We start from the raw sequence: 67,819 nt of genomic DNA, 5'->3' as shown, positions 1-67,819 counted from the left end.
TTCTTTAACTTCCTCCCTGGGCTTACTGTCTCCTCACTAGGGTGAGATCTCTGGAGTGGGATCTTGGGGAAGGAGCTTCTAATCTAGTACAGTCCTTGAGTCCTCAGGTCTAAACTAAAGCTCAGCTCTAGTGGGTGAGGATGTTATATTCAGTCAGTTCAGTTCAGTTGCTCGGTCGTATCCAGCTCTCTTCGACCCCATGGACTGCAGCACACCAGGCCTCCCTGTCCATCACCAACTCCCAAAGTTTACTCAAACTCATCCATTGAGTTGGTGATGCCATCCAACCATCTCATCCTCTATCATCCCCTTCTTCTCCTCCCTTCAATCTTTCCCAACATCGGGGTCTTTTCCAAAGAGTCAGTTCTTTGCATCAGGTGGCCAAAGTATTATATTAGGATTGGGCCAAATTCTCAGCAAACCAGCATTCATTGGCCATTTCTGCCCAACACTCCCAAGGACCCTCATGCTGACACCAGTAACAGTATCCAGGGGGAAGGTGGTGGTGGTATGGCCTCTCCGGGACATAATTCAAAGAAGAGCACCTGTGTTGCAGAAAAGCCCTTCCCTTGAGAATCAATTGCTCTGCAATCTATTCTGTGACCTACTAGGATTGACTGTAGGAACACAGGTGTTTTTCTTAATTTAGAAGTTCTATTAACATATTACCACATTAATAGGTCAAGTAAGAAAATGCAAATGGTCATTTTATGGATACTGAAAGTGTTTGATAAAACTCAGTGTCCTTTTCTGATCAAAATTCCTTTTAAAAAGAACTTAAAAAGATATTTCATTAACATCATGAAATATTTCTTGAAGAGTGACTTTGCTAAAATCACAACCAAGAGAAGTCTATCATCACCACTGTTACCTAACATTGTATAAGATTTGATGGTCAATATGATTAAATAAACCAAAAGCAGAATTTTTCAGAAGTTTTTTCAAAGAGAGATTCCAAATTAGCATTATTTGTAAAACACCAGTCTGAGAGACTGAATTCATGAATCATCATTTGTAGAAAATCAACTCCAAAAGTTTTATAAGGTAGCTGGTTACAAATTAGGCCAAAATCAATAGCTCTGCTATATATCAACTATAACCATTAAGATTTTATGTTTAAAAGATCTCATCACAGTAGTGACAAAATATCAGGAGTATTCTAACCAAATTGTAACAAGTATTTTGTAAAAAAAAATTTTTTAACTGAAATTTTTTTAAATGTCATTGAAGAAGACATTTTTAAAAAATGAGAAGATGTACCATGTTCCTAGATAGAAGGACCCAAAATTATAAAAAGACTATTCCTCTCTGAATCCAGAAATTTAGCTAAATTCCTATCAAGATAAAAAAAAAAAATACTTTTAATGGCAAAATGATTCTAAAGTTCATCTGGAAAAACGAACGTAAAAATTCAAACCAAGGAATTTGACTTTTAGCCACCACACTGTGCTCTGGAGGAGCAGGGTCAGGGGTAAGGGGGGAGGGTGTGCAGGGAGAGAATTTATCCTCAGTTAGGGTGCCCTAGGGCTTCCCTGGTGGCTCAGAGGTTAAAGCGTCTGCATCCAATGCGGGAGACCCAGGTTTGATCCCTGGGTCGGGAAGTTCCCCTGGAGAAGGAAATGGTAACTCACTCCAGTATCCTTGCCTGGAGAATCCCACGGACGGAGAATCCCACGGACGGATAAGCGTGGTAGGCTACAGTCCACGGGGTCGCAAAGAGTCGGACACGACTGAGCGACTTCACTATACGCTATACACTATAGGGTGCCCTAAGGGTGCATCGCGTTGTTCAGCCTTTGTAAATCCACGGCTCTGTTTGTGATATAAAAATCCATCTCTCATTCTCACTCCAGTGCTAGTCCACCCTCTCCCTCCCACTGAACACAGCTAGAGTGCCGAGACTCAATGTGTGCAGCTGCTAATCTCGAAAAGGAAAGCATAACAGGGAGACCAGGGAAGGAGAGGGGAACTCAGCACCACCCAGCTAGACAGACAGAATCCTGGACCACGCAGACAGAGCTCCCAGAGAAGCTCTCTGTTTCTGGCCCTAGGATGGGGCATGAGGGACTGACTGTGTGGGTCAGGGAGAGAGGGGGACACCCCTGTTTCTTGCTTCTCTCCCCTTCCACCCCTGCCCGTTGGCTATTCCAATGCAGCTATGGCTGTCACAGCCAGGAAGGTGCCTAAAGCTTCAGGGAGGGGATCCCTTCTTTGACCAGAGGAAGTGTGGTCCCAACAGCAAGAGAGGGAAGCCCATTGCTTTCTCTTGCTCTCTGCGTTTTTCTCACTTGACCTCTCGACATGGGAACATTTTGTGGATAAAACTATGACACCAGAGGGAAATCTGAAACTTTGGGAATGAAGGAAGAGCAATAGATGTGGGAAATATTTGGGTAAATAGACTGTTTTTCTCATCTTAAGCTTTTCATAACATGTACAAACTTCTAATATTGTCTGATAGAATCTTCAGTGAATATAGGTATGTTTGTGTGTGTGTGCTCAGTCGGGTCTGACTGTGTGTGACCAGGCTTTTCTGTCCGTGGAATTTTCCAGGCAAGAATACTGGAGTGGGTTGCCATTTCCTATTCCAGGGGATCTTCCCAACCCACAGATCAAACCTTCATCTCTTGTCTCCTGTGTTGGCAGGCAGATTCTTTACCACTGTGCCATCTGGGAAGCCCAATTATTCACGTAAAAATTACCATCTAAAGAGGAAGGGTAAAGAGATCTATATGGTAGTAAGATTTCTACATTTCACTTGAACAATAAAATGTTAATTCCAAACAACCTATGAAAAGTTAAGTATTTTGTAGTTGCTAGAGAAACCACATGCACACACACAGATTACACAAAAGATACATTCAAAAACTCAGTAGATGATTAAGGTGGAGTATTAAAAATTATTCAAATAATACAGAAGAAGGCAGGAATGAAAAACATAGGGGACAAATAGAAAACCCAAACTAGTAGATCCAAGCATATCAACAATTACATTAAGTTTTGAACAGTCTAAATATACTAATTAAAAGAGATTGTCAGAATGTAAAAATACCCAAGATTTGTGCTAAGGCTAGTGATTCGGTCGTGTCTGACTCTCTGCGATCCTGTGGACTGTAGCCCGCCAGGCTCCTCTGTCCATGGGTTTCCAGGCAAGAATACTGAAGCGGGTTGCCATTTCCTTCTCTAGGGGATCTTCCCGACCCAGGAATCGAACCCACGTCTCTTATGTCTCCTGCACCAGCAAGTGGGTTCTTTACCACTACTGCCACCTGGGAAGCCCATCCAAGATCCAACTATATGCTATTTATAAGAAACCCATTTAAAATTAGTAAAGTTTGAAAGGAAAAAAAGAAAACTATACCATGCAAATATTAGTACTAATAAAAAAGAATTTGGAGTAGCTATATGCTATCAGACACGATAGACTTTGGAGCAAGAAAACTTATCAGGAATAAACAGGGAAATTGCATAAAGATAAGAGTGTCATGTCACAGACAAGGCCTAACAATCCTAAATGGCTGTGAACCTAACAACATAACTTCAAAACACACAAAGCAAAGACCAATAGACCTGAAAGGAGAAACGACGAGTCAGCAATTACCGTTGTCGACTTCAGCACTCACTCCTTTCTCAGCAACCAACAGAACAGCTCGACCATATTCTGCATCATGAAACAAACCTGGACGGATTTGAAAGAGTCGAAATCATGCCGTCTATGATCTCTGACCATAATGGAATTAAGCCAGAAATCAATCACCAGGAAATCTCTTAAGTACTTGAAAATAAATAATATACTTCTAATTAATCCATAGGTCAAAGGGGGAAGTCTCAAAGCATATAAGAAAATACTTGAAACTTAACAAAAATGAAAATATAACATATCAAAATGTATAGGTACAGTTAAAGCAAGGCTTTGATGGAAATTTATAACACTTAGTTGTGTCTGATTCTTTCAACCCCACGGACTATAGCCCGCCCAGGCCCCTCTGTCCATGGGATTCTCCAGGCAAGGATACTGGAGTAGGTTGCCATGCCCTCCTCCAGGGGATATTTCCAACTCAGGGATCGAAACTGCATCTCCTACATCTTCTGCATTGCAGGTGGATTCTTTACCCCATTGGTTGCTTTTTATTTGCCAAGCACAGAAAAGATCCTAGATGCACTACATTACTTCTTTTTCTAACACTTAAATCATCCTATTATAAATAAGAATATATTTTGCAGCTATTTCTGTTACTTAAAAGTTTTAACTTTTTTTGGTTCTCTAATTTCTTTCAGTAAATATTCTTTTTTAAAAGTTGAGATATTTTTTATATATAACATTATATATTATATGATAATATATATAAACATAAATATATATAATACATATATATGTTATATATGGAGAAGGCAATGGCACCCCACTCCAGTACTCTTGCCTGGAAAATCCCATGAATGGAGGAGACTGGTGGGCTGCAGTTATATATATATAAATAAATTTATATAATAAGTTTGAGGCGTACAACATAGTGACTCACAATCTTTAAAGGTTATACTGCATTTATAGTTGTTATAAAACATTGGCTATAAACCCTGAGCTATATATAGTATATCCTTGTGGCTTATTTATCTTATACATAGTAGTTTATGCCTCTTAATCTCCTACTCCTATTTTGCCCCTCCCCCATCACTTTCCCGATTGATAGCCACTAGTTTGTTCTCTGTATCCGTGAAACTCCTTCCTGTTTTTGTTATATTCACTAGTTGACAAACATTCTTAAAAGCAGCAGCATGTCTTGGAAACTCAAACCGCAAATTATAGCAATGTAGCAGAATGACCAAGAGATGGAGACAGAGGACACAAAATGAGTCAGACGCAGGCTTTTCACCAAAGCTGTGTTTCTCAGGCTCGGGAACCACAGCACCTGAATTTCAGGTTGCTTTAAAACAATGGTTCTCAAACTGGACTGCACATTGGAATTACTTGGGGGACTTAAAAAAATACCAATTCTGAGTTTAGTGATCTGTTGTTGTCAGTCACTAAGCCGTGTCCAGCTTTTTGTGAACCCATGGACTACAGCACGCCAGGCTTCCCTGTCCTTCACTGTCTCCCGGAGTTTGCTCAAACTCATGTTCATTGAGTCAATGATGCCATCCAACCATCTCATTCTCTGTCGCCCCCTTATCCTCCTGCCCTCGATCTTTCCCACCATCAGCGTCTTTTCTAATGAGTCGGCCCTTCACATCAGGTGGCCAAAGTATTGGAGCTTCAGCTTCAGCATCCATCCTTCCAATAAATATTCAAGGTTAATTTCCTTTAGGACTGACTAGTTTGATATCCTTGCAGTCCAAGGGACTCTCAGGAGTCTTCGCCAGCACCACAGTTTGAAAGCATCAATTCTTTGGCACTCAGTCTTCTTTATGGTCCACCTCTCACATCCATACATGACTACTGGAAAAAACATAGCTTTGATTATATGGACTTTTGTTGGCAAAATTATGTTTCTGCTTTTTAATATGCTGTCTAGATTTTTCATAGCTTTTCTTCCAAGGAAAGCGTCTTTTAATTTCATGGCTGTGGTCACCATCCGGAGGAATTTTGGAGCCCAAGAAAATAAAATCTGCCACTGTTTCCATTTTCCCCCCATCTTCTGGGGTGTACTTTTGCCATGGGGAGGTTTAAAATCGCACAAATAATTCTAATTATAGCAAACTGTGAGGCCCCCGACTTTAGAACACACACCAACAGGAGGTCTCAAGCTGGAATGTTTCAGAATCATGTAGAAGAACTTGAAAAACAGACACCCAGGCTGTTGTAATCTTCATTCTTTCAAGAACCAGTGCGTACTGAAATGTTGATGTATCAACTTAGTGAAAAAGTGAAAGTGAAAGTTGCTCAGTCATGTCCAACTCTTTGTGACTCTTTATAGTCCATGGGATTCTCCAGGCCAGAATACTGGAGTAGGTAGCCTATCCCTTCTCCAAGGGATCTTCCAGACCCAGGGATCAAACTGGGGTCTCCTGCCTTGCAGGCAGATTCTTTACCAGCTGAGCTGCCAGGGAAGCCCATCGACTTAAGACAGTTAGATATATAATCAAGAATAAATCTGGGATTTCCCTGGTGGTCCGGTGGTTAAGAATCTATCTTCCAGTGCAGATTCAGTCCCTGGTTGGAGGACTAAGATCCCACATGCTGCAGGGCAGCTAAGCCCGCGAGCCCCCACCTAGAGAAGCCTGCACACCGTAGCTACTGAGCCCGCCTGCTCTAGACCTGGTGCTCCACAACAAACGAAGCCCATACACCACAACTAGAGAAGGCCCCACACTGCCATGAAGGGCCTGCGCTTTGCAATGAAGACCCAGTGCAGCTAAAAAAAAAAAAGAGGACTAAATCTGGTACATTCTCAAAACTGGATGCTAATATATCAGGGTAACATCAGGCATCAAATGTTTAAGAACATTTTATAGGAGAACATTTTTAATTGAGAAAATGCTAACCATGAACATAATTCCCCCCCCCACCCCCGGAAACGGAGAGACGGTCACCCCTTGACTGTCTGGTGTCACACAAGAGCAGGTTCCTAGACTGGGCCAGCAGGTTCCCTCAGCAGAGAAGCACAGCCCACACTCGGTGTCAGGTTCCAGAAGTTTATAGCCGTGTGTGGTCATTCCGCCGCAGGACATCAGGAAGAAGTAGAGCTGCTCCAGCAACTGCAGCCCAGCCTTCAAGAGGGAGGCTCCCCTAGCTTGCTTCCACTCTCCTTTACCAAAGGGTTTAAATCATTTTAATATTAGGTTTATTTTCTAAATAACATTTCTCGATTTTTCATATTATACAAGTGACGGATCTTCATTGTGGAAGTTTAAGAAAAAACAAAACAGTAAGTCTATGTAAGTATGCTTGAAGGCAGAAGGAGAAGGGGGTGACAGAGGATGAGAAGGCTGGATGGCACCACTGATTCAACGGACATGAACTTGGGCAGACTCTGGGAGATGATGAGGGGCAGGGAGGCCTGGCGTGCTGCAGTCCACGGGGTCGCAAAGAGTTAGACACGCCTGGGTAACTGAACAACAGCAGCAAATATGTAAGTAAAAATGTCTTGAGATTAGCTCTATTATCAGGACTTCCCTGGTGGTACAGTGGTTAAGACTTCACCCTCCAATACAGGGCTCGATCCCTGCTCCACGGGCTAAGACCCCACGTGCCTTGCAGCCAAAAAAATAAATAAATAAACACTCTTCCAGATATATTGTCAGAAAACAGTCAACAAAATTGTGGTTATAACCTGTATACTTTCTTGTAGCCTGCCATTTCACCTAATAATATACCATGAGCACTAAATATTCTAAAACCTGACTTCAACGATTTGATAATAGTTCATAGCATCAGTATCCCATAACATATCCAGTTCTCTACTGGACATTGTTTTCCAGGTGTTTGTTGATTTATATGCACTCTCCCATAGATGTTAGAGTTTTGCGGGGGATGTGTGCGGTGAGGCAGAGAGATAACTCCATGCCTTTCCAAGCAGGCAGCCGGGTGCTGAACCACCGATGTATAGTAATAGAAACAGTGATCACGCCATCCTTCCCCCCGGGTCTGCCATGCCTCCTTGCCCAGTCACCACACTCTTATCTTCCCGCAGGACTGTGTGTGCTCCCTGGTCTTCATCCAGCTGCTCCTCTATCCCCATGCTCGTCCCAACCCTCTTTAACTCTTGGACTTTGTAGTAGGAAGTTCAGTAGCCAGATGACCCACCAGACAAGTCTGGTTCTGCCCTCGCTTTCTTGACTAGACAGGGCACTTGACTCCAGCTTTCGCTTGGGAATCTCAGATGCAGCTAATCATTATTGAACATTTAGTATTGACTTTTAAACACCGCGTATTTAAGAGGAAATGAATATAAGCTGTAAGAGGAAGAAATTTTTTTTTTAAATTTTCCCGTTTAACAAATGTCCATAAATTTCTTTTTCTGTAAGGTCTGGCCTCCTGGCATCTTTGTTCTGCAGAATCCTTGCCAGGCCAGGAAAGCTTGGTCCTTCTCCACCTCTGGGTCCTTCCCCACATGTTGACAGCTGAGGTGGCAGGTGGGCCAGTGGTCATTCTGGCAATGAACCTGGTGCTGGAACCTGGTGCTGGAACCTGGTGCTGGACTCCAGATTTCCAGGAGCCTGCCTGGTGCATGATCTCACTGGCCTTGATCACCCTCTGCCCCCATGATGCACGGTCACCCGCGTAGGCCATCAGTTCCCTCTGCCCTCCAGCCCTCAGCTCAGGTCCTCACCTCTTCCTGAAAACTATGACAACATTCTCCAAGAGGCCCTCAGTCACTGGCAGGTCTGTGGGGCTCCAGTCTCCTTTCTCAGCCTGCTCAACCTATTCTCTGAGCCACCGGCCACCAAGCTGGTTCCCTGGGGCTTTCCTCACCCCTTCACATGGCTCACAAAAGCCCTCATGGCTGCTCCCCCACCTCCCTGTCATCATCAGCCCCCAACCCACCCAGCCCTACATGGGCTCCAGCTGTATGGGCTTGTGGGCCCAGGCCTTGGTTCACCCTTCAGACTGCCCATTACAAGCTCCTGCACATACCGCAGGTCTCGACAGATACACGCACCCTTTCCTCTAGGGCACCTTTCCTGAGCACCCGTGAAACGAGGATGTTTGTGGTGTCAGCTTGTAGGGTCGATACAGGACTGAATCAACAAGCAAGCCCCTGGCAGAGAGCCCAGCGCTGAGAAGCCCTAGCTGAATGCCAGCTCTTGTCATTCTTTTTACTACGATTCTTGCATCTCTCACTATCGTGGACCACAATCGTGTATGTGGCTGTCTCCTGGCTCCACCTGGAGTTCCTTGCGCGTTTGCATCGCATCTCACCCACCTTCTATCTCCTCCCCGACCTGGGGCTAGGCCATGCCTATAGGAGAGTCTCAGTGTGTGTCTCTTGAATGACAGGTAGAGATGTGAGTGTCCCCATTTTCCAATCAGAAAACTGAGGCCTACGGAGGGGAAAGTGACTGGCCCCAGAGGGCACTGCCTGTCAGAGCAGAAGCGGAACTCAGGTCTGGGAGACGCTTCGTGCAGTGCTGTTCTCCCCTGGTGTGTGCAGAGGCCAGATGTAGAACAAATGAAAACACAAAGAGGAGTTACTTTCAAGTTTGCTTTTTTTTGCTGTGTTTGGCTCAGATCTTCCCAACTATAGTTTTCCTAACAACTCAGGCCCTAAGAGGAAGACTTCACACAGCTTTGCGCTCAGGTGGGACAAACTGTGACACTGGAGTTGACAGCCGCCTTCAGGGTCACCTGGTCCACCCCACCCCATCCCCGAACCTCAGAGGGAACCATGAGCCTGAGAGGGGACGGGAGTCGCCCACGGTCACGTGGCTGACAGCAGAGCCAGACACCCTTTCCAGTGCTCCTCTTAGTCACAGCAAGTGAAGCAGCGTCCCTGTAGACAGAGCCGCAGAAAGGAGCCCAGGATTTACAGGGTGCAAACCCCCCGGGGGCCTCCAGCACCAGCAGTCAAGGCCTGCATCCTCCAATAGGTCCCCCCAGAGACAGTGTGGCCCACCCCAGGAGGGGAAGGCCAGGAGGTTGAACAGGTGGGGCGCCTGCAGCCAGGACCGCGCCCGGGGGGTCGGTCCGGCCTGTGTTCTCTGCCGACCGTTGATGAGCCCTGCTCTTTATAGCTTCTCCAGTGGAGAGCAATTAACTTCTTGAGCCTGGAGGTTTATGGCCAAAGACAGGAGAGGGGACGTTCCACCCCACTGGGGCCCTTTGAAAGTAGAAGCATCTGATTTATCTCTGCGCTGGGGTACTTGGCCTTTAGCTGCAGAAGGACTGTCCCGCCCGGCCCCCCTCCCCCTTTCCTGCTGGCCACACCTCGGGGCGGGAGACGCAGCTGGATGAAGATGCAGGGTGGAAGGCATGGGGACTCACGGGTCCAGGCAGGGAGGCCGTTGAGCAGCCTGCTGGCTGCCCCAGGGCTCCTGTTGGGACTCGGGAGTGGACCGCTGGGCAAGCGGTAGGATCACCTCCCTGGTCCCTGCCCCCGTGGATCAACAGGCTTTTACCTCTTCACCCTTCACACCAACCCAGACAGACAAACGGCACCTGGGTGTCAGCAGGCGGAGGGTGCAGAGATAGATGACATACAAGCCCTGGCCCTGACGGACGCGAGGCCAATGAACACAGGCATGACAGCGTGGGGAGGGAAGGCTGCCCAAAGGGAGACTCACTCAGCCTGAGCCAGGTCCCCAGGGAAGCAGTCAGGCAAGACTTGCCGGAGGAGGCTGGAAAGATGAAAAAAGGCTCTGGAGAAAGGGCACAGACGTGTGGCGAGTGGGCACACGGAAGAAAGAGTGTGTGCCTCAGCATGGCCGGGTGTGCCTGCACCCTTAATCAGGAAGGGAAAGGAGGAAAGACTGGGAGGTGGGCAGGTGGAGATCACAGAAACCTGTGCACATCCCAGGGTGTTCAGATTTTATTGTGGGGGAGCCAAAGAGGGGTTTCGAGAAGCGTGTGGGTGATACGATCAGATTTAGTTTAGAAAATGGCATTCAGGTAGCAGGGTGATGACCAATTGGAGGGAAGGAGGCGCTGTGGTTCTCCCACTAGGCCGTCCATCGACGCCACCTGGGGAGCATCAGAAAGGCTGATGCCCGGGCCAGCCTCCAGACAGGGTGCAGGAAGTGCTCTGGGGTCCCTGTTTGTCCGGGGGTCCCTATTAGGAGGCGCTGTGGCCGTCCAGGTGAGAAGTCTGGAGACAGAGGAAGACGCACATTCAGGCGGAAGAACCGCAGCCTGCAGTGGTTGGTCAGATGTGTATCCTTAGAGAAAAGGGAGGAGAAAGCAGCCAGGCAACTCCTCAAAAGGTTACACATAGAGTTTTCAGATCAGCCAACCACTTAGATGCACACCCAAGAGAAATGAAAACATGTTTGCAAAAAAAAAAAAAAAACTTGTATACAAATGTTCATGCAGCACTCTTCACGATAGCCCGAAAGTAGCAACAACCCAAATGTCCATCGACTATTGGAGGGATAAATAAGATGTGGCAAATCATTACCGTAGAGTGTTATTCCTTGAAAAGAATAATGAAACACTGATACACGTTACAGCATGAGTGGCCCTGAAAACTTTACGCTGAGTCAAAGAAGTCGGTAACAGAGGAACCACACACACATATTGTATGATTCCACTTATATGAAATGTCTAGAATAGGCAACTCTGTAGAGACAGAAAGTAGACCAGTGCTTGCCTAGGACTTGGCGGGAAGGCGAGACTGGGAACTGATGGCTTAGGGGGTGTAGGTGGGTTTTCTTGGGAGGAATAATCAGAGTATTCCAAAATCCATGGTGAACACTTCCCTGCTGGCTCAGTGGTAACGAACCTGCCTGCCAATGCAGGAGACATGGGTTCGATCCCCGATTTGGGAAGATCCCACATGCTGGAGAGCAACTAAACCCGTGTGCCAACTGCTGAGCCTGTGCTGTAGAGCTCGGGAGCCGCAACTACTGAGCCCACGAGCCATCACGACAGAAGCCTGTGCACCTAGAGCCCGCGCTCCGCAACAAGAGAAGCCATTGCCCTGAGAAGCCCGCGCACTGCGACTGGAGAGGAGCCCTGCTCACCGCAACCACAGAAAAGCCCCCTCAGCAACGAAAACCCAGCACAGCTAAAACTAAATGAATAGACTATTTTTTAAAAAATAAGTACACCAATAAAACATTAAATCCATGGTGGCGATGGAAGCATGACAGATTCCTAAAAGCCACTGGATTTTAAATGTTAGAAGGATGGGTTCTGTGCAGATTATAATGTCAACAAAGCTGTTAGACAGAAAAAAGGGAGGTGTGAGGACTGCGGATTTTACCCTGGGAAGATGCGGGCTTTGAGAGGGCTGTGAGCAGAGGGGCGCCACGGTCTCACTGCCTTACACAAGCTGCCCTCTCCTTCTGGTCTCCCAGCCTCGGTGCTGTCGACCCTTGGGGCAGGATAATTCCTCGTCTGGCGGCTGTCCTGGGGACATGGGATGTTTCGCAGCATCCCTGATCGCTACTGGTGCCAGGAGGAGCCCCCTCCACTCTTGTGTGACAACCCAAAACACCTCCAGCCACTGCCAAACATCCCCTGGGGAGTAAAGCGCCCTGGCTGAGAACTGCTGCTCCAGACTGTAGGGGGGAGTGTGCACAGGAAGTCGGGTTGGGGGGTGCTTATGAGGCCTTTATGTGGAAATGTCCCTTGAGCAGACTGGTGAGGCCGGAGCACCCTCCAAAAATCAGGCAGCTTCACTGACTTCAGACTCAGAGGCTGTTGGAATGAATGTCACAGAAAAAAAGAGAGCAAAACCCGAAGAGTTGGTTCAACTTAATTTTACTTTTTGAGCACAAATATTATGCTAAAGGCCTCAGGGCAGATACGAAGGTAAGTAAAATAAGCTTCCAATCCCACCTCACAAACACTGAAGTCTCTCCGTCAGGGCAGGAGTGAGCTACAGAATGCTCTGGAACTGCAGGAAAGGGAGAGTAAATCCAACTTGTCCAGGAGGGAAATTCCATCAATAGTCAAAATAGTTCTGGACTGTCCCCTCCATACCAGGCGGTTTCATTCACGTCGTCTCATTTAATCTTTAAAACTGTGAAGGACATATCCCCCTCTCTTATTTTTTATTTTTTTTAACAGATCAGGAAACTGAGGCTCAGAAATACTGAGTAACATATTTACAGCTGCCCTGTCTGGGACAGAACTGGAGTTTGAACACAGGCTGTTTAATGCCAAAGCCCGATGCTGGCTTCCAGAAGCTTCTAGGAGGTGGGACTTGAGCTCAGCATTGCAGAGATTGTCAGGCAGCGTGGGGGTGAAGTGGGACAGGGACATGGAACAGGCAGAGGTGACTGCCTGGGCAAGGCTTGGAAAGGATGAGACAGACAGGAATTTGGGGACAGGGCGTTTTCTTAGAACACAGAGTTCATTTTAGTGGAAAAGTGTTCCAGAACAGAGCACAGGGAAGCTAGGACACAGCCAGGTGAAAAGGAGAGGGCTCTGTTAACGGTGGTGAGTGGTTTTGCATTTTATTCTGTTGGCACGGAGGAGGAAAATAATGAGAACTTCGACCTATGAAAGAAGATTAAAGACCAACACATCCCAAATGTATCTCATTCTTAGGTTTGAAGGCTGCTGTGCCCCGTCTTACCTATGAGGCACAAACACACCTCCCCAAATCAGGCACAGAGACTCCCAAAAAGGGTTACTTGGTATTGATAGATGAACTCCCAGAGGTAACCAATGATACAGTAAAATCTGGACAGTCACCTGCAAATAAACACACTGGACTACTTTCTCACACCATGCACAAAAATAAGCTCAGAACAGATTAATGACAAATGTAAGACCTGAAACCATGAAACTTTTAGAAGAAAGCAAAGGCAGTATTTTTTTTTTTTTTAGATATGTCTCCTCAAGCAATGGAAAAAAGAGCAAAAGTGAACAAATGGGGCTGCACCAAACTGAAAAGCTTTTACATAGCAAAGGAAGCTACCGACAAAATGAAAATATGTCCTCCTGAACGGGAGGACATATTTCCACTGGAGAGAACATACTTTCAAATGATATATTTAGCAAGGGGTTAATATCCAAAATATACAAAGAACTCATATAATTCAACATCATAAAAACCAACTACCCAATTTAAAAATGGGCAGAGGACCTGAAGAGACCTGAAGCCCAATCCCAATTCAAAGGTCCTCTGAATTGGGCTTCCCTGGTGACTCAGACAGTAAAGAATCTGCCTGCAATGCAGGAGACCTGGGTTCGACCCCTGGGTTGGGAAGATCCCCTGGAGAAGGGAATGGCTGACTACCCACTCCAGTATTCTGGCCTGGAGAATTTCATGGACAGAGGAGCCTGGCAGGCTACAGTCCATGGAGTCACAAAGAGTCGGACATGACTGAGCGACTTTCACTGTCACCCAGTTTAAAAATGGGTAGAGGACCTGAATAGACATATTTCCAAGAAAGATATATAAAGGCCGATAAACACATGATAAGATGCTCAACATCAGTAATCATCAGGGCAATCAGAACCACAATGAGATGCCTTTTCACACCTCTTGCAGTGGCTATCATCAAAAAGAAACAAATAACAAGTGTTGGCAAGGATATGGAGAAAAGGGAGCCCTTGGTCCCTGTTTGTGGGGGTGTACATTGGTGCAACCACTGTGGAAAACAGTACGGAGATTCCTCAAACAAAAATCGACGGTTCCTGGAATTTGTCTGGTGGTCCAGTGGCTAAGAGTCCACGCTCCAATGTAGGGACCCACGTTTCATCTCTGGTCAGGGAACTAGATCCAACGTGCTAGAATGAAGATGGAAGATCCCATGTCACAGCTAAGACCTGGCACAGCCAAAAAAAAGAAAAAAAACAGTTGTTGATCCCTTTACATGACGAAGAATCACATAAGGTGAAGTTCATGACACGTGTACTTTCTGAGCCAAAATATGAACACTTGAGAGCCTAGCTGTGAAGAAAACTTGCTCTTGAATTACAGATGGGGGAGGGGCTAGTCAGACCTGCATCAGCAGGAGATGGTAAGTTTCGGTAACTGGCCCGAAGCGGCCCAGTCTGAGCTCTTTCCAATAACAAGGCCGCCTGACATGCACAAACCTGAGTGTGTTCAATCACATCGGTTCAGATCAGAGTAGCTTCAGGTTCCCACGCTTTTGGAAAAAGCTTGGCAATATGTATCCCAAAAGCCTTAAAAATCTTCCCACTAGGAATGCCACTTCTCGAATTATTTTTAAGAAACCACCCAAAGTGCAAGCAACACCTACCGTATATCACAGGGGACTCTACTTAATACTCTGTAATGCCTTATATGGGAAAAGAATCTAAAAAAACAGTGGGTGTATGTATATGTATAACTGATCCAATTCACTTTGCTGTACGCTTGAAACTAACACCACATTGTAAATCGACTATACTCTAATAAAAAAATTTTTTAAGAAACCCAAATGCAGGCAAAACATGCATAAAACTATCCATCACATTTTAATAGACAAAATTGGACATAACCCAGATTTCCAGCAGCTGGGAAATGGTGAAATCCACTATGGGGCTTCTCTGTGTTAAAGAACCTTACAGCCATTTAAGATGTTTATAAAGAGTCTTGAATGATGTGGGGTCGCATTTATGTTATATGTTAAGGCAGCAAAATTGGCTACAAAAATAAAACATATACATTATAATAATGGCTATGTTGGTGCTCTGAGGAAGAAAAACTTTCCAACATACTCAGAGTGTTTATTTCTGAATAGAGAGATAATTATTTTTCATTATATTCCATAAAATTTTTAAAGTATTTTCTCCTTTAATTCTACATGTTTTTGTGTAGTTCCAGGTTTTGCACAAATTAATCAGGAAAAGATAAACATTGATTTTAAAAGGAAAAAAAAAATGACCCAAATCTGAGTTATCCAGTAGATCTAAATGGCATTATAAGCACTATTGTGGTATCCAGAAAACCCTCCCCTATCTGAATGATGCCAGTTTGGGCTGGGGAATGCTGCCCACCAAACCCCAGGGACCACAGGCCCTATGTTGTAGTATCTGGGCAGAACACATGCTATTCCTTAATAATTTTATAGAAATCAGCTCTTTTTTTTTTTTAACTTAACTATATGTCTTTTAAAATAAATGGAAAAAAAATACCAACTTTCACTCGTGGAAAGTAACCACAAAATAAATGCAGTAAACAAGACAATATTATCAAATTCTAGACTGGTAAAGATTCCGAGCCTGAGCTCTGTTTAGTAGAAAGTGGGGATAGAGGGACAGAATAGCAAAGGTTTGAGAGTTATTAAAATGTCTGAGCCCCACAACTGGCCTCTTAAAGGAATCAGGAAGACTGAAAGATAGTTGAAATGACCTTTTCCCTGGAGATTTTGATTTGTTTTTAGTGATTTGCCCAAGTAGCACCCAAACTGCCCCCTATGCCACATCCTAGGGGAAAGTGCCAGACAGTATTCCCAAAACAGTAGGTCTCCCTCAGTCTGTGGTCACTGGTCCAGCCAGTTTCAAGATCAAGGACAGGTGTTTCTACCATGAACGCCTTTCCATTCCTCTTACAATTCCAAAGTCCTACCCTTGTTCAAGACCTTGGTGTTTCCATGCAATACTCCAATGACTTCATCATTTAATTGCAAAGCATGTTTCAGGGCTTGTAAAACCATAAACATGCTGATGCTGTGCCAATTCTGATTTGACACAGGACCGGCAAGTTTAAAAGGGGAAAAGGATGCCACCAGTACTGGGAAATAGCAGAGGTCAGATAAAAGCTTAGGACACCTGGGGACTTCCCTGGCAGGGTAGTCCAGTGGCTAAGACTCTGCACTCCCAATGCAGGGGAAACAGGTTTAATGCCTGGGCTGAGAGCTAGGTCCCACTAAGAGTCTGCTTGCCACAACGAGAATCAAAAATCCTTCGTGCCTCAACTAAGACCTGGTGCAGCCAAATAAATAAATATAAATAAATAAATAATTAAAAAAAAAAAATCCTTAGAGTACTTAGGCTCTTTCCTGATGGCTCAGTGGTAAAGAATCCGCCTGCTAAGCAGGAGATGTGGGTCCCCTCCCTGGGTGAAGAAGATCCGCTGGAGGAGAAAATGGCAACTCACTCCAGGCTTCTTGCCTGGAAATTCTCATGGATAGAGGAGCCTGGTGGGCTACAGTCCATGGGGTCGCAAAGAGTCAGACACGACTTGTCGGCTAAACAACAAGAGTAGGACACAAACTTATTCATTATACAGATGAAGAAACCAAGGCCCAAGAAGAGGGTGGGACCAAACGTCAGTGACAGAGTTGGGTTAGAATCCGGGTCCTTGAACCCCAGTCCAATGTCATCTCCAAAGTCACTGTTTGCTTTTAGTGTGAGAGGTTTGCGTACTTTGGAAACTCATCCCAGCTGCAGGACCAGAAATCAAAACCAGAGACCAATAAAGATGAGACACGTCCTCCTGCCGGTGTTTCTCCTTGGTTCCTTTAAATGTCAGAGACCTCTAGTCTCTCTCCCCTGCTTGACACCCAGCTATGGGCTTGCTTGGCTGGAAGAATCATGGATCTGTGAACTCCGGCAGAAAGTAGAGACCTCATCTCACTCATACAACCGATACCTAGAGAGACTCTCCATCTTTAAGAGTCCTGGTCCAGCTGCCCTGCTCATAGAGGAGACCAAGTTCCATGGAGGAAGCATGACTCTCTCAGGGCCATCCCGCTAGGAAGTGGCAGGGCTTGGCCTGGAATGTAAGTCTTCTGGGTAAAAGAACAGTGCTCACTTTATTTTTTTTTTTAATATTCAATATCTTATAATAGCCTGTAACAGAAGAGAATCCAAAAAATAATATATACATATATATATATAACTGAATCACTTTGCTGCATATCTGAAACCAATGTTAATAACAATGTTGTAAATCAACCACACCTCAATTTAAAAAAAAAGAAAGAAACCAAGTGTCAGAAGTGGTAAGTGGTTTGCCCAGATGAATACCAAGAGCTAGTGGCAAAATGATGGAAACTTTGTCCCCTGATTCTGGATTTAGTGCGTTTTTCACTATACTTCTCTTTGACCTGGTAATATGCCAAGGCCAGTGCTCACCTTAAAAAAATGCTTCTAAAATAAAATTCACTTTTAAACTCGGACAAGCATAACTGTAGCATCAACAGGACCCTAAATAAAGTTTATTTATTTAATCCATTCACTCAGTGGGGTCGAGTGGGATATATAGCAACCTACATTGACTAGGGGTGCATCGTACGGTTGCCTAGCAGTGCTAAGGCGCCATTGAGGTTCGAGGTTGTGAATCTGAAGTGTGAGCTGCCAGCCTGGCTTTGCTGTGCTTTTTTTCAAATCTCATTTCAGGTACATGGAGGTCAGGAGCTAAGTGAGCAGAGTCAGATCTAACCAGGGTTGTGGTTTTGTCATAGGAGTGTGACGAAGGAAGGGGGTGAGAAAGTGAATAAGATGAAAATTCATAGGATTTAAAAGGGAATTTTCTTTTTTATACTATATAGATATATATATGATTTTTTAATTTCACACAATGAATACTGAAACCAGGTTGTGATGCCCATTCGGGTTGAAATGGTAGTGTTGTCATCTTTGTTCAGAAGCGGTCTCAAGGGTGTTTGTCTGGGCAGGTTCAATCTGGAGACTGTGGAGGCTGTACTTGATTTAAATTGTTGTTTGAGCCAGTGCTCCACCTAAGAGTCTTAGGACTTTCCTTCCTCCGGAAGGAACCTTTTGAGACGAATCTAGGGTTTCGTCCAAAGCTCAGGTGCTGCAATTCTGCTTATAAAGCCCTTTTCTAGTGTTATTTGTGTAAGTAAATAGTTGGCTTCCTATTTCAGGGAAGGACATATTTGTCCCCAAGGCTGCCTCGTATCCTGGGCACACACTGGGGTGCTGGAAAACAGAACCGTTCCTCTCCTGATAGTGTTTGGAAATAACCAGGGCAATTTGGACCCTTTGACCACAAAAATCAACCGTACACTGAAGCTGAAATACAGGTCACTCTGTTTCCCCTTCTCAGTTTTATATTCTGCCCATCCCTACCTCATCCTAACACTTAATAGGAATCCAGCCTCCTTTCTACTCATCGTAGGTGTCCAGGCAGACGATCCCCACTGCCTGCTTTTCATTGGTGTCAGCAGTGGTAATGATTAAGTGGCAACACCCCACCCCCTTGAAACGTCTCCCTCCTCCTTGCAGATCCCCATGGCGAGCAAAAGCACAGTGTGCCTTCTAGGGTCCCTCCCAGAACTTGTGCCTAGGGCGCAAGTGAGGTCAAACAGTGGTAAGTGAATCCTCTTGACTCCAATCACACCACCACCCTCCCAGCAACTCCAAACCTCAGCCTCCACCCCACGCAATGTGGCAGCCTTTGGGAAAACTCAGGACGGATATTTCACTACCGAGTGCCACCAAACAGTAACTAAAGGTATAAGCAAAGCAGAAGTACAGACACATATAAAAGTGTCCCAAAAGGCACACTTCCGGTGCGTTCTCTTTACGTACGTTGTAACCCAGGATAAAAATGTTTAATAAAGCAGAATTCCAGAATCCTAACTAATGCAGGATCTGGGAGTGGAGGCAATCAAGAATGCTGCCACCCACTTTAAGCTCCCAATGTGCTGGTTTGCCTTTGACAAGAGGACATCAAAACAGTGAAGAATGATTGCCAGTTGTTCTAAAAAAGAACAATAAAAGGTAAAGCACCTCTACCACACACACACACACACACACACACACACACACACCCTCACAGTCTCAATCCCTAGAAGAGATTCGAAAAAGAAAAGCCCAAGAAATTCCAAGCATGAATACCTCCCCAGATAAGACAGAAATGGAAGAAAACCAAACTTTTTAAAGTAAGCATTTTGATCTTCAGGCAAACATGGAGTTAATCTGGGGACAGCTAAGCACAATTACACAGATGAATTCATTGTGTGAAATGGTCATTGAGCGTAGAGAATGTTAGTGCCAGTCCAGAGTCCAAGCTCTGTAGGGGTCATACCTGAATCTGCTGAGCTGAGCACATGGAAACCTCGGTGTGCATTCAGGCTTGACCACTCTTTTTAATTTATTTCAGAGTTGCTCACTGGGGTGGCTTCAGGAAATGCAAATAGAATGTCCATAGCGGTGTCTGAGCCCACTCCAGTGTTCTTGCCTGGAGAATCCCAGGGACGGGGAAGCCTGGTGGGATGCCGTATATGGGGTCGCACAGAGTCGGAAACGACTGAAGTGACTTAGCATAGCATAGCATAGCATAGCGGTGTCTGAAGACGATGGGGTTTTGATGTGTGTTAAACTGAAAATATAAATAGAAATCTCTGGGCCTGTATTTACATGGATTAAGGTTGTTCTTAAGATTACAGTCTGATATTTATAATCCTTTTACTCTTCCAGTTGGCTTTTACTCGATTTTATGCATACAGAGAGGACATAAGTGAAGCCCTAGACTGGGCGTGATGGTACCCAGGTTCTAGCTTCACTTCTGTTAAAATTCTCCCTGAGTCCTGGGGTTCTTCCTTCCTTGATGCTGGGCCCTCACCCCTATAAACTGAGGAGTTTGGACCACATGATCTGGTTCTCTAGTTTTGAGGCTACAATTCAGAGCAATCTGGACATACCATTTCACCTCTAGGATTTTTTTTTTTTTCAACATAATTAAGATGTACACAATTTTCACACCACAGTAGGATATAAATCCTATTCACGTTTCCATGGACTATAAATTAGGAAACACTGGAACATAGCCAGGGACATAAAACAATCTTTTGACATTGATGTCTAACATAATTCCACAATGATAAGAGAACAGACTCTGTATGACTTCAATATCTTTAGACCATGAAATGTGTGCACCATATTTTATGTCCAGGATTTTAATTTAAGCAAATGGGAAGTATTTTTACAGTGTAAAATGCATATGGCTCTAGGTGGCTCAGTGAGTAAAGAATTACTTGCGATGCAGGAGATGCAGGTTTGATTCCGTGAGTCGGGAAGATCCCCTAGGAGAGGAAATGGCAAGCCACTCCAATATTCTTGCCTGGAGAACCCCATGGACAAAGGAGCATGGCAGGCTACAGTCCATGGGTCGCAAAGAGTCAGACATGGCTGAAGTGACTGAGCACACACGCTACAGCCTGATGGACCTACGAAACCCACAGACCTAGAGTCACCATTGGAAATAACTCAAGTACCATTGTCCACGGCAAATGTGTGAAAGTCAGCTCTACAAAGGAACTACACAATTGAGAGAATTCTTTCCCTGTTTATAATAATAACATATTTGCACCGAAAGAGTCCTTAGCAAGCACGGAGACCCAGAGAGGTCAAGCAACTTGCCCAAGACACACAGGCAGCAGGAGGGAGTCAGGACCACAGAGTAGATCTCCTCACCCTCACCCTAGTCAGGACTCCTGCATGCGCCCTTCCGAGGTAGGCAATTTCATCTTTAGAACTTCTCTTTCCATATCCACCAACACCCTTCACAGGGAATGGAAATGTTAAATTTTATTTTTTTAGAGTTAATCTTGTTGAAATTCACTAGAGAAATGAATATTGATTAAAAAAAAAAAACTCACAGTTGCCAAAATCTTGGGACAGTTTCACTACAGAAATGATGAAGGCCTTCTTTCCAAGCTGTCCCTGCCTCGTCACCAGAAGCAGAGGAACCAGGAGACAAGAGCAGGGAAGAGGGGGTCCCTGGATTTCTCAGGCCCAAGAAGGAGCAGCCTCAGTGGAGATGTGTATGCTGACTTTCTAAGTCTCCATCAGAACAGGGTCCTGGCATACTGGTGGAGCTTGGGCCTGCTGCAAACAAGCTGGTCTTGGAGTGAAAAACGAACACACCCAGGTATGTCCCCCAGTGTCTGCCGACCTTGCGTTTTGGGGAGAGAGACTCCCACTTCCAGCATTGGAAGTGCTCAAATGCTTGAACCACCAACATACGCCTCCCCACATCAGAGCTAATGCACGAGGCACCCTGCCTCTGCTCAAAGGCACTCAGGTTCTGTTGCCTGTCCTTTGGGGAGGGGCGGCAGGGCCTGGAGGCTCGGAAAGGCATTTTCAGTGGAAGCTGAGGGGAGGCACGCTGGTGGAAACAGAACCGCGGGAGTTGGGCTCTGCTGCTGCTGAGCTGTGTGACGTGGGCAGGAAACTTAGCCTCTCTGTTTCCTCATCTGGTAGGTAGAGAGAATCATACCTTTCGAAGCTATCGTTAAGGGGAATTGAAGGAGAAAGCATGTACCCTTCCTCTGTCCCCTTCCTTCACAGGATCTCTACTGAGCACTCACGAGGTTGCTCAACTAGTGGGTGCTCAGGAAGTTCAAGTTGTCTGCACAACCAGAAGTGTCTTCCCACAGGTCAGACATGGGAAGATATGGTGCCCGAGGGAGCATATCACTCTGATGACAGCCAATCCTCCTCCAGCTCCAAGTAGTACTACAGCCGTTTGTGAAACAGTCACACGGCACGTGGCTCACACGTCGTTCTCTGGTGTCTGTAAGGCGCACTTCCCCCTTCCTCTTCCCTCCCAGTTCCCGCTCGATTGCCAGCATCCTCTCCTATAGTACTAGCAGCAGTGTTAGTCGCTCAGTCGTGTCCGACCCTTTGCAGCCAGTCAGGCTCCTCTGTCCATGGGATTCTCCAGGCAAGAATATCGGAGTGGAGAGCCATTCCCTTCTTCAGGGGATCTCCCCAACCCAGGGATCGAACACGTGTCTCCTGCTTCTTCTGCATTGCAGGCAGATTCTTTACCATCTGAGCCGCTGGGAAACCCATGCCCCATCCTGTAGGTGATGCTTATCCCTAAGCCTTCCTAAGTAGGAAAAGCGGCTTCCCATATCTGAAACAGGAGGGGGTCCCACTAGACCTGGTGAGACACCCTGTCTTCCAGCCCATGTGTCCCCTCTCACCTTCCCATACACACGGTCACCCACATAGCTCATTCCATCCTCACACTGGCCACTGCTGGCCATCAGCAGGGTTCGGGTGCAGAAGGAAGTGCCTGTGAGGGGTCAGCCTGGCTCTGCCACTCAGTCGGTGACCTAAGCTAATCCGTGTTCTCTCTCCAAGCCTCAGTTTCCCCACTGGTAACAGGAAGAGATGAGCTGACTCTCTAGGGCCACTCCAGCTTAGCCAGCTTGTGACATGAGTTACTTCCACCAGAAAATGCTTCTTTTTCCAGCTCCCAAATGCAACAAGGACTCCTCTACTCACTCTACATGGTTCGGACTTTGTTTAAAAAGATTTCCCTTTACCAGGTGTTTGAGGCCCACTGCCACTCAGAGGCCAGAATCATCCCAAAGTCAGTGGCAAAAGCACATCAGATCAAAAACGTCCATGGGCCTCATCTGAACACAATTTCTGCTTTGAACCTTCTGCCAAGTCTAGGGCTTATCTGCCAGAGAGTATGTGTGAATTACCATATGAAAGAGCTCTCTTGGATCATACTTAAAGAAAGCCTCTTTTCAATTCAGATAAGAAAATCACCCAGTCCTCCAGAAAAGACATATAAATTTGTGTCTAAATGACCAAATAGAGTTATGGTCACAGAAGATGTAATTATCTCCTTCTGGGATAAAGGGAGTCTTCTAGCTACAAGGGAGAGCCAAGAAGCAAGAATGTCCTGCTTGAGATGGCAGCAAGCCGACCACCAAAGGTTGCCCGTGTTGTTCGCTGCACAAGGATGTTCCGCTGATGAGTGGGGAGGGACTCTGGAGGGGAGCCTGTCCTTTCCTAGCCAAGCCATGTGTCCAGTACATGACATGATTATGTTGGGTCAAAGAGAGGTGAACCTTTTGGAAATTCAGCAACATCATTGCAGATGTTAGCAGACAGCCCCAGTTTGGAGATACAGCCTAACCCCTGCTTACAAATACACCATTTTCCAGAGCTCATGGCAAGAAGAGAGAGCAGAAAGGCAGAATCAAAGGAAGGTCTTGGGGTGAATGTGGGGAGAAGCTCCTTCTGGAAACCATCTTAGCATCTGGAGGGGCTTGGACCCCCCAGTGCCTCCCAGTCAATTCCCAAAAGACCACTGGGAAGAACCCAGTGGGACCGCTCCCCACTACCCTTCACATAGGGCTCCACCCTGCCTTCCCTGACCTCCCAGCTGATGATAGAGTCGCTGTTACGGGTTCTCAGAGCAGCTCTGCTTTCCCTCTATAAAGTTCATGTTGTACTTTGCAATAAGATGTGTGTAGGTAATTTGGTTCATCTGTCTCTCTGACCAGATTGTCAGCTGTGCGAAGCAGACTATGTTGGGTTTTGCTCTTGGATCCCCAGCACAGCATCTGGGGCAGGAACTATGAATGGAGCGTGAATGAAAGGGCGTGGGTCTTGCACTTCTGCAGCCCTTTCCACCAGGGAGAAGAGGGCAGAGGATGAGATGGTTAGATAGTATCACCAACTCAATGGACACGAATTTGAGCAAACTCTGGGAGATAGTAGAGGACAGAGGAGCCTAGTAGCCTACAATCCATGGGGTCACAAAGAGTCAGGCACGACTTAGCAACTGAACAACCACAGGGGCTGTCTGGGCACAGGGACATGCAGTCTGCGTGACCTCAGCCTTGTGCCCAGGCCCAGGGGACAAAGACTAGAGAAGAAACACCCAACCCTCGCCTGGCATCCAAAACACACACAAAGACTAATAAAAATACAGCTTCCCGGGGTTTCCCTGGTGGTCCAGTCATTGCATCCCCCAATGCAGGGGATGCAGGTTCAATCCCTGGTCAGGGATCTAAGGTCCTGCATGCCACAGGGCGTCTAAGCCACACACCACAAGCTTGGGCATGGCAACGAAGAGCCCAAGGGCTGCAGCTGAGACCCAACACAGCCAAACTCATTAAAAAAAAAAAAAAAAAGAAATACAGTTTTCCAAGTTTACCGAGGCACCCAGTATTTGTATGTTTAGCAAGGTGCCTCATGTGATTCCAAGCCACCCATCATGGTTGAGAACCCACAGATTTGGTTGTGATGGGTATAAGGAAGCCTAGATACAAAAGAGAGGGAATCGAGGGCCATCCTGAAGGCTCATGAAGGCTTTCTGGTGGAAATGATGCCTCAGCCAGGTCTTGATCAAAGTGAGTGACATGGAAAAGGAGAGAAGGACCTCACAGGCGGAAGGAACAGCATGAACCAAAAGAGAGACAGGAGACTGCATGGGGCACACTCATGGGCAAGGGTGGTGGGATTGAACCAGAATGACAGATGCTGAGTTCCTGGTAGAAAATCAAGCCCAGGGAAGTTCCCGGTGGTCCAGTGGTTAGGACTGGCTGCTGTCACTGCTGTGACCTGGGTTTGAGCCCTGGTCAAGGAACTACAATCCCGCCATGTGGTGTGGCCAAAAAAAAAAAAAAAAAGTCAAGCACAAATCACCCACTACTCAACTGAGCTCCAGAGCCTTCTGGGTAGGGAACCCACATTCCAGCAGCCTTCAGAGAATTTCCTCTGCACCCCTTTTTTTAATGCAGGCCCCATTCCTACTTTGGGTTTCACTCACTTTTTCTTATCTTCTTTCTCTAGTGAGACTGTGGCACTAAAGAATAGACTTCTGAGCCCAAGGCCATCAGGGCATTATTGCCAGGGCCTGTCTTGATAAATAGGCTTGACTTGAGAATTCCAAACTGTCCTGGCTAGAAAGAAGAGATGGTTCAAACTGGCGAATGGCAGCACCCACAGCCAACATCTGTGGCCATGGATGTCCAGGGTGTCAGGAAAGAGTCGTTTTACTTGATATAGAAGTGATGTTTGGAGCACAAGGGTCAGGCCCCCAGGGCACCTGCGTGTCATGACTCATCTGTCTTTCCTGGGCCCAGAATGGGGGGTGGGGTGGGAGCTAAGGTTGGGAATGACAGAGGGGATGCTCTTGAGGTGGGAGAGCAGACCCTCAATGACCTGGCTTTCCTGGAGTGACTGCAATCCACAAGCTGGGGGCTTCAGGCTGTAGGAAACATCTCTCACTACCCACCACCTACCACCCTGAGGTCCCATCCATCCTTCTACATTCGTCCATCGCCTCCTCTCTCCTTACTCATCCCCTCCTCTCCTCCCTTCCCACAAGGTTTGGTCCACAGGCCTTGGCTCGGTTGGTAAGCAGACGCTCCCCCTTATCTGGGTTTTTCAAACTGGACTTTTTGGGACTTCCGTGGTAGTCCAGTGGCCAAGACTCTGTGCTCCCAACGCAGGAGCCCTGGGTTCGATCCCTGGTCCGGGAACTAAACCCCACGTGCTGCAGCGAAAGGGTTCACATGACGTAGCTAAAGATCAAGAGCCCCAGGCCGCAATGAAGATTGAAGATCCCACGTGCCGCCACCCAGTGCAGCCAAATAAATATTAAAAAAAAAAAAAAAGATGTAAAAAAGATGTATTTAACTGACCGATCAAATAAATACCTTTAAAAATAAATAACTTTAAAAAAGTAAGCTGGACTTTGCTACTGAGCCTGGCCAGTGCGTGGACAGGTTTTCTAAGGCCAGCGCACACGCTGCAGAGAGGAAGGGAGAGTCTTCGGCACACCACCCCTCCCTCTGGAGGGATGAGGGGTGGCCTCTAGGAAGCGGTGTGGATCCGAAGTTCTCAGCCTCCGCGCCAAGTTTCTGAGACATGCCCACGTCACAGTTCAGTGCCGCCCCACCGGAATCTGAACTATCTTGTCTGCCGGGCAGTTACAAATTAATCTCTCGTCATCAGTGATTAACTTATTCGAGCCCCGGGAGCTGCTGAACCAAAACAGCCCCTTGGGGTGAAGAGCGTCCAGCATCGTGAGGCTGTGGATGTGCCTGTGACCCTCCTCTGGGCCTCGTGCTGTGTCAGCAGGGGAGCAGGGAGACCAGCATGGGGTTCCCCCTCCCCCAGGCACTGCTGCTCTGGGACGCTCACGGGGCCCCTCGGTGTGGCTTGGGGGCCAAGGGCTGGATTGGCTTTTTTCAGTGTGTTTGTCTGCAAGAAACGTTTTAAAAATGGAATTGGGGGCTTCGCTGGCCATCCAGTGGTTCAGGGTCTGCCTTGCAGTGCAGGGGACACGGGTTCGATCCCTGGGCCCAGAGGATCCCACATGCCACAGAGCAGCTAAGCCCTCGAGCCACAGTTACTGAGCCCATGTGCCTAGAGCCTGGGTTCGCCAACAAGAGACACCACCGCAAGGAGAGGCCCAGGCACCGCAACTAGAAAGGAACCCCCGCTCGCCACAACAGGAGAGAAGCGAGCACAGCAGTGAAGGCCCCATGCAGCCAGACAGAAATGAACGGACACGTGAATCAGGAAACAAACAAAAAAATAGGATTGGGGTGGGCTTATCCTTTGGGAACAAGATACAACTGAATACAGACAGCCTGCGACTGACAAGAAAGAACGGGAAGCCAAATTTTGGAAATTGCTCGGATGTTGCGGGGACCAATGGGTCATCTCTCAGAGTATAAACTGTCTCAGTGGAAGAGGCCCTGGAGTTTTTGTGGGTCTGAACTTCCCAGTCCTACAGAAACCGAGAAAGAGGGCTCGACTCACCTAAGGTCACTGTAGCGCCGACAGGAGAGAGACCACGTGTCACATTGTGCTCACACGTCCGATAAAAACTCACTTCCTCGTCACCCTGAGGACAGGCAGCCTAGCACTCTCTCTGGAAAAAAGGTCAGGGAATCCTCCCACACAGCACTTCTACCATTTGAAGGTGTTCAAAGTCAAGTTTCCCTGCTTTTTCTGAGTAATTCTGAAAAATCTAGTCTCCTTTCTTAGTTCTGGGGCTTTTCAGCAATTTATGTCACCTTGGTGGTCATCCTGCTGTTCCAAACCCATAATCCCCCACCTCACCATGGGAAAAACATCAGACAAACCCCAATGTAGGGCCATTCCACCAAGAACCGTCCCAGTCCTCCTCAAAGCCAGCCAGGTCATCAGAAACAGGGAAGCCTGAGATAGCATCACAGATGAGCAGAGTCTAATGAGACAATGTTAATTAAATGCAGTGAGGTGTCCTGGGTGGGATCCTAGGACAGGAAATGGCCATCAGGGAAAAGATAGTGGGAAAAGAATACAGGGCAGAGTTTAGTCAGTAGTAAGGTAACAATGCTGACTCCTTCGTTGGAACAAATGTTCCACACTATGTAAGACGTTAACAGTGGGGACAACTGGGGGATGGGTGTGCGGAAATTCTCTACCATCTCCGCAGCCTTCCTATACACCTAAAACTATTTCAAAGTAAAGCATTTACTTAACAGTTTTTAAAATGGTCCCTATGATTGGAACCTTTCTGAGATGTTTAATCACAGGTTTCATAATGTGTGGAGTAACAAGCATCGGAGCGAGGAAAACAGGAACAGGGAGAGAAGGAGGGAAGGAGAGAGGAGAGAGGCAGGCAAGAGGACAGGGTGAGAGGGAGCAGGAAGGCAGCGAAAAGTACAGACTTCAAAAGTGACTGTCACTGGACTCCCCGGCAATCCAGGGGTTAAGATTTTGTAATTTCCAGGTGGCTCAGCAGTGAAGAATCCTCCTGCCAGTGCAGGAGATGTGGGTTCAGTCCCTGATCTGGGAAGACCCCACACGTGGCAGAACAACTAAGTTCATGCTCCACAACTGTTGAGCCCGTGCTCTAGAGCCCAGTATCACGATACAGAGCCACGTGCCACAGCTACTGAAGCCCGAGCATCTTACGGCCGGTGCTCCACAAGAGAAGCCGCAAGATGGGGAGCTCTGCACTGCAGCTAGAGAGCAGCCTCCCACTTGCAACAACTGGAGAAAAACGCTCACAGCAATGAAGACTCAGCACAACCAAAAATAAATAAATAGATAAAATTATTTTTTTAAAAAATTTTATATTTTCAGTCCAGGGATTGTGGGTTCACCCCTTGGTCAGGGAACTAAGAGCCCACATGCAGCATGGCGCCAAAAAAAAAGTATGTCATATAGAGATTAAACAGCAAATTGGCACACATAAATCCCATCTTCTGAACAATTACATTAAATGTAAACGGATTTTTTTTTTAAAGTAACAGTCTAGCCACCCACGAACTGTGGTGTTGGAGAAGACTCTTGAGAGTCCCTTGGACTGCAAGGAGATCAAACCAGTCAATCCTAAAGATCAGTCCTGAATATTCATTGGAAGGACTGATGCTGAAGCTGAAACTCTGATACTTTGGCCACGTGATGTGAAGAACTGACTCACTGGAAAAGACCCTGATGCTGGGAAAGATTGAAGGCAGGAGGAGAAGGGTTGGATGGCATCACTGATTCGATGGACATGAGTTTGAACAAGCTCTGGGAATTGGCGATGAACAGGGAAGCCTGGCATGCTGTAGTCCATGGGGTTGCAGAGTCAGACACAGCTGAGTGACTGAACTGAACTGAGCCACCAATGGCTGCACAAACAGAAGGTGGAATATTCAGAGTGGGATAATATTGGCCATAAAAAGAAACGGAGCCCTGGTCCAACATGGATGAGCCTTGGAAATACTACACTAAGTGAAAGAAGTCACTCACAGAAGACCACATTATTGCATGATCTCATTTATGTGAAATGTCTAGAAAAGGCAAACCCAGAGGACAGGAAGCAGACGAATGGCTTCCAGAGCTTGGGGGCAGGGAGGGCAACCAGTGATTGCTAAAGGGCGTGGGGTTTATTGTGGGGCTGATGAAAATGATCTGCTATGAGACAGTGGTGATGGTTGTACAACCTTGTGAATATATAAAACCACTCAACTGTCCACTTTAAAAGGGTGCACTTTATGATGTGTGAACTACATAATAAACTGAAACATACAATGAAAATGTTAAAAAGTAGATACAACTTAGTCTGTTTCTTCAAGGAGCGCTTGGTGTCCTGTGGGAGACATTTCAGTCCAGGTGATTGTAAGCCTTTCCCCTTGTCAGTAACCTGCACGGGACAGGAGCCCTGATGGTTGTATTATTATTATTATTATTATTATTATTATTATTATTATTATTATTTGGCTGTGCCCTGCGGCATGCTGGATCTTAGTTCCATGACCAGGGATCAAATCTGTGCTTCCTGTACTGAGAACGCTGAGTCTTAACCACTGGACTACAGGGGAAGTCCAGATTTGTTCATTACTGATTCCAGCACCCAGCACAGTGCCTGGGCCCTAACAAGCTCTCAAGAAATACTTGTTGAATGAAAGAGTAAGTGTGTTAAGTCCTATGACAGGTCACAGAGGAGAGGCTAAAGGTGCTTGGGAAAACCTAGTGTGCTCTGGAAAACCACAGGCTGTGACATAGACAAGGTTGACCGTACCAGGACACTGTAAAGATTTTCAAAACCCTCCCCAGTGACTAATCCATGTGACCCTGAATCACCAAGCAAAGTCTTGCAAAATTGCCTCCTTCCAGCCACCACCTATGCCTGCTCCTTGGGACCCCTTCTTCTGGACACCCACGGATTCACTCTGGAAAGAGATGTATATGCACACACTCCCGCTTCTGATTGTGTGTGCTGAGAAGGAGAGCAGAGGCCAGTGTCAATGGCAGTGGGGTGAGAAGGACATGGGCCTGGGACAGAGGCAGATCCCAGAAGGCTTCCCAGAGGAGGTGACATTTCAGCATGAGGGGCCGTCAGATAGGAGCAATGAATTGATTCTGCAACACAGTTTCTGGGTTGGTTTATCTCCACTATTCCTTTCACCAGTGGTTGTTTCCTGTTGCTCTTTCCAGGGAGGGCTCCACAGATCCTTAGAGACAGCCTTTAATATCCTCACCAAAGCCCCAGTAAGTCTCCCCAAGGTGACTCAGCTACCCAAAGGTAAGTGTCATAAAAACCAAAACTGCCTTTTGACCTCCTTGACCCAGCCAGAAGGAAGTGAATATTTTTGAAAATCTTAAGGGCCTCAACATACTGGGCGGCTGTGGCTGGCAATGGAGTGTCATTGACATGTGAGTGACTTGGCAGAGAGCTCTCCATCATAAGCCTGAGCCAAAAGGCAAAGGAATCTGCAGCACTATGCATTGTAGTCTTGGCAGAATATCAGAGCAGGAAGAGCCCAGGATTTGCAGTCAGAGAACGCTGGGTGTGAAAAACAGCTGTGCCGCTCACCAGCTGTGTCCTTGCAGGAAATATTTACACCAATCCTGAGCCTCAGTTTGCTTGTGCGTAATATGGGCTTCCCAGGTGGCGCTAGTCATAAAGTGAAAATCGCTCAGTCGTGTCCGACTCTTTGCGACCCCATGAACTATACAGTCCATGGAATTCTCCAGGCCAGAATACTTCCCAACCCAGGGATCGAACCCAGGTCTCCCACATCGCAGGCAGATTCTTTACCAGCTGAGCCACAAGGAAAGCCCAAGAACACTGGAGTGGGTAGCCTATCCCTTCTCCAGCATCTTCCCAACCCAGGAATTGAACCGGGGTCTTCTGCATTGCAGGTTGATTTTTTTTTACCAGCTGAGTTACCAGGGAATCCATCTATCAATGCAGGAGACATAGGAGATGCAAATTCAATCCCTGGATCAGGAAGATCCCCTGGAGAAGGGCACAGCAACCCACTCCAGTATTCTTGCCTGGAGAATCCCATGAACAGAGGAGCCTGCCGGGCTACAGTCCATAGGGTCACAAAGAGTCAGACATGACTGAAGCGACTTAGCATGCATGCATGCAAAATGGTGATATAGTCCCCAGCCAGCTAGGGTTGCTCTGAGAGTTAAAGAGGATAGTGTGTGTGCAAACCATCCTGATCAATAAGGGACCATCAAAAATTGCAGGTATTAGTTTTCACTATTAAAATTGCTATTATGATAGAGACACCTTGTCCATTTGGAGGGTATTATGAAATTCAATTTCTATCCCCCAAATTCTCTCTCCCCCTCAGGTTTATTCTAAAACCTATTCAAAGAACAAATTGAGCTCTGGAATTTTCTCCCAGGCTAAACTGCCAGTGGAGTTTCTATATCATTTTGTAAGGAGCATTTATGATGAAATCACAGAACCACAGACACTGAATTGGCTGCAGGGAAGCTCCTTTGCCTTTCAGCCTGGTCTGTAAACCAAAAGAACCCAGAGAGGGCCTCAGTGAATATGCTGAGGTTTTGTCCGTAAAATATCTCAAGTTCTAGGGTGAAATCTGATTTCAGTTTTCGGAAATCTGACCATCTCTTACTGTTGTCAGCTTGGTCTTTAGAGTAACCCCACGTGGATGTATAAACTCACATGATTTAAATAGGAGAAAAAGAGAAGAGAAGGAAGGGCAAGGGAAGAGAAGGGAAAGACAGAGGCTGAAGTGGGAAGGCACAGGTACTGGGACTTTTAAAAACACCCCTGGTGAGAATGTTCAGTCGCTCAGTTGTGTCCAACTCTTTGCAACCCCATGGACTATAGCCCACCAGGCTCCTCTGTCCATGGGATTCTCCAGGCAAAAGTACTGGACTGGGTTGCCACTTCCTCCTCCAGGGGATCTTCCCAACCCAAGGATCGAACCCACATCTCTTATGTCTCCTGCATTGGCAGGCGGGTTCTTTTCCACTAGCACCACCAGGTGAGAATGGATATGTTTATTTTGGCTGAGTTGTCTGTCTGAAACTATCACAACACTATTGAGAAATGGAGGATTTCCTTAAATAAGGATGTCGCAGGCATCAGCGATTCCAGCCCTCCGAAAGTGAATTCTGAGCCCAGAGGGCAACCAGAAAGAACAATGCCTGCTATCTAGCAGCCTTAGAGCTGCAGCCACTCCCTACAGTGAGCACTAAGGAGCTGAGGGGATGTGAACACACTGGATACTGGCCCCAGATAGCTGAGATGCATATGAAAGGCATGATTTCAGTAAGCCCAGACTCTAGCCATCTTCCCATACATAGAAAAGCGCTAAATTCCTTAACTTGAGATATCTGGTTTTCCTTAACAATAATCTTCTGATGTTCAGACTAGCTGCCCTCCCACACCCCCTCCACCTCCCCACCTTCCAGCACCCCCTCCCCTCCCACTGCAAACTTCTATATAATCCGACTCCTCCCCACCGCCTCCTCCTTGGAACAGTTCTCTCAGGGTCACTTGAGATGCTGTCTCCCCAGGCTTGAAGTCCTAAAAATTCCCACCAAATAAAACGTAGCTCTTAGCTTTTAGCTTGTGACTATTTCTTAAGTTGACACTATTAATCAATGATGCGTGCATGCATGCTCAGTCATGTCCAACTCTTTGTGACCCCATGGACTGTAGCTCGCTGGGCTCCTCTGTCCATGGAGTTCTTGAGGCATGAATACTAGAGTGGGTAGCCATTTCTTTCTCTGGTGGATCTTCCCAACTCAGGGTATCAAACCCAGGTTTCCTGCATTCCAGGTGGATTCTTTATTATCTGAGCCACCAGGGAAGCCCTGTTAATCGGCTATATCCCGATACAAAATAAAAAGCTAAAAAATAAAAACAATTAGGTTTAAAAGGCAAAAAACACCCCAAGTGATAGCAACGTGCAGCTAGAGGCCCATCAGATCGGACCAGTTCCCTTTGGCACTTGCCCTGTACTCTCTTGGTAAAATAGTAAACAGGAAATACTTGCTTCCTCCAGTCTTCATGCAGGCCTGGCTAGGTTTAATAGAATTGCACCAGCCTGACATTTACTGTACCTGATGGATATGGCTGGATGCCACATGCTTATTGTAAAGCATCACCAGGAACGCTGGGGACCACAACAGACCAGGACGAGGCTGGGTATTTGCCTTTAGGTATTAACGGAGGAGCCCAGAGCCTCAGCCCAGGGAGGGTTGCTGTTTAAACATTGGCCAATTTACCAAGGATTTCAGATATTTGCTGGACATTTTAAGGGGTTAACCTGATCACAGACAGCACACCCAAAGAAGTAAGTAAAAAAAACTTCTTTAAGAATTAAAAAAATTAAGCCTAGTTGTTTCTCTTCATCTTTCTGGTTTGCAGTTTTCAAGTTGTTTCCTCTTCGTGTAACCACTAGATGGTGCACATCACAAAATATTCGCCCTGAAGTGGGGCTGCATTTATCATTTTTGTGGTGACTAGAAGGGAATCAGAGGTAAGGTTGCCAGATTTAGCAGGTAAAAATAGAAGACTCCCAGTTAAACTTCAATTTCAGATCAATGAATATTGCATGGGACACACACTAAAAAATTACTTATTTCTCTGAAATTCAAATTTAACTGGATTGCCTTTAATTTAACTAAGTAAGTGTTAATTGCTCAATTGTCAACTTTTTGTGACCCCCATGGGCTGGGATTTTCAGGCAAGAATATTGAAGTGGGTAGCCATTCCTTTCTCCAGTGGGTCTTCCCAACTCAGGATATCGAACCCAGGTCTCCTGCATTCCAGGTGGATTCTTTATCATCTGAGCCACCAGGGAAGCCCTATTAATCGGCTATATCCCAATGCAAGATGAAAAGTTAAAAAATAAGGTTTAAAAGGCAAAAAAACACCCCACACATAGGATTTTTCAGGCAAGAAGATTGAAGTGGGTTGCCATTCCTTTCTTCAGAGGATCTTCCTGACCCAGGGACTGAACCCAGGTGTCCTGTATTGCAGGCTTATTCTTTATTGTCTGAGCCACCAGAGAAGCCCTTCCTGTATTTTACCCAACAATCTTAATCAGAAGGGACTTTAGGAAATAAGTAGATAATCGCTAGCTCTCTCAGCTATGTCAAATACTAGAATTTGGGCTGGCATACTTCAAGGGATATGAAAGCAACATGAAGCAAGTCAGCAATTATTACAGCACAATCTCAACATCTGTGGTGTGACACAGTCTTCAGGGGCCAAAGCCCTAATGGTTAACTCAACTCCCTGGTTTGCTCCACATCACTGCACACATCCAGCTGTTCCTGCCCTGTCGTACCTCTTATTAATCAAGGTAAACTTCTGGAATACTCCAGCAGTTTGGAATACTCTGTGGCTTTCCTTGGCTCGAATGCCACTTTCCCGTACATCTCCTAGCTTTTAAAGTTGGATCAACGTTGCTTTGAGGCGCACAGTCTCAGTGTTCAATGGGACAGAAAACGGTGTTCGTTTGTAAGAAAAGCAAGTTTTCCACGTTGAACAAATTTTGGTGACAAACATGAAAAGATTAGTGCTGTACCTCCTAGCCACAGCTGACCTCCCACGGGCAGCCTCAAGTTTAATATTTCATCGGAAAGAAAGCAGGAATTTTACCTGCATTCCGAGCTCTTTTTTTGACATGAACTGGCCAATCTCTCTGCTTGACCACAAGCTTTCTACAGGCGGGGACCATCTTTACAGCATCTTGCACAGAGAAAAGCTGAAGGACCATCTTGAATCCACATGCACTCGAAGTTCCCTGAATCGGTGTTGTACTCAATGCCCTTTCCAGACAGACTGGCTGTCGCAGTTCTGTAATCTAAGCTGTGGTCCACCTCGTCCCCTCGCAGGACGATAGGGTCCCTGAAGAGAAGAAGGAAGGAAGGAAATGGAGAAATTCAGAATGCAAAATGAATGTTAAAGGCTACCCAGCTGCAGCCCACTCTGATACTTGACTATTCTCTGCTGAGCAGAGAAAGGAAGAACTGATGGTCAGAAATCTGTCTCAAACCCACTGTTAGGATCTTGTTTCTTTCCCTACAAGATAACTGCTTGCCGGAGTAGATACATGGAAGAGCACATAGCTGAGAGAAGCCATTCGTTTCTTTTCCCTAGATCCACATCTTTTTAACAGCTTTACTGAGATATAGGCTTTCCTGGTGGCTCAGACGGTCAAGAATCTGCCTGCAGTGCAGGAGACCTGAGTTCAATCCCTGGGTTGGGAAGATCCCCTGGAGAAGGGAATGGCAACCCACTCCAGTATTCTTGCCTAAAGAATTCCATGGATGGAGGAGCCTGGTGGGCTACGATCCATGGGGTGGCAAAGAGTCAGACCAGACTGAGTGATTAACACTTTCACTTACTCAGATACAGTTCACATATTTAAAGTGTGCAATTCAATGGTTTTCAGTCTATTCACAGAGTTGTGCGACCATCACTACAGTCAATATTAGAACATTTTCATCACCTCCCAAAGAAACCCCCCTACCTATTAGCAGCCACATGTCATTGCTCCCAATGTCCACCCTTTACCCCAGGCCTAAGCAATCATTAACCTACTTTCTGTCTCTACAAATTAACCTACTCTGAACACTTCACATGAGGGGAATCATATAGCATGTAGTCTTTTCTGTCTGGTTTCTTTCACTTAGCATGAGGCCCTCAAGCTTCCTCCATGCTGTAGCATGGGTCAGTACTCCATTCCTTTTTCTGCTTTTATTTATCTGCTCATTCATTCACTGATGGGTATTCTGGTGATTTCTACTTTGGGACTGTTGTGAATAATCTTCAAGTGAATCTTCATGTACCAATTCACAATCTTTTTTTTTTTTTTTTGCTGCCTTATTTGTGACATGCGGAAGCTTTCATTGCAGCATATGAACTCTTAGTTGTAGCGTGTGGGATCTACCTCCCTGACCAGGGATCGAACCCAGGCCCCCTGCACTGGAAGCCCAGAATCTTAGCCATTGGATCAGCAGGGAAGTCCGTGCAATCCATTCTCGACTCTGCCTCATATCTTTTGACTGCATTGAGAAGGGTCAACTCTCTTTCTTGCTTCTAGAAACTCATTCAAAGTAGAAAGGCCCCCTGGGGATGTTGCCCCCACCATAAGAACAAAAAGAGAAGAATCATTTAGCTGGAGGAGAGGGGACACCTGGGAGCCAGGGATCTCTTCTCTGTAGATTCCTGACAACTTAGGTGAGTTCCTGGGCTCTGAGGAGTTTGAAGACGATGTGAGGTTTTACCATCTGCAGAATGGGTACACGATCCCTCCACTTCCTCCCAGCAGCCTCTCGTTAAGACATACACATCTTGGGAAATTTGAATCCCAAAGTAACACCATAGATAGACAGCCTCTTAAGAATGGTCAGACAGCGACACGTTTGGGAAATTTCTGCCCTCTGAAATATCCTGAATTCCTTAGGTCAACCCATGGATAAGGGTGAACAAGAACAGAGCCTGCATTTTTCAGATTTTCCTCACAGTCCTCACAAGCCATAACGGTCCTTGAGAGGAAGCTGAGCCCTCCTCCTTGGAAGGGAGGGAAGGAATGAAGATTGGCTGGAGTGAGTCACCCTTCCTCTCCTGCCAAGAGGTGCCCACCCTGGAACTCTGCCCATCTGTCTGGATTCATTCTGCACAACCTTCTGAGCACCTCCTGTTTGCCAGATGCTGCAGATAAAGATATCGCATCTATTGGCAAGTGAGGAAACTGAGACTCAGAGTTCCCAAGACAACGCAGCAAGTGACACAGTAGAAATCTTTTTACTTTATTTTTAATGGAAGGATAATCGATCTACAGTATTGTGTTGATTTCTGCTACACATCAACCTGAATCAGCCATAGGCATACATCTGTCCCCTCTCTCTTGAACCTCCCTCCCACCTCCCACCGGCTCCTGCCCCTCTAGGTTATTACAGAGCCTTGTTCGAGTTCTGGAATCACACCGCAAATTCCCTTGATCTCTATTTGACAAATGGTAGCGTAGATGTTGGGGTTTCCCTCATACCTCAAGTTGGTAAAGAATCTGCCTGCAATGCAGGAGACCCCGGTTTGATTCCTGGGTCGGGAAGATCTGCTGGAGAAGGGATAGGCTACCCACTCCAGTATTCTTGGGCTTCCCTTATGACTTAGCTGGTAAAGACTCTGCCTGCAATGTGGGAGACCTGGGTTCAATCCCTGGGTTGGGAAGATCCCCTGGAGAAGGGATATGTTTCCATGTTACTCTCTCCATTCATCCCACCCTGTCCTTCTTCCTCCCCACCCCTGTCCATAAGTCTGTTCTTGACGTCTTGCAGCAGAAATTTTAACCTAAGCAGGCTAACTACAGGGAAGCCATTAGAGAAACTTCCATAATGATTAAAATAATCTACTCTCAAGGAGATTATCATATAGTGAGGAGAAGATTAAATAAACAAAAAGTCAACAGGCAGATTGGTACTAGAGGTTGAGTAACACAGAGAAATCCTGGGGGTAAAACCAAGGGGACTTGAACCAGTGGTGGGAGGAGGGGATCACAAGGTGGTCAAGGAAGTTCCCCCCAAGATACCAAGGTTTGAATAAAAAGGAAGAATCTACCAGGGAAAGGAGGGGAAGAAGGGTTTCCTTGCAGAGAGAGAGGAGCAGGTATGAAGGCTCCAAAGTGGCAGAGAGCTGTAAGAAGTCTGTGGATGACCGATGCTTGGAGCAGAGGGTATGAGCAGCCATCCAGAGTGTGAGTGATGGGCAGGGGTCAAAAGCAAGTGGCCTTCCTATCACACTGAAAGTTGGATTTTATTCTGAAACTTAGAGGGAACGATTGGAGGATGTTTAAACTGATGGATGTTAAAACTCGATCAAGTTTGCTTGAGCAACACTGTGGAACACGGACTGGAAGGGAGACAGGCGGAAGCTGCAAATAAACAAACTTCTTCCAAAGCGGCTGGGGCCTGTAGAGTGTTCTCCAGGGAAATCACACTGCCGTCGCAGTGGTGTGGTCCACGTGGTCTTCCTGGGTCGGCCCTTGTCCTCTTCTTGTCCTTGCCTTGGAGTAGACTGCGGTATAAAGATCCTAAGAAAACTTGCTTTACAGGTAACATTTCTGAGTTCGCGTGAGTCTGAAATATTTTCATTGTGCCCAGTCATTTTTCCCTCCTTCTCCTTTCTTTCTTTTTTATTTGGCTGCACTGGGTCTTAGTTCCAGCACGCAGGATCTTTAGCTGCAGCTTGCAAACCCCTGGTTGCGGCATGTGGGATCTAGATCCCTGACCTGGAATGGAACCCAGGACCCTTCATCGGGAGTGAGGAGTCTTAGCCACTGGACCCCCAGGGAAGTCCCTGCGCCCTCACTCTAGACAGAGAGAACTTCCCTCAGAACCTCAGGCATTGCTCCATTGTCTCGTGGTGACTGCAGCCTGCTTCTCTTTCCTTGGACCTCACATTTGAAAGAATGAGCCCCTGCGATTCTCTGCAGCATCACACTCCAGCCCACTGGCTTTCTCATCATCCCTTGCATGTATCAAGTTTTACCTACCGACTTGTTTCTTCTTCCTGGAATTTTCTTCCCCAACTCTGCTCATGGTTGGCATCCTTTCATTTATCAGATTTGAGCTCAAATCTGTCAGTTTTGAAGGGTCTTCCCTTACTAACTTAGCTAAACTAGCAAATGTGAGCTGTGCAAAAAAAAAAAAGATTCATCCAATTAATTTTAAATGATTCATTAATTGGCTCATTTTAACTAGGATTCTGTGAGAATTGCTCAGAAAGGAGTTAGTGTTTGGGTTAGGCCAAATTTTCAATCTAATTGGGCTATGCATATGGGAAAAAATGAATCTCAAATTCCTACCTCATATAATACAGAAAAATTTATTCATATGACTTAAGAAATCTAAATGTAAAAGAAATACTGATAAATATTTTAGAATAAAACATAAAATGCCACTGGTAATTTGACAGATATTGTATTGAATCTATAGATTGCCTTGGATTAGTTTAGTTCACTCAGTCATGTCCGACTCTTTGAGACTTCATGGATTGCAGCATACCAGGCTTCCCTGTCCATCACCAACTCCTGGAGATTGCTCAAACTCATGTCTATCGAGTCGGTGATGCCATCCAACCATCTCATCCTCTGTCGTCCCCTTCTCCTCCTTCCTTCAATCTTTCCCAGCATCAGGTCTTTTCCAGGGAGTTGGTTCTTTGCATCAGGTGGCCAAAGCATCGAAGTTTCAGCTTCCGCATCAGTCCTTCGGATGAATATTCAGGACTGATCTCCTTTAGGATGGACTGGTTTGATCTCCTTGAAGTCCAAGGGACTCTCAAGAGTCTCCTCCAACACCACAGTTCAAAGGCATCAATTCTTCAGCGCTCAGCTCTCTTTATGGTCCAACTCTCACATCCATACATCTGTTTATGTCGTCTTCAATTTCCTTCATCAGAGTCTTATAGTTTTCAGACTGTTAATTTTTTAAGGGCATCATTTTGCCAAAGAGACCTCAAACCTGTCCCACAACGGTCTGTGAGAAGGATTTCCAAGCCCCCAAATTCACATGATAGAAAGAGGGCTGCTAAAACAGCGCTGAACCCCAAAGGGGCATCCTTCATGATGCACACATCATATGGGCCATGAAGGACAATTCACAGAAGAGACTTTTCCAAAGTGACAAGCAGGAGCCACAGAGGGCAGAGGGCAAAGGGGAGCCTTTCACAGGGCAGAACTGGGGCAGATACATACTTGCTGCCAGGGCAGGACGTCCATGTGATTTCTGCGCAGTATGACATGGGTTATGTAAGGACAGTGACCACTGAGGGTTGTTTCTTGTTCTTTTATTTTCCAAATGAGACTTTTTACTGTGATTACTCTGTTCTCTCTCCATTACAGTTTATGGCGTGTATAACAGTGGTTAAATATAACCACTTAGCCTCACTGGACCACACAGGACCAAAAGAGCTCCACTTGCAAGGTTCTGTTCCAGAGAACCAGACTGGGTGAAACTGTGCCTCATCCCTTTAGGAAAAGAGGTTGCTTGTGTTTATGTAGAGAGTGGGTATTTTTGAAGATATATTTATGGGGATATAGGTGAGTGTGGCTATTGAGTAGTTAAAGGGCATGGACTGCGCTAGATTGATACTGTTTTTGCAACTCAGCATCCACTTACTTTACTTCTGATAAAATAACTCCTTCAAGTGTGGTTTGGTTGGCATCATGATCCTGCCACCCACATCTAGGGATGGGCCTTGATCCTCTTCAGGTGTGTCTTATCCCCTGGCTATGTAAAGAGACAAAACCTGATGCTGGGAAAGACTGAGGTGGAAGGAGAAGTGGGCGACAGGATGAGATGGTTGGATGGCATCACCAACTCAGTGGACTTGACTTTGAGCAAACTCTGGAAGATAGTGAAGGGCAGGGAAGCCTGGCGTGCTGCAGTCCATGGGGTCAAAAAGAGTCAGACACAACTTAGTGACTGAATGACAACAACAACATAAAGAGAGCCAGTGAAATTGGATCCGTGTGCAGAGTTTGGAAAGAGAAGAGCCTCTCACTTCTTCTCCACCTCTCTTCAACAGAAGTTAGTGGACAAAGGACCTCCCTTCCTCTGGATGACATCCTGTTAAGACGTGAGGTTTGTGGTCCCTGCAGGGATGGGAAAGAGCTGGCCCTTGGTGACATTCCTTGAATGTAATCATCACCTGAATCAATCCTATCTCAGCCCTTTTCAGTTGCAGAAGTTGTAATAGCTCCAAGTGGTTTGAGCCAGTTTGAGACAGGTTCTCTGTCCCTTGCAACATAAGAAGTTCTTCCAGGGACACTGTCAGGATTTCGTGCTTCTGTCTTTTTTTTTTTTTAATTTGGCTGTGTTGAGTCTTAGTTGCAGCATGCAAGGTTTTCGTTGCATCATGTAGGATCTTTCATTGTGGCTCACAGACTCTCTAGTTGCGGCCTGTGGACTTAGTTTCTCCAAGGAATGTGGGATTTTAGTTTCCCGACCAGGGATTGAACCTGCGTCCCCTGCCTTGCAAGGAAGATTCCTAACCACTGGACCACCAGGGAAGTCTGGCTTTTACCTTTTAAAAATAAAACCTGTTGTTTATCAAGAGCTTTGTGGTTTAAAGGTATTTGCATAGACTTACCTCTTGACCTTGTCACCACCCCTGTAGGGCAGGCAGACCTTACAGTATCATCCTCTTTCTTTTTTTTTTTTACTAGATGAGGAAACCGGGATGAGATTCCATTTTGCCCAAAGACATCCAGCCAGAAATTAGAGGAGCTGGAGCTTGGACCCAGGTCTGACTCCAGGAAAAATTCTCCCCTGGAGGGGTGGCTCAGAAACCATTCTAAACACAGCAAGTAAAACAAGTAAGTAAGCTCCCAACCCACCTGATTTCCTTTTCATCAAAAATTCTCCGCAGCAGAGCCTGGATGCCGGTTCTGAGCCCCAGCACACTTGCTTCTGCAGGAGGGGAAATGGCTCCGTTTGAGATATCTCTGGTGCAGTCAAGCGAGAGGTCATTTTCCCTTGTGGTTTCATTGATTTTATGACAAGGGAGTCTGTGATCTTAGTTGGAAATATTTCTGCTTCAAGGAGAGAGACGGGGGGGATCGGTCCTGTCTGTAGGCCAGTGACTCCCAGGGACCTTCTTAATTTAGGGATTCCTCTTCCTCTGCACCCCCCGCCCCACCTCCTCTGTCCATCTTCCTGTACACAGGGCAGGGCTGCGTGGGTGATGTATTTATGAGACTGGAGCTCCAGAGCCCACGTGGAGGAGTAAATTACAAGTGAATGCACCTCCAGGATGGGGCAGCCTCCCTTGCCCTGGCGGCACTTCAAAGCTTCCTGAAAATTCCCCCAAGAACAGTCAGTCTCGGCAGGGCCTCCCTGCAACTCTCTAATGGTTCTGTCGGACACCTGCGCAAGGATTCTCCACGATCTGCAAGCGTCCACCCATCAGTTTCCATGCCGTTTGGGCATTTAGCCACACCCCTTGGCAGAAGGAGGCTCTGAGACACAGCGACACTGAGGCTGTAACCTGCAGATGTCTGTCTGGGATTCCATCTACCCATCCACAAAGGGCCAGGAGTGTGTCTTGTCCGTCTTTGAACTCTCATCTCTAGCACAAATTATGGCACTAGCTGAGACTCAGTATCTTTCTATGGAAAGAGTGCACTATTTTGCTATCCTGGTCTTTGTGCCAAATTTGGTGAAAGTCCGTTTTGAATTTCCAACTCCTTGAGACCACAGAGAACAAAGAATTCAAGATTCTGATACATTGCATAGTGTCCAAACTGGCTCCTCAGTAACTTCCAGACATCAAAATAAACACTTTACTTTAGTGAAACTGCTTACAATTTACAAAGCCCTTTTTCTTATAGCCTGCCATTATTCTCTGCAACAACCCACGAAGCTGGCATAGCAGCGTTCACCCCAGAGATGAGGAAACTGAGACACAAAGCGGTTGGGTAATTTCTCAGCTGGTAAGAGATAAAGTCAGGACTCAGACCCAGGGCTTTTCATTCTGAGCCCAGTGTTCATTCGACTCCATCATAACAAGGGCTGTATTTTTGTCCCTGCCTTCTGAGGGGCCCTGGAGGAGCTCCTGGAGAAGGAGGAAGAGGAAATCAAGATGAGAAGTCTCTGACTTTGCCTGGGGCAATGGAGAAAGAGGATGACGGTTGTCTCCACGCTTTTCCCATTTCCTGAGCACCTAATACACGCCAGCCTCCCTGCCGCATGCATGCCTGCTTCCAGGGGAAGATATCCAGGGAGGCTGATGCTTTAAGCCCCTCCCTTGTGCAGACCCCTCTAATGGTCCTGGGTAACAGGTGCCATCAATTCATTACACAAGACGCTTTGAAGTGCCCTGAGCACCTCTATAAGAGACACATGATATTTTCCACATTTGACAACAACCCCGAAGAAGTGCCTAACATTACAAATAATGAATTGTAAGGCTGAATCAAAGACTGATTTATCTTTCTCTCCTGACTATGGAAAATATTACAAAATCTTTGTCATGTTGAGAAGTCGTCAAAAATGTGCAGTCAAAATGTAGGAAAGATGATAAAGAGGTAATGCTTAGGTAATTGAATTTTTTAATTGTCATTTTTCTAGGTTTTGTGATAGTTCTAGTACTTATCAGCTTTGAAAATGTGGTTGTTTTTTTTTTTACCATTTCTAATTCTAAATAAATGTTCATTTTACACCTAACATCTAATTGTAACTTTGCCTTCTCTTTTCTTAAAGAGGGCCGTGTCAATTTTATAAGAGCATAGTACCCTGTACAATTTGGATCTGTCCCTCGGGAGGTCATCTCATTTAATTATTATAGTAAGTCAATGAGAGAATTACTATTATCTTCATTTTATAAATGAAGACACTAAGGTTTAGAGAGGAGAAGGCAATGGCACCCCACTCCAGTACTCTTGCCTGGAAAATCCCATGGACAGAGGAGCCTGGTAGGCCGCAGTCCATGGGGTCACGAGGAGTCAGACACAACTGAGCGACTTCACTTTCACTTTTCACTTTCATGCATTGGAGAAGGAAATGGCAACCTACTCCAGTGCTCTTGCCTGGAGAATCCCAGGGACGGCGGAGCCCGGTGGGCTGCCGTCTGTGGGGTCGCACAGAGTCGGACACGACTGAAGCGACTTAGTAGTAGTAGTAGTAAGGTTTAGAGATGATCATTTTGCCCCAAATCCCACAAACTGAAAAGAAGCAAGGCCTTGGATCAACCTCAAATGTGACTTGAAATCTGTGCTTTTCCTTCTTTGTAATTACCAAAACTAACTTTCTGGGAATTCATCCATGGTCCTTTAATGTTTAGGGAAATAGTGATTTTTAACTATGTACACAAATCCTTTGATATTCTTTGCTCCCTATTTCACCCTCCCCTTGAGTGAGGCTGGACTTGATGGCTTTCTTCTAGCAAATGAACGTGGAAGAAATGATGGTGCATGGTTGGGTCTTTTTAAAAATTTTTATTTATTTATTTTTGACTGCTCTGGGTCTTCGTTGTTATGTGAGCTTTCCTCCAGTTTCTGTGAGCAGGGGCTACTCTCTAGTTGCGATCTGCAGGCTTCTCATTTCGGTGGCTTCTCTTGTTGCAGAGCCTGGAGCACACGAGCTTCAGCAGTTGCAGTTCTTGGGCTCTAGAACACAGAATCAATAATTGCAGGGCACGTGTTTAGCTGCTCCACAGCATGTGGGATCTTCCCGGATCAGGGACTGAACCCATGTCTCTTGCATTGGCAGGTGGATTCTTTACCACTGAGGCACCAGGCAAGCCCATGATTGGGTCTTAAAAGGCACTGTGGGGACTTCCCTGGTGGTCCAGTGGTTCAGAATCTGCCTTGCAATGCAGGGGGTGCGGGTTTTGACACCTGGTCGGTGAATTAAGATCCTACAAGCCACGGGGCAACTAAACCTGCATGCCGCAACTAAGACCCATCAAAGCCAAATAAGTAAATATTTTTTAAAAGGCAGTGGGGTGGGGTGGGGTGTGGGCGTTCCATGGCTTCTCTCTTGCTTTCTGTCTCTTGACTTTGGGGGAAGCTTTCATCTCATGAAGACACCCAGGCAGCCCCATGAAGAGGTGCTATGGTGAGGAACTGAGGCCTCCAGCCAACAGCCGTGTGGTGAGCTGTCTTGAAAGCAGACCCTCCCGCCCCAGTCAAGCCTTCAGATGAAGCAGCCCCACCAACATCTCGACTACAATTTCACAAGAGACCCTGACTCATGGAAGGAGCCCTGTGGCCTCAGGAATCCAACCACGGAGCCAAACACCCACAGTCCGGATGGGTCCTCATTCACCCCCGTGATGTGCAGAAACAAATCTCGCTCTGTAAGCAGTGGACCAATTCTGTCAGGTCTGAGGACGCCAGAGAAACAGCAAGAGACACTTGGTCTGAAGGAAAGAGACGCACACAGAGGCTTGGGGCAGCCACTCCGTGTGTCCTGAGGGGAACCGCCGTGCCTGGGTTCCTCTCGCTTGTGGACAAACCCCAGGGCTCTGCACAGCCAGACAGACTGGACGGTAACTTAGAGATGTGGAAACCGCCCTGCGCTGTGGCCGGGGTTCATCGAGGGATTGAGAGTCTGACCAAAAGCGAGGGACTTGACAGGAAGAATGCCAGGGCGAGGGTCTGCAGCTTTGTCCGGCGGCCCCCATGTGACGTGGTCTTCTGTCTGCATCCCATCTCCTCATCATCGAGGCAGGCAGGCTGTATCCCCCTTTGCAGGGTCTCCAGGGCCAGGCTTACTGATTGTCAGCAGAGTGGAAAGTGCCCCCAGGGGATCAGTTTTGATTTTCCTCCCTGAGGTGAGCCCTTCTGATTTGAAATGAGTAAATTTCCTTGCTCATTAACAACAACAAAAAAAAAAAACTGCAGACACTTCCTTGGGCTGACAAGCCTACCTGGTTTGTCATTGGCATTTACGGATTATCTGGGACATTTAGAGACTTTTTGTTTGCCTGGAACAGAGAGGGTTTCCCAGGATATGAGGCTTTCAGTGTTAAAAATGCATACAATCTGGGAAAATAGGATAGTCACTTATTGGCCTTTAGATAAGTGGGAAGTCAGGTAAATACAGATAGGTTTTTCTTTTTAATAAAAAATTAATGATAATATCTATCACTCACCTTCAGGGGAACATATCTTAACAAGAAATAAAACCCTTGATACTGAATTTCTTCAGGAAAGTCCAGTGCTCTTGCGGGGAAGGACAGAGTTCTGTTTCCTAGACTTGACCTCTTTGCCTTAAAGTTAGTTTCTGTTAGCAGCACTTGCAAACAATAACTCACCTGAAGAACTGGGCTTTTTCTAGAAAGACAAGTAAGGTGAAAGGTAGGTTGTTCTGTGAGTCAACATATCTGCAAGGAAGCAAGCAAATTTAATTTAAATGCTAGCCAAGCTCTCAGAAGGACACCTGATTCTTCACAGGCTTGCATTTATCTTGAATATGATTATCAGGCTACAAAATTCACTGTGCCAGAAAAATAACTGTTTCAAATGAAAACATTTAACTTCATGTCCTTAGGAGTCTCTATTGTATCGTGATGGTTGGAACTTGATCTTCGCCAATACCAGAGTCCTCATCTTTTCTTTGAGGTTGTGTCTAAGCTCGGGGTGGTGTTGGAGTTGAGAGGGTATAAGGTGCGGGAAAGGATGGAGGCAAGGGCCTCCATTACTCAGAGCAAATCCTCCTGAGCCCGTGTGCTGCTCCAGACACTCAGTGCTTCAGAGGCATTCTTTCTCTTTGTCTCAGATCAGTATTGATCTGCACTATTTTAATCCCCATTTTACAGGTGAGGCCCAGAGAAGGGGAGAGACTTATGCAAGGATGACACAGGGAGTGAAAGGCAGAGCTGAGGTATGAAACCCAACAGCCTGATTCTAGAGGCAGCCGTCTAGGGTCCTTCATTTAACGAATGTTGGTGGATTGTTGTTACCTCGGGATGCAGCAATGAGCAAAGCAGACAGAGCCCCCTGCCCTGGAGGTGCCCCCATCCTGGCCTCTATACCCCACCGCCTCTTTTCAGCAGCCACAAGACATCCATTCCTCACTTGGTCCTGGGGCAGTGTTTTCTCTGGTTCCCACTCTAGAAGGCTCTGTGTCCGGTGACCCTCTTATTCCTTCCATCCTTCTCCTAGGAAGACAGACATTCATTCTGCTCTGTGTACCACACTGGCCACAGTGGTCAGCTCTTGCAGAGCTAAGAGCCTATCTCCTTCCAACTGCCCTCAAGCACAGGGCACCCTTGCTTTTGCCACATCAGGGCTCAGGGAGAGGTCTGATCCCCAGGACCCACCGCACTTCTTGCTCAGGTGGGTGCAGGGGCTAGTGCGCGACTTCCCAGAGCATCCATGCTTGCCCCTTTCCTCTTCTCACTCCCCTTCTCAGTGGACAGGAAACTGGCTGTAATTTACCCAGTGTATTCCATGTTCCATGTAACTTGACGGCTACAGATTTTCAGTTTCAAAACCCTAAAGCCTTCTCTGCTCATTGCAGAAAATCCCTTCCTCCAGCTGGACGTGTGTGGCTGATCCCAAGTGGCAGAAGGGTCAGGTAAGGAATAACCACAGTGGCTTCCCTGGTAGCTCAGATGGTAAAGAATCTGCCTGCAATGCAGGAGATGTGGGTTTGACCCCTGGTCAGGAAGATCCCCTGGAGAAGAAAATGGCAACCCACTCCAGTATTCTTGCCTGGGAAATCCCATGGACAGAGGAGCCTCGCGTGCTACAGTCCATGGGGTCAAAAAGAGTTGGACACGACTGAGCAACACTTTCACTTTCAGGGGGAAAAAACCAGCTGTTAGCAGTGCAGGATGACGGCCTATCCTCATCTTGACATCTCAGGCCCTGTAAATAAGCACCATTTGGGACTTCCCTGGAGCTCCAGTGGTTAAGACTTCACCTTCCAATGCTGGGGGTGTGGGTTCCATCCTGGGTCAGGCAGCTAAGATTCCGCATGACTCACAGCCAAAAAACCATCACATAAAACAGAAGCAATATTGCAACTGATTCAATAAAGGCTTTAAAAATGATCCATATCAAAGAAATCTTAAAAAATATTAATGCTCACAATACCTCTTCAGCATACACCCTTCTTTGTGACTCAGTTTACTCACTTGTAAAGTAGGAATAAAAATAATATTCCCCTCATAGTTTGTTGGGAAGATTAAAATGAGTTAAAAGTTTCAAGTGCTCAGAACAATTTCTGGCAAAGGGTGGATTCCATGTGAGCTATCAGCTGCTGTCATTGTGATAATTTCGTGAGATATTTGTCTTTCCCTTTACATATATGCCAGGGTAAAGAACAATATTTTAAAAGTTTATTTCTGTATCCTCAGCACATGCCATGGTCAGGCATGTAGTAGTTATTCAATACATGTTGAATTTTAATTGAATGAGCAAACCCTGTTATGTTTCTGTCTCTTAATGTTAAAAAATCATATTTGATGCAGTAAAGTCGGTAACTTCTCCCCGAAATCCATCCTCTCCCATTCCTTGAAGGAGATGACATTCCTTAGAATGTCAGAGCTGGGAGGTCATGTGTGAAGTGTTAGTCACTCAGTCCTGTCTGACTCTTCGGGCTCCCATGGGCCATAACCCTCCAGGTTCCTCTGTCCATGGGATTCTCTAGGCAAGAGTACTGAAGTGTGTTGGCATACCCTCCTCCAGGGGATCTTCCTGACCCAGGGCTTGAACATGGGTCTCCTGCATTGCAGGCAGATTCTTTACTGTCTGAGCCACCTGTAGCCTAATCTTAACTTACAAAGACAAGTCATGAGCCCCTGGAAGGGGAAGTGAGGTGCCTGTGGTTACCTGGTTACAATGCAGTGAAGGAAGAATCGCCAACCCAGGAGACAGGGGTAGGGGCTTCTCACTTTTTTTGCACAGCTCTTCAATGAGAAAACAAAGCTTATCCTTTCCTTGTACTCATCACTCACTGATGCCACCGCAGGAATACTTCACAAATAGGCTCCGGGGTGGGAAGAGTACAGACCACACGATGCTAAAGAGATCAGGGTTCAGACCCCAGTTCCACCACTCACTGGTTGTGTGCTCTTGGGTAAATGAAGCCCCACTTTCCTTGTTTATAAAATGTGGACAATAAGCCAGAGTCTGCAGGAGTTTTGTGAGGACCAGAGAAAGGAATGTGTGAGTGCTTCTAGCACAGAGTAGACATGCTTGTCTCCTCCTCACCTCCCCTACCACCACCACCTGCTCTGGTAGCAAAGCAGAGAAGTGGAAGACAGGACTCTTTTCCTCCAGGAGATCACAATCTAAGATCATCAAACATCTTTCTGAGAAGGAAGAAGCTTGAGCAGGGATGAGCTGAAGGGCAGAGTCACTGGAGAGGGAACATGAACTGGGGAAGTTTCATGGAAGAGGCAATTCTGGTTTTAAAGGAGAGAAAGCAGACAGATCACCAGTGTGGACAGAGCACGAAGCTTTTCCAAAGGGCTTTGCAGAGAGACAGTCCCTCCCCTGATGAAGTAGCCACCCTCCCTCTCTACCCGTCTCTCCCAGCTTGACCTCTTCACAGCACTTACACTGCTCGCTCACACTTGTCTTTCTATAATTGTATCCCCAAACGAGGGGCTTCCCTGGTGGCTTAGACGGCAGAGAATCTGCCTTCGAGACCTGGGTTCCATCTCTGGATCGGGAAGATCCTCTGGAGGAGGGCAAGGCAACCAGTTCCAGTATTCTTGCCTGGAGAATCCCACGGACAGGGGAACCCGGTGGGCTGCAGTCCATAGGGTTGCACAGTCAGATACGACCGAGCGACTTAGCACAGCACAGCGTCCCCACTGAGAACACGAGAGACTTTCTAGTGCTATAGCTCCCCTTCCTAGAACAGTGTCTGGCGCAGAACAGTTGTCCAAAGAAAACATTCGTGGAACGAATAAGGAGTGATAAGGTACAAAGGTAGAGACTGGGTTATCTTGGCAAGAAAGGGATGGTCGGACTGAGCAGAGGGTCTATGTTTAAAATATTGAGGAATGCAGCAGACGGGGCTAAGGTGCAAAGGCTGAGATTTGATTCTTTTCAGCGACAGAGAGAAAGGCTCGGCCGTGAAGCTGGTGGAGTGGCTTCCCTCTCCAGAAGGCCCACATTCCTGACCTTTGGCCAGTCCCTTTCACTCCCATACCAGCCGGTGAGGCTCGAGAGATAACCTCCAGCCACCCAAGACCCCGGGTGCCTTTAGGTCAGCCCTTTACACGGGGATCATCCGTGGTCACAAGTCATCCTCAACTATGTTTAACTCTGGCGAGTGTTGGTCCAAGGAGAGCGACGCGTTAGAAAAAAACAGACACTCAGAACCCACAAAGGAACATGGTTGAATCACCAAGCATCTTGTTTGTCTTAGAGGTTGAGGTAACCTCTAGGAATCTTACACCCATAAAACTGTCCGCAGTATTGAAAACATGCTGCAGGAAAACTCCCTGGTGGCCAGGAATGTCCCCTCCAACGTGGGATGGCACTAGAAACGTTCTGAAAAACTTGAATGACCGCGGGTTGCCCAGTGTTGCTGCTGTCCAGTAGGGGGCGCCGTTGGTACAAATTGTGTCATTGACACATTGACTCCATTATTCTCAGGACCGCCTGGCTGTGTTTACAGCTTTGCACAGACACTTGGCCCTGGTTTTTAAACACTGAATAGGGGACAGGTGTGCCAGGAGAAGAAAGTGGCTTGTTCCAATACTTTGAAGGAAAATGCTTTCCTGGTTGGCACCTTAATGACCGTAACTGGTTTTCTTCCTACAAAAACTTTTTCACAGCTTTCTAGTCCTCATCATGTCAGATTGGCTTTTCTCCTAAAGATATTATTTTATGTAGCTTATCCCAAGGATCAATGTTTGGTGTCCCTAGAATCCCCGTATTAGAGGAATGTCGAGCTGTTGGTCTGGGGGGAACCCAAGTCCCATCCACCAGCTTGAAGAAAACCTAGACGACATAGGGTCAAGCCCAAGAGATGAACTTACCCCGGCAGCGAGGGTGATTATTTTGGAAAACTGCTCTTGAGTTCTCCTGTAAGCAATACACAGTCATTTGAAGAAAGGAGCTGCACCCTAGAAATCCCAAAGAAGGGGTTGATGAGAGCTTCCGAATGCCGGTTATTGTGTGCATGCTTCCCTGGTGTCTCAGTAAAGAAAGAATTCGCATGCAATGCGGGAGACCAGGTTCCATCCCTGGGTCAGGAAGATCCCCTGGAGAAGATGGCTACCCACTCCAGTATTCTGGCTTGGAGAATTCCATGGACAGAGGAGCCTGGCGGGCTACAGTCCATGGGGTCACAAAGAGTTGGGCAAGACTGAGTGACTAACACTTCACATTTTTTTTAACCCCCTTAGGCACAGGATGGTAGATCTGCATCTCTGGAAGCTTTGAGCTCACAGAATACGGGATGAATAAAGGGTGCCCTCCTGAATGCTAATCCTTCACCCCTTTCTAAGCAACAAACCCCCAAGGCTGGCTCAGCTTCCCCAGATCCTGCTTGGGCCACCTTGGGATGCCCAAGTCAGTATACGGGTCAGGAAAGCGCCAGGACTCTTGGGAACATGCAGATACACTGATCTTTTCTGGAGTCTTGGACCTTCCCTGTCCCCAACAAACCTGCTTCTGGTTCTTCTAGCAAAGGAGGGCAGAGAATCCCCCCAAAGTTCCAGGGCTCCTCATGGCTCAAGGACTCTGAGATCAGACATCCAGTCTGACTCAGTGTCTCAGGACGGCCAGGAAGTCCCTTCTGGCCCCTCAACTCCCTCACACACACACACACCCACACCCACACCCACACACACACACAACTCCAGCGGATGGAGGTACCAGAGAGAGGCTGGGAAACAAAGGTGGCTTTCACCCAGAACCAGCTGAGAGGGGACGACCGTGGCAGGGTCTGCAGCCCCGAAGCAGGGTGCCGTCCTGTGACTCTGAGCTCAAAAATGTGTGAAATTTCTTTTTGCTGGGTATTCTACATCAAGCGGAACCTGTTCTCAGAGAAACATTCCATTTCACAGACCCTAATGGCTTTCCTCTGTGCCGATGCATTAATGAGGCTCCGGCTCGTTCTAATCAGAAGGAAGCCATGCAGATAATTGCCTGAATTTTTAATTCAGGGTTATGATAGGGGAATCAAAGTCACACTGCAGTTGCTGAGGCTGCCTCTGGTTCCAGGCCATTGACTTTTGCAATTTTCTTTGATTCCCCCTCTCCGTCTCTTTCTCCCCCACCCCCAGCTCTCTGCTTCTCCCTCTCTGGGACTTGGTGGAGACGACAGTTTCAGGTAGGGGCGGGCTTGGAGTAATGGAGCAGCCTTGGGGTCTCTACACAGTCTTTCTTCTTCCTCCTCCTCTTTTAAACCCTCTCTTTCCCCACCCCCACCCCCACACACACCATAAAAGGGTGGATACAGCCTGCACCTGTCACCCCAGGGCTGGTTCTGGGAGAGTGCCCCGCACTGGCCTTCCCACTCAGGGTCTTCATGCCCGTAGGCAGAAACAGGAAATTTGCCCCAGGAGAGGATCTCCCTTGGCAATTGACTTCTCATTTCACCCCAGTTCTTTGGAACAATGGAGAGAAATGGAAAGGCCAAGGGAAAAGAAACCAGGTGACAAGGGCAGCTCAGTGACCTGCTCTGGATGATGCAGGGACCTAGAGCAGGTGGGAAGCTGGAGGCATCTAAGCTTAGGTCTTATCTGAATTAACTCACACCACAATCCCCGCACACTGGAAATTCTAAAGAACTCACAGGTCTCTGAGAGCTTACAGGTGGTAGAAAGAGGTGCAGGCGAACTGGTTAGATTATTTGCCACCCGCCAGCAAGAACCCAGAGGTTGGTACAGAAGGAGGCTCCCTGACATTGGGCAGTCTTCCCACTGTATCCAAGACCTTGGAGTGAAAGAGAATTTGCTAGGGTGAAAGTCAGTCTTTCTGGCTCAACCCCAACCAGGCAAGCTGGGTTTTCCGGGAAAGCGACTGTTCCTGCAAGGAATGTCTTCTTCCAGCATCCTCCAGGGCTGGCTCTACTACAACAGTATCAGCAGATGTTTGCACTGAAAGCCAGTAGTCAGCAGAATGACTCCATCCCTTCCAGATGGGGCTGCTGAATCCCTGGTCACCCAGTCATATGGTCTCTAACAGCAGAATGTATTTCCACATCTCTGGTTCTATACAGGTTCAGGATTCTTACTTTCAAAAATAGGGAAAAGATGTTTGCACCATGACTGAGCATTTTCTACGTACCAAGGCTCCTTTACCATCATTCCATCTAATCACAACAAGTGCGTCATGAAGAAGAGACGACCACCTCTACCTTACAGATCAGGAAAATCAGGTTCACCAGAAAGAAACAGAAATTTTGCCACCTCCTGTATCTCCCCTTCCATTGGAACGTTTCTTCGATGGAATCCAGAAGTTCCTTTATAGTTGTGTTCTCAGGGCTTGGTGATGCCGTCTTCCCAACTGAAGGCTTTCAGAAATTATAAGGAGCAGTTAGCTTTATCATGCTGGTGGAATTTGCCCTCCTTGGGGCTTTTGTCTCCTCAATAAAAAATGTCACCTCATGCTTGAGACCCAGGTTTGACCCCTAGTTCAGAAAGATCCCCTGGAGAAGGGAATGGCGACCCATTCCAGTAGTCTTGCCTGGAGAATTCCAAGGATGGAGGAGCCTGGCGGGTTATAGTCCATGGGGATCGCAAAGAGTCAGACCCGACTGAGTAGCTAACCCTTTCACTTTCATGCTTGAAGAGCACCCCTCTCCCTAATGTGCCCAAGCAACCTTCAGGATGCTCTGCTGCCACCTGGACACTAACCCGGAAAGGGGAGAAGACTCAACTCCTTAGCAGCATTCCTTCCATTTAGACCAGTGGACCTCATCTTGGCTCTGTAATATATGAAGATAGCACAGAATATCCTAAGAAATATTTGTGAATCTCTGTTGAACTTTTTATGCAAAATCACTCTCCACTTCTTTTAATAAAAAAAAAAAAAAAGTCTTGTGCTTTGGAATACATTTATGCAGAATTAGGGTCTCATCTGTTCAGGAATAGTTTGACCCAGGAATCAAAGTGGGGGTCTCCTGCTTTGGATTCTTTACCAACTGAGCTATCAGGGAAGCCCATCATCTATTCAACCAGTCAGCAAACAATGAGCACCTACTATATGCCAGGCTCTGCCAAACGCCGAGGATATTAAGTTAAAAGACTGAGTCCTGCCCTCTAGGAGGTCGCAGTTTATTGGGGTAGATGAATGCGTAAAGACTTACTGCTCAGGGTAAGGGCTGCAGCAGAGGCAAGTACGATATATTATGAATATTGACAGGGATTCTGAAACCAAGTTAACAAGATGATAAGTAAACTCCAACAAAATGGAGAGGAACAGCAAAAACGCTTATTCCTGAACCCAGAGTACAGACCCAGTCAGGGACAAAAGACCCCGGTCTAAACTTGGTTCCTGGAACTTCCCTGGTGGGCCAGTGGATAAGACTCCATGCTCCCAATGCAGGGGGTCAAGGTTCAATCCCTGGTCAGAGAATTAAGATCCCACATGCTGCAGCTAAACCCTTGTGCTGCAGCTGTTGAGCCATGCCATCTAGAGCCCACGTGCCACAACTAGAGAAGCCCGCCTGCCAACAATTGTAGAAGCCTGGGCACTGCAACGAAGATCCAGTGCAGCCAAAAATATAAAAAATAAAATAAACCTGAGTCCCTTCTCAAGAGCCATCTTTCTCTTAGCTCCCGGAGACCCAGACTGCTCCCCAGGTCCTGTGCATTCCAGCTCCAGCCCTGTGAACTTGGAGTTAATGATTAAACTGGGCATCGGTGCCATGGCTTCCTTGGGGTGAGCTGGACTGCTCAGCTCTGGAAACTGCCAAGTTCCTGGCTCTGCTCCAGCCCAGGATAAGCCAGAGACACAGCCAGGCCCCACACCCAGAGGCAGCTCTTTTTCCAAGTCGGCTGGAATCTCAACGATATGCAGTCTTCGAACCTCCTGCTGCACACCTAAGGCACTGTGGTACAGTAGAAAGGGGGTGTTCGAGGAGGTGGGAGTCTTGGGTCCAAATCCTGGTTCTGTTCCTAACCAGATGGGTGACCTTGGGACAGTCTCCTTACCTGTTCTGAAGTTCAGGTTCCTCATCCATAACAAAAGAAGGTTGGACCAGAGCATTCCTTGTTCTCTCACACTTCCATGACTTTGCACCTTTCCCTGGCACACCCTTCCTATCCCTTCTGCTTCTTACTCATCCTCCAGGATGCAGCTGAAGGGTCGCCATCTTCAGGAAGTCTTCCCCAACCTTCTCGCTACAGACTGAAAGGGGGGTGCCCCTCCTTTTACTAGATAGAACTCTGTGTTCCCTTTAGCCCATTGTTATCATTGCTTTTTTTGTCCCACGAGTCTGCAACTGAACAATGCCTAGTGTCTAGCGTATGCGTGTTCAGAAATTTTAAGTTTCATCCAGTTAGAGTCGTCATGATTACTGATACTGATGAAATTATTTCTACCATTTTACTTTGTGTTTTCTTTCGATCGCTTCTTTTTAAGCATTCTACCAATTTGACTGTATCTTCTTTTGTTTGGTTTGGAAGTTTTCCACTTTATTTCCATTCTTCTTGTAGGAACCCTTAAAAATTTTAACGTAAATACTTACTTTAATGACTATAAAGTTAACCAGTATCTCTAACTTCTTATCCCCAAAAAGGAAGACTTTAGAACATTTTAACTGTTCTTCCTAAATTCCTATTGTGTCTTAGTATTTTAGCTTTATTTTATTTTTAAACCTCTAAAATTACTTTAAAAATTTTGTATGATGATTATTTAGATATAGCAATGGGCTTATGTATATATTTTATTTTTGCTCATATTGCTTCTTGCAAGGCACCTCCTTCTGTCTGGGCTTAATTCACTTCTTGAAGCACATCCTTCAGTAGTCCCTCCAGTAAGAGTTTATGATGATAAACTCTGTCTTCGTTTGAAAATGTCATTATTTTGCCATCTCTCTTGAATAATAGTTCAGCTGGGTATAAATTTATACACCAATGATTGTTCTTCCTTTGCACTTTGAAGATTATTTCCACCGTGTTCTGAAACATTTGGTGGCTAATAAGAGGTCTTGTTTCAGTCTGACATTGCTGTATAAGAAACGTGTTTGTATTCATACTTTTTCACACTTTTAATATTTAACAAACATAGCTTTTAACATTTTTGTGTTTTGTTTTGCTCTATGTTCCTTCTGCAGCTTCATTATGCTCATGTGTCTACGTGTGTAGCTGTTTTTATTTATCTTGCATGTGACTCAATATACTCCTTTAATCCAAGAACTCATTTATCTTTTTTCCAAATTTCAAAGCCAGGATCCCTTTAAACATTCCCATTTCTAAATTTTCTTTAGACTCTCTTTTAGAATCTCTATTAAAACCATGTTGGACTTTCTCATTCTATATTTCATGTCTCTTAATCCCCTTCCACAACATATTTTTCTTCACTTAACTATGTTTCATTTTGGGCGATTTCCTTAGTTCCACATTTCATATCACTAATTTTCTCTTCATTTGCAGCTTTTCTATCATCTAACCAGTTTATTAAGTTTTTGGTTTCAATGACCTATATTTTTCATTTTTAAAAAGTCCACTTTTTCAGACATCCTTATTCTAAATACTAAAAACTGTGTCCCTTTCTTAACCTTTTATCTCTTTAAATATTTTAAACACACACATTTTATAGTCTTTCCAGAATGTTCTATTATTGATAGCTTTGTATTATAGATACAAATGCTCCCATTTATTATCTCTGTTAACTCACCCTCATGGTGCTTTGGTTCCTAATGTAGTTTGTAAGTTTTCATCCTGGTCTCATCTTCAGCAGTGATTATCTTTCGTGCCATTTCACATATGACTTTTCTAGGACCTTAGCGATTTTGCTGGTTCAGATTGGTTCTTATGCTGTACCACCTGGATATTATAAATTCAAACTCCACACTGACATATGACAGTGGCTTGGGTTTACAATTTCTCAAGAGCATCTATTCTTCCATCCAGAGTCCGGGTGGATGTTAAGACTCCTGGTAAATTCCCTAAGTTGGTGAGCAACTCTCCAGTTCCCATTCGTATGCAGAGGAACCCGGAGAATTCTCCCCACTTCCCCACCTCTCCTTATCCTCAGTTTCTCTGCGGTGCCTTCGCTTAGTACTGAAACTAAGCCTCCCTAGCCTGCCTCTGGATCTGAGACCCCTGTCAGCCATCAGGGTCCCAGTGCCTGCTTACTATGCTAACTTTGAACCCTTCTCTTTCGTTATTTCTTACAAGCTCGAAAATGTATTTTAGGGGAAAGTTTTGTTCTACTCAATCCAGATTTTCTATGAATCTGTAGACAAACAAGCCCACGTCAGTCAATCTCATTAACCAGACATTTCCAGAAATCTCATTCTGATGAATGATATGCAAGATTCCTCCAGCTCTGAAGTCTATACTTTTTTAAAAAAATATTTTTTTATTGGGAGATAATTGCTTTACCATATTGTGCTGGTTTCTGCCATACATCAACACGAATCAGCCACAGGTATACATATGTCCCCTCCCTCTTGAACCTCCCTCCCGTCTCCCACCCCATCCCACCCCGCTAGGTTGTCACAGAGCCCTGGGTTGAGCTCCCTGTGTCACACAGCACATTCCCACTGGCTATCTCGTTCACATGTGATAATGTATATGTTTCCATGTTACTCTCTCAATTCGTCACACCCTCTTCTTCCCCTACTGGGTCCGCGAGTCTGTTCTCTATGTCTGTATGTCCACTGTTTCCCTGCAAATAGGTTCATCAGCACCATCCTTCTAGATTCCATATGCATGAGTTATTTACGTGTACTCAAAGGAGAAGCCTGACATCAGAAACAGAAATCCAAGAACCTTGTCCATCTTTCCTGCTTCTGCTGCTGCCAAGTTGCTTCAGTCGTGTCCGACTCTGTGCGACCCCATAGAGGGCAGCCCACCAGGCTCCCCTGTCCCTGGGATTCTCCAGGCAAGAACACTAGAGTGGGTTGCCATTTCCTTCTCCAATGCATGAAAGTGAAAAGTGAAAATGAAGTCACTCAGTCGTGTCCGACTCTTCGCGACCCCATGGACTGCAGCCTACCAGGCTCCTCCATCCATGGGATTTTCCAGGCAAGAGTACTGGAGTGGGGTGCCATTGCCTTCTCTGCCACCTTTCCTAGATATATAGAAATAAGACATAGGGTTCAGTGACTCTAGTGGACATGTCTTGGCACATGAACCAAGGTTCTCTCCTAGTTACATTTGGTGACGATAGTCAGAAAATATACTTTTTTGTGTTATTTAAAATGGAAGCAATTCTATTGACCCAACTTATGGAATATTAGAAGACCCAAAGAATTGTTCTAAAGAGCTTTCTGTGTATTGTGATTTATTCCCAACAATGCTAGCAGTCCAATGTCAAGGCACATTACTGATGAGCTCTTCTTCATGGGTGTTAGAAATGTGCAAGGCTTAGGTGAGAGGGGAGTTTGTGGGAGAATAGATACGTGTATAGGTATGACCGAGTTCCTTTGCTGTCTATCTGAAACTATCACAACATTGTTAATCAGCTACACTCCAATATAAAATACAAGGTTTTAAAAAATGCATATGTATTAAGCAGTATATAATATAGCCTTAATTTAGAAAAAAAAAGAAATTTGCAAGGCTTATAGGAGGAAGACTGGTCCTCAGAAAATTCCCATGCAAGCCTGAGCAACTGAAGGAAATAGTTTCTACAATCTGCCTTTCTAGAATGAAGACATGATAATAATTTGCTGTGTTACAGGATTTTTATTTATACTGCCATGAAACTACCCCAGAGAAGGCTCCGTTTGTTTTGCCCATGAAAATCATTGCAGTTTGACTCAGCCCTGAAAAGTAAAGTGTGCTAGTTTTCTGTCTGACTCTTTGAAACCCAGAGGACTGTAGCCCACCAGGCTCCTCTGTCCATGGGATTCTCTAGGCAAGAATACTGGAGTGGGTTGCCATTCCCTTCTCCAGGGGATCTTCCCGATCCAGGGATTGAACCCGGGTCTCCTTCACTGTACATGGATTCTTTACCATCTGAGCCATCAGGGGACACAGAGATGAACAAGTTGAGGGCTCTCCAAACCCTCACAGTCTGGGTGATACGAAACATGGATAAAAATGGAAACTTTTCTGTGATTTTTTTTTCCGTTTTATTTTCATTTATTCATCTACTTAGAATCTTTGGCATTCCTCCTAAACAATTCTGCTTCTGGAACTTCCCTGGTGGTCCAGTGGTTAAGACTCTGCACTTTGACTGCAGTGGGCATGAGTTCGATCCCTGGTCAGGGAACTAAGATCCCACATGCCGCATGGTGGCCAAAACAAACAAACAAAAAAATGCTGATTCACACCAGTAAGTCAGTCTATGGGATTACATCTAAAATAATGAACAATATTTTTCAAAATTCCCCTTTCTCCTGAACAGTGAAAACAGCATTTTTGGACCTCACTTCATGGTAGCTTGTAAAGTATAAGGTATCTCAACAAGCCCTACCACATGAAATTCATTTTCCCTTTGAAGCCACAGAAGGGCAGAACTTAGAACAAGCCTGCAGGAGCCTGCTCTTTCTCTGAAGCCCAGAGCCCCTGCTCTGCACGTCTCTTGGGGCACCTGGCACTTTTCATTCTGTATTACCACTGCTTGCATATTTTTCTCATCTTCATCCCTGGAATCAAAACCCCTTGAAGTCAGGGCTCATGCCTGGTTCATCTTATAGTTCTGTAAGTGGAAGTGAAAGTCGCTCAGCCGTGTCCAACTCTTTGTGACCCCTTGGACTTAATCTGCCAGGCTCCTCTATGCATGGAATTCTCCAGGCAAGAATACTGGAGTGGGTAGTCATTCCCTTCTCCAGAGGATCTTCCCAACCCAGGGGTCAAACCCAAGTTTCCCACACTGCAGGCAGATTCTTTACTGTCTGAGCCACCTGGGAAGCCCATAGTTCTGTAAAGTTCTGCTTAAAATTGTTTTTGTCCTATTTGATCTAGTCCAAAGGCAGCTGAGCCCAAGACTGTTCAATTGCTTACTAAAAATTGCACACCAATGAGGGAATTCTCTGGCAGGCTGATGGTTAAGATTCCATCCTCCCAATGCAGGCAGGAGCTGGTTTGATCCCTGATCTGATCAGGGAACTAGGATCCTGCATGCTGTGTGGCCATAAAACATCTTTTTAAATAATAAAAAAAAAATTGCAGATCAAGACAGAGGCAAATAGTGTCAGCAACACTAGGACCATCATATACACTCAGCAAACACCTGTTCTCTAATTCAGTGCTTCTCAGACAGTAACTGACCACAGATCATGCAGGGTGATTTTTTAAATGCAGATTCTGATTAGAAGGTCTGGGATAGGGCCTGAGGTTCTGCATTTTTAACAAGCTCCCAGGGAGTCCAGTGCCCACAGACCACGCTCCGACGAGCAAGGATCTAACGCAAGACACACCCTGTGTTGTGGACACGCACCACGTGGGCTGGCATTGAGAGGGTGGAACAGAGCAACCACATATAAGAGAGAAGGAGAAGACCCAGACTCTCAAAGCTGAGAGTTCAAAGGCCACAGGAAAATGCGGGCTGGAAACGTGTGCGGTTAGTATCCTAGGTGACAGGAGAAGGAAGAACCAACGATTTCCCTGGGTTAACCACAGGAAACTTCAATGTATTTCCTTGCAGGGCACTCATTTCCCTCTCTAGTGACTAACGCTAACGCTTTTTTTTCCCTGAGTTTTCAAGCAGAAGTGTACCCAAGGCAGCCTCCTTCAGGCATGCGTACTCAGCGGCCCAAGGACCCCCTCCTCCCCCACACCCCCAATGCCTCTGGGGGTGTGGCAGTACTGGGGCCATTACTAGACGAATCATCTAATCAGAAGATATTGACCCAGACTTCAGCCTCTCTGGTTCCTCTGAGTCCACCTGGTTTTGAGACACCGTCCCAGACAGGGCGTGAATGCCTGACTTCTTAGTACGGTGCTGGGCAGAGGGGGAAATTGTGATGAAAGGGGGTGGCCATCTGCTTCTCGGTTATCATATAGCTGGGGTGCTTCTAGAGTGAGAGCTCCTTAACTCTGCTGCTCTGACTCTGGGACTTTTTTCTTACAGAATGAAAAACAGAGAAACAACAACAAAAATCCGTGTTTCAGTAATAATCTCATTTACATTTAATTACATCGCCCTGGGCATTTTTCTTTCACTGGCAATGATTGAGGCCTATAAACAGTGTCTAGGACCCTCAGGTCATAGTCACTTCCTGCAAATGAAACTGAGATGGGGTCCCCTGAGCCAGCCCGCAGCTGCTGGGTACCCGGAGTCTGCCTTGTTCCCTCTGGGAACGGGCATGCCAACTCTGACAGCAAGTTCTCCAAAAGGCTATTTGAAATAGGCTGGGAAAGCGAACAAAGATGAGGAAGTAAATTCCTCGAAGGGGGCACCCAAGTGTTGCTGCCAAGAAAGATGCAAAAGCCTCAGCTCTCCAATTCTGTATATCTTATCCTTTCTTTCTTAAAAAAGATCCCCTGGAGAAGAGAATGGAAACCCACTCTGATATTCTTGGCTGGAGAATCCCATGAACAGAGGAGCCTGGAGGGCTACAGTCCATGGGGTCGCAAAGAGTCAAACACGACTGAGTGATTAATACTACTTTCTTAAAGATTAACAGGGGAAAAGCAGTTAAGCTGAGGAGAGTGCCTCAAAGTCAACAGACCCCAAGTGCATGATCAGAGGCAGAGCATAAGAGCAGTAGCATGGGAGTGGGAATGGAGGTAGCTCTTCTGGGGACACTGGAATTTTGGAGAGAGAGGAGCCTGAGAAGTTGTCTAGATCAGTTTACAAGTGGGAAACCAAGGCCCAGGCAGGGGAAGAGTTGACTCGAGTCTCTATGCAAATACTCCTAGTATATTTTAAATGCATTTATGAAAATATAGGGATGAGGGGACTTCCCCAGCTAGCTCAGTGCTTAAGAATCTGCCTTCCAATGCAGCGGATGGGAGTTCAATCCCTGCTGGGGGAGCTAATATCCTACACACTGCGAGGCAACAAGAGAAGCCCTCTGCCTCTGCTATGGATCGTAACTAGAGAAAGCCAGCACACCTCAATGATGAGCCCCTGAATCTCAATGAAGACCCTGTGTAGCCAAAATAAATCAATAAATAATGAAATAGAATATGGGCTTATGTCCTTTTAATAAAATTCCCTTGGACTATTATCAAGGAGGACTTCAGAACTGATCTGTGAAGGTTCAAGAGCTGTAAAGCAAGCTCAACCATCTTTAACCTTCTCTTTGATACTCTCAGGACTCCCTGGATTCACTTGGGGGAAAAAAAATCATCACATTCATGAAAGATGTATGTGACCACATTAAGTCAGGGGAGGAAAACTACAGCCCTCTGGTTTGGACACCCATGAGTTGAGAATGGTTTGCACATTTTTGGATGGTTGAAAAGAAAACAAACAAACAAAAAATAACACTTCATGACGAGAAAATTAGGTAAAATTCAAATTTCAGTGTCTGTAAGTAAAGTCTTGTTGGTACACAGCCACATGAGTTTGTTTACAGATTAACTATGGCCAATTTTATACTACAATGGCCAAGTCCATCAGCTGGCCAAACTATAGCGTGTTCAAAGCCAAAAATATTCACTATCCTGCTCTTTACAGAAAGAGCTTGCAAGCCCTTCATGTCAAGAATAAAAGTTTGGAGTAGGATGTTGGACGTGATCCCAGGCTTTGCCATCTAAAGCTAGAAATTTCCAAGGTGGGGTAGGGGTGGGACACATCACTCATGAAGACAATTCTCTACAAGCTTACAGAGGACCGTGTATGGAGAGGGCAAGGATTAATCCCTTGTGCGGAGAGAGGGTCGTGTCTTTGTGAGCGGCCTCTCTCAGCTCTGGGCCTTCCCTGCATTTGACAACCTACCTTAGCCCTGACTGCCCCTCCATCAGAGCCTCCGGTGGTCCCTCCACGTGATCCTTAAAGACCATAGCCTTTCCCATGAAGGTATCACCGGTACCCCTTCCATCTGAGACCTTGTGTCTGCTATTGGTATAGTCGGAGATCAGAAATAAAGGCATCCAAATCAGAAATGTGTGCTTTGACCTGGTAGTAACAGTGTCAGAGAGATTACCCTGGTCATCCAGTGGTTAAGAATCCGCCTTCCAGTGCAGAAGATGAGAGTTCAGTCCCTGATTGAGGAGCTAAGATTCAGTGAGTCACAATGAGAAGAACCCTAGCACCACACCGAAGAACTTGTGCAGCCAAAAAAGAAAAAAATGTGTCGGAAAATAGGGTGAATGAGAAAGCCTCTAGAATTTCCTCCTCTGAGACACTGCCTCTACTCCCTTGGGAAGACTTAGAGACACTTACCTTTGAGCCCCTTTGAACCTTAAACAGCATTCAGCATCATACTGCAATTAACACATTGCCTTGTAAATTATTTTTTGTGTATCTGTCTCCAGAAAGACAAGGACCTGATCTTTTCATCTCTGGACCACCACCACCCCACCCTCTACCCGTCCCAGGACCTAGGACCACATATAGCACATAGCGATGTATAAGTTTGCTGCTGCTGCTGCTAAGTCGCTTCAGTCGTGTCCGACTCTGTGCGACCCCATAGACGGCAACCCACCAGGCTCCGCCGTCCCTGAGATTCTCTAGGCAAGAACACTGGAGTGGGCTGCCACTTCCTTCTCCAATGCATGAAAGTGAAAAGTGAAAGTGAAATCGCTCAGTCATGCCCGACTCTTAGCGACCCCATGGACTGCAGCCTACCAGGCTCCTCCATCCATGGGATTTTCCAGGCAGGAGTACTGGAGTGGGGTGCCATTGCCTTCTCCAATAAGTTTGCTAGAGTTTCTATAACAAAATACCACTGACTGAGTGTCTTAAGCAACAGAAACATTATTTTCTCACAGTTCTGGAGGCTGGAAATCCAAGGATCAAGATGTCAGCAGGTTTGATTCCTCTCAAGGCCGCTCTTCTTGATTTGTAGACAGCCTCCTTCTTCCTATGTCATCAAAAGGCCTTTTCTCTCTGTGTTTATCCCTGGTTTCTCTTCATGTTCTTATAGGATAGCTCAAGCTCAGTCATGTCTGACTCTTTGCAACCCCATGGACTGTAGCCTGCCGGGCTCCTCTGTCCATGGGATTCTTCAGACAAAGAATACTGGAGTGGGTTGCCATTTCCTACTCCAGGGGATCTTCCCGACCCAAGGATCAAACCTGCATCTCTTGTGTCTCTTGCATTGGCAGGTAGATTCTTTACCACTGCGCCACCTGGGAAACCCTCATCTTCTTATAAGGACCCCAGTTATATTAGATTAGGGCTCTACTCTTCTGACTTCTGTAATTTTCATTATCTCTTGAAAGTTCCAAATCTCCAAATGTAGTCATATTGAGGGTTAGAGTATCAACATGTATATTTGAGCGGCATGCAATTTAGGCCACATCACTGACTGTCTAACAAGTTTCTTTTGGAAAGTAGGATCATATGTGCAAAAATATTTACAAGTGGCAGAGCAGGTTACACATGTACATATTTCACTATCAGGTTCCCTCCCCCTCCTTAACTTCCCCTCTCCTCCTGAAACTAACTCACGAGCCACCAGACATGGGTTCTGTTGAGTTTCATGCAGCAAACATGAGAAAGGGGCCTGTGCTATTCTGGTCTCCCCAAGGGTATTGACCTCAAAGCAAAAGACTCTCCAGCCTGCTCAGTCATCTCAGGTCCTCAGGGCAGTAAGATACACGTTTTATATCATAATCTGATGTTATACTTCACAAAAAATAACGTTACTCTACCATCCACTGGCATTTTCAAACATATTCTTTGAAGAATAACTGATTTCTGTCTGTGAACCAACAAATTGACTTTATGTCCCATAAAATGGACCAGGACCTGCAGTTTGAAAACCGTTGCTATATTCCTTCAAAGGAAAGCAAAGAAGGGTCCCTTCCCTTTTTTCCCCCCAGTTATTAGTCTTCTCTACCAAACTTAACATTGTACAGAAGAGTTCTACAGACATTATCTCATTTGATTTTACTACAATCCTGAGAGATACATTTTATAAATGAAGAAACTGACAGCTAGAAATATTAGTTAACTATGTTCAGGGTCATTCAGCCAGAATTCTACTGGGGTTAGAACCCATGTTCTCTGACTCAGATTCAAAATACTCTCAATATACCATGCCAAGTAGTTTTATCTTTGTAGAAAGAGGGAAATTTTGCCCATTTTCCTCATCCACATATTTACTTTAATGTCATCATTGATTATTCTTACCTTACTTTCTAGCATTAGAAAAATTTTAAACTTTGGGGTAATCTGATTCCTGATTAGATTAGTCTCAAAATTTTTATAAAGCCTGAGTAAACTTTTTTCTGATTATTAAAAAATAGAAATAAATTATGTAAAATTTGGGAAAATATAAAAAGTCAACCAAAATCTGAATACCAAGACTTTCCTGGGGGTACAGTGGTCAGACTCCACACTTCCAATGCAAGGGTGTGGGTTTGATCCTTGGTTGGGGAATTAAGATCCCACATGCCCCATGGCCAAGAAAATTTAAAAAGAAATAAAAAGTAAAATCAAAATATGAATACCCAGACCCAGAAAAAAGAAATCATTAAGGCATTTTGGATATTTCCTTCCAGTTTTCTTTTCTATACACAGGCATGTTTTTAGTACTTAATTGACGTCATACTTGATTTTATTGTCTGAACATTATCCCAGAAGTCTTTTTCCATGTTCTTTCAAGCTCTTGTGTTTTTAATGGCCCCCAAAATATTTTATGATGTGAATGTGCCACAATTTACTTAACCATCCCCTAGTGTTGGACACTGGTTTGTTTCTAGATACCATTTTTGTAAATCAAACTTAAGAAATAATGACCTAACTACTTTTCAATGCCCAGGTGTTTTTCCTGGGTCAGTTCCAACATTCTCTGAATCTTTTTTGGAAATTAGACCTAGACGGAGACCTTCAATATCACGTAGTTCAGTATCCTCAATTTAAAGGTGTGGATTCCTAAAGAAATTCCCATGGGGCTGTATAATAGTATAGCTGAACGATGTACAGGGCAGAGTCAAGAAGCCCATGCCCTTGAACTTGGGAATTTGGGTCATTTTAGCAATTAGAAATGAAAAATAATTTTATTTACTTGTTTGTTTTTGGCTGTGCTGCTTGTCATGTGGAATCTTAGCTTCCCAAGCAGGGTTAGAACCCCCATCTCCTGCATCAGAAGTGCAGAATCTTAACCATGACCACCAAGGAAGTCCCAGAAATGAAAAATAATTTAAGGAGACGCTGGCGCAAGGGCTATATTTCCATCAGTCACCTGTAGCACAACTCCTACAGACTTACATGAAGTAAGTCCCCATGGAGGGAAGCATCAGAATTTGGGAAACGGGAAGTTGCCCCCAAATTACACTGTAAGGTAATTACAGAACGGGGCCCTGAGCCCAGATCAAGCAGTTCTCAACTCAGCGTTCTCTTCATCCCTCTGAACAGATGTAGTGTAGGTCATAAAGCATCAATGAAAATTTCATCAGACTGAATTTTCCATCCCCCAAACAGGCAAATGGTACTTGTGCACTGAGGTTTACAGTCTGGCTGGGCAGAAATAAAAACTCAAAACTAAAACTCAAGTAAAAACTCAAAACAAAACAAAACAAAACAAAACACCCCAGCAAAGCAATAGCTTCAGTGTATTATAAAAACCAAGATTAGATACATGGAACCACTTCCATGGAGCAGTTTAACTCCCCACAGAGCTTTAAGCAGAAATTTTGTTTAGACTTATTTTTTCCCCCCAATGCCAGAAATACTTTAGGGGAAGAGACCTATTTTCTTTTTAGTTTTAAACTGTTTATTTTGTATTGGGGTGTATCTGATTGACCATGTTGTGACAGTTTCAGGTGAACAGTAAAGGGGTTCAGCCACACATATACATTTATCCAGTCTCCCCCAAGCTCCCCTCCCATCCAGGCTACCACATAACACTGAGTAGAGTTCCTCGTGCTATATAATAGGTCCTTGTTCGTTATCCGTTTGAAATATAGCAGTGTGTATATGGGGAAGAGACACATTCTAATATCAAATACTTGAACCCTACTGGGACTGATGCTGAAGCTGAAGGTTCAGTACTTTGGCCACCTGATGTGAAGAGCTGACTCATTGGAAAAGACCCTGATCCTGGGAAAGACTGAATACAGAAGGAGAAGGGGTCGATAGAGGATGAGATGGTTAGGTAGCATCACCGACTCAATGGACATGAATCTGAGCAAGCTCTGGGAGATAGTAAGGACAGGGAAGCCTGGTGTGCTGCAGTCCATGGGGTTGCAAAGAATCAGACATGAGTTAGCAACTGAACGACAACAATCAGAGTACATGTTTTAACAAACACCCAGACGGTAAATATCTGCCTTTGGTTGGTCTAAAACTATGCTCTGCCTAACTTCCACAACCTCTATGCTATCTTGCCAGTTGCTAGCTTCCAACATCAAAATTCCACTAACTGCCGCATCTTGGTTGCTAAAGAACCTGCCTGTTGTTGAACTGCGTTACTAACATTACTAGTCCCTGCACCTTCCTTTGCTGCTAACTTTGGATCAAATACAGGTTACACTATCAACTCTGTGAATTGGTAGCAGCTTTCCAGAAGGCAAATTGATACGGCATATCAAAAGCCACAGAGAGGTCTATACCCTTGGGCCAAATAATCAAAAAAAAAAGGAAAAGAAATTTACAGAAGATGTCCAACTTGGTGTCATTTAAAACTATCTCACAGTAAGTTAACCACAGCACATCTCTCTTACTAGCTGTTACTTGTTGAAGCGGTTCTCTTACAGGTCTGGACATCCTTCTAAAGCTCACAACACCTCCATCACAGATGTAGAAACCAAGGCTCAGAGCACGGTCACTGAATGCCTAATAAATGGCGGAACCCAGGCTTGAACAAAAGACTTTGTTCCACTCATCCCCAGGATTACTTGGGACCCAGACACCCGAGCGGTGAGTGTCAGGAGTGGCACTCCTGACGTGATGCCATGACCTCCACGGTGAGCATGAAGATGTTTCAGCCAGGTTAAAGGGGCCTTCCTGAAAGAACCTTATGGGACCAGAGAAGGACTCCAAATTAAACCCACAGTTTGATAATATTCATAAAAATATGTGTAAAAACTGAAAGCAGAGACTTCCCTGGGGATCCAGTGGTTAAGAATCTGCCTTTCAGTGCTTGGGAAGTGGGTTTCTGGTTTGGGAA

General features: G+C 45.9%; 2 long non-coding RNA genes across 2 annotated transcripts; one reads left to right on the top strand and one right to left on the bottom strand.

Annotated features, from left to right (window-relative positions):
• The first annotated feature begins 21,157 nt into the window (after positions 1–21,157).
• On the top strand, positions 21,158–53,476 carry LOC101906153 (uncharacterized). The gene is made up of 5 exons (XR_003030774.2): positions 21,158–21,395; positions 41,221–41,370; positions 46,317–46,381; positions 47,021–47,077; positions 52,691–53,476. It is a non-coding gene; the product is annotated as an uncharacterized lncRNA (long non-coding RNA).
• LOC104969035 (uncharacterized) lies at positions 43,320–54,924 on the bottom strand. The gene is made up of 3 exons (XR_003030773.2): positions 54,627–54,924; positions 45,813–45,881; positions 43,320–44,160 (listed from the first exon to the last, which is right to left on the bottom strand). It is a non-coding gene; the product is annotated as an uncharacterized lncRNA (long non-coding RNA).
• Positions 54,925–67,819: the final 12,895 nt, after the last annotated feature.

Source organism: Bos taurus, chromosome 19 (genome assembly GCF_002263795.3).
Source record: "Bos taurus isolate L1 Dominette 01449 registration number 42190680 breed Hereford chromosome 19, ARS-UCD2.0, whole genome shotgun sequence".
NCBI lineage: Eukaryota > Metazoa > Chordata > Mammalia > Artiodactyla > Bovidae > Bos > Bos taurus.
This window is presented reverse-complemented; position numbering and strand designations above follow the sequence as displayed.